The sequence below is a fragment of the Phragmites australis genome, chromosome 7 (genome assembly GCF_958298935.1).
Source record: "Phragmites australis chromosome 7, lpPhrAust1.1, whole genome shotgun sequence".
Lineage (NCBI taxonomy): Eukaryota > Viridiplantae > Streptophyta > Magnoliopsida > Poales > Poaceae > Phragmites > Phragmites australis.
In genome coordinates, this window is record NC_084927.1 from 17,417,652 (window position 1) to 17,489,740 (window position 72,089).

General features: G+C 43.8%; 2 protein-coding genes across 3 annotated transcripts; one reads left to right on the forward strand and one right to left on the reverse strand.

The window, feature by feature from the left end:
- Nucleotides 1-31,998: 31,998 nt before the first annotated feature.
- Nucleotides 31,999-35,459, reverse strand: LOC133924048 (wall-associated receptor kinase 3-like). 2 transcript variants are annotated; one of them, XM_062369421.1, is made up of 4 exons: nucleotides 35,128-35,459; nucleotides 34,486-35,036; nucleotides 34,190-34,354; nucleotides 31,999-33,327 (listed from the first exon to the last, which is right to left on the reverse strand). In XM_062369421.1, the coding sequence occupies exons 2-4, from the start codon at nucleotides 34,934-34,936 to the stop codon at nucleotides 32,141-32,143; spliced, it is 1,803 nt and encodes a 600-aa protein (XP_062225405.1). In that variant the 5' UTR covers nucleotides 34,937-35,036; nucleotides 35,128-35,459; the 3' UTR covers nucleotides 31,999-32,140. The 2 variants fall into 2 exon arrangements, with proteins under 2 accessions (XP_062225405.1, XP_062225404.1); XM_062369420.1 differs by having other exon boundaries at nucleotides 34,486-35,459.
- An 8,808-nt stretch (nucleotides 35,460-44,267) lies between these two features.
- On the forward strand, nucleotides 44,268-44,963 carry LOC133925430 (secreted RxLR effector protein 161-like). Its single transcript, XM_062371361.1, has one exon. The coding sequence runs from the start codon at nucleotides 44,268-44,270 to the stop codon at nucleotides 44,961-44,963; it is 696 nt and encodes a 231-aa protein (XP_062227345.1).
- The last annotated feature ends 27,126 nt before the right edge of the window (nucleotides 44,964-72,089 follow it).

Below are 72,089 nucleotides of genomic sequence, written 5' to 3' on the forward strand. Positions count from 1 at the left end.
CAGTCACTTGAACGCCGTCTTCACTTTGAAGCTTTAGTCACAAAGATGAGGGCCTCCGCGTCCCCGCACAATCCTCTTATCGCCGTTCCACGCCAAGTTAGAGGGTCAACAAGTTACCGGTGAGTCACAAAGACTCCAAAGTGTCGGCGTACCTCTCGGTACACTTTTGGATCACTCCTTGATCCACACTCTAGGTTGCAACACCTAGAAACTCTTCTCTCTAGGCTTATAAGCACTAATCACTCACTAATAGTGTGCTTAATCACCTTGGATGAACACTTTATCCTCTTGAATGGCTTGGATGTCTTCTTAGGTGTACAAGGATTTCTCTAGATTCCAGCAACTCCAAATGAATGAGTGGAGGTGTATTTATAGCCTCTACACCGCGAACTAGCCATTATCCCAACGGCTCACATATTCTGTGAACACTGGATGATCGGGCTATAACAGAGGTACAAGCACCAGACCATCCGGTGTGTACATTCTAAGAAACTAGCCATTGAAACTCCACTCGGATTTCTTCTGAACACCGGATTGTTTGTTGTAATCTTCAATCCATCACCGAACTATCCGGTGAGTACACTTGAGCCTTCTCATCTTCGACAGCCTCTCTGTGTAAATTGCTCCGGCATTCATTGTCTTCATCGCTGAACCTTCTGGTGTGTTGAACTTCTCCTTTTCTAGATTTTCCACACCTTCTGTTAAATGCTCAGGTGAAGCCTCCGGTGTGCATTACTTAATCACCAAACCATCCGGTGAGTTATAGTCTTCTGCACCGTGATACAAGTCACAAAATACTCTGGTGTGATATCCATCTCATCATCGGATCATCCGGTGCCTTGTAATCTATTTCCTCCGAAAATACCAAGCTTCTATTAAATAGTTCGGTGTATATCTCTTCTAATCGCCGGACCTTCTGGTGAGTGCAATCCACTCTGACCCCTTCTACATAATTGCTCCGGCGTGTATATTTACTATCACCGGATCATCTGACGAGGGAAACTGTCTCTGGACATAATGCTCCGGGGAGTGCAATTCTTCCGCGGACCTTCCGGTGAGAACAATTTCTCTGGGACTTTTTCCAATTCAATCAAACTTTGTCCCGGCTGCGGTAACTTCTTAATGTATTACATCTATGAGATCTACTAACATATATTCTTGATAAACATGTTAGTCCTATTGACTATTTTGTCATTAATCACCAAAATCACAATCATGACCTAATAGAGCCATTTTTGCTACACATCTCAACTCAACGTATGAGATATGAAAAGCACTTTGTGATTATTATGAGAGTTCATCTACCATAAAAGAGGTACATCAAGATCTATATTAAAAAACAATAGATGTGATTTGAGATCAAGCCTAGTGAGTCTCTTGATGATTTCTTTGCTCGCTTTAATAAAATTATTAGCAATTTGCATATTGTTGATATTATATTCACGGGTGCTGAAAATGCACGTCAACTACTAAGAGCTTTCGACATATCAATTTGGGAGATAAAAGTGACATCAATTAGAGAATCTACTGTCATGCATACACTTAATTTGGATGTGTTTGATTCTAAATTGAAAACTCATGAGTTAGATATTTTTGCTAGAAAAAATCATAATAAATCAATTGCTTTCAAGTCTCAATATAACATGTCTGTTTCTGAGTCTTCTTCATCCAGATTTGTTTTATCCCTTTTATCTTCACTAGCTGATGATCAGTTTGAGGAAATTTATGAAGGAGATTTAGCGTTACTCTCTACTCGTATCAATAAAGCTTTACAGAATGTGAGAATGAGGAAGAGAAGGAGAAGAGAACCTCTGAGATGTTTTGAATGCAATGATCTTAATTATAGAAGAATAAATTGTCCTAAGCTTGTAGGTATAGCATCAACCTTTAAAAAATAAGAGCTTTCTCAACTGCAAGTTCGTGCATCTAATTCTTGCGACTCTTGAATAAGTCAATTTGTGCAATGTTGATTCAGAAAGCAGTGACAATGATACAAGATCCAAAAGAAAGATGAAACATAACTTGATTGGGTTGTGTCTCATGACAAGTAACAAATATAACTCAACCAATGGTGAACTTGATAGCAACGGAAACAAGGTACTACCTACTTATAATGAATTGTCCAATGTTGTTGTTCATCTTGGTACACTCTTAGATAAACATAATAAGAAAATTAAGAAATATGATGGTTTAATTGGATCGCTTAATTCTAAAATTTAAGACTTAAAACTTGGATTCCCCATAATGATGCTTGTAAATTATGTGACTTAATTTATTCTGAGCTTACTTCTCTTACAGATGTTCATGCTTCAACTCTTGAGAAACTTAAAGATGAAATTGAGAAGAATGAGAAACTTATTGTGTTGAATAGCAAATAAATTAAAGACTTCTTGTTCTAATTGCTCAATTCTTGAATTGAAGTTGTATGATGCTAATGCTAGAATTTCATAAATAGCTAATGACATGATCACTCATGAAGTTCTTTCATGCTCTAATTATCATAAACAAAAGAAACTCATGAATGTTTCTTGTGACAAGTGTCCAGTTCTTTCTAAACAAGTTGATTACTTAAAAGAAACTTTGTAATGCTTTTTTAAGGGAAGGAAAATCTAAACCTAATTCTAGATTCATCTAAGTCTAGCACATATAAAGAATATTCCGGTTTTGATCTCTATGCTCATTCCAAGTCACATGCACCCACGGTTGTTAGAGTTCTTTGTAGTAGCAAATTTGAAACACACGCTGAATCTAAAAATGTTGTCTTTAAGTCTGCCGAATTTCTATCTACTATAATGAATTCAAATGTTGCTTCTTCTTGTAAACCTAAATATCGTGTTAAGTATACATGCACTCATTGTGTTAGAGATGAGCATTTAGTAGAATTTTTCTTTAGACTACCTAAGAAACAAAGGAAAGGAAGGTTTCAAGCTAGCTCTTATTTGAGAAGGGCACATTTTGTCGCGTGACACCTCAGTTTGTACTTCGGATGAAACAATCATCACCTTTTATTGCTAGAAACACGGGAAAAGCTAAAAGTGATTTTGCTCATTTTGTACTTCGGATGAAACAATCATCACCTTTTATTGCTAGAAACATGTGTGTTGTGCATGCTCGTGCTTTTATTCATGTGTCTCAGTCCTAGATTTATAAATATTTTATTACTAACCCCAGTATCGAGGCCTCGACTTTCTCATGTGCTTTGTAGGTTTTTGAACAAGGGATGAAGAACAAAAGCTTGATGCATCTCAATTCTTTGTTGGATGGTTTTCCATACACTTGTAATGACCTTAAAGAGGTTTGATGTATAAGATATCATATTCATAGATTTTGTGAGCTATTATATACACTCATTTTTTATTTACAGATATCTTCTTGTGGTCCGAGTAAGATGCTTGTTCATATGCGCATTTGTATATCCATGTGTGCTCGATCATGTTATATGTTGCATCATGTCCCATTTGATTCATTAGTTATTTTGTTGAGGTGGAGTTATTGATTTTTTAATATAATTATGTTTGCTTTTGTTTTATTTTTTTTTGTTCAGTAGTTGAAAAACAAAAAATGAGAAAACTAAAGTAATAAGAATTATATCTTACAATATGTAACATTTAAAGTCAATGCTTATGCTACATGAGATTGTTGCACTTTCATATCTACGTGTGTACCTGTGTAGTTTTTATCATGACTTATTAAATCGAATGAAAACTTGAATTAGACCTTGTCATGGTTGAACTCTCTTGATTGTTTTAATCTTCTGATGACAATGCTAAATTTGAATGAATCAAAGTAACGAGAAAAGTGCAAGTAATAGTTTATAGGTAAAATATCAAGGAAGTATGCACTATCGCATAACTTTTTTACGAGATTTCTTATCATTGCACTTTGGTATGAACTTTGAAGAAGTTATGTATGATCAAAATTAAGGTTCTGATTGTCATTTTGGCATAGGCTTGGTACGGATGGATAACATAAGCTCTTATAGTGCATATAATATTTTGCAAAAATATGAGAAAATGTGAGTGGTATTCTTGCTACAAATGTTTATAATAAAAAAGACATGCAACTGATATAAATGTTTTTGGTATTTTTATATGTGTAGACGGGTTTGTACAATTATTCTTGATAGTGTGGTTTGGTCAAGTAATTACTATATATGTGGATAATTTATGATGGTCATTATAAAAAAGAGATTTTATTTTATCTCTTTTGCATTCTTGATGAATCTATTATCAAAGGAGGAGAAATTTAGGTTATTATTTTTTTTTTGTCAAAAGGGGAGATTTCTTCTTTTCTTTTTTTTTATTTCTCTTAGGGGCATAATTTTGATTTTGTAGAAAATTGGGAGAATTCTTTATCTTTTTATGATCTTTTGGTTTTTCACTTTGCTTCTTGATTTTAAAAATATGCACATATCTGAAAAGGTGTTACCAATATTCATATAAGGAGTTACTAATGTTTTCATCAAGAGGAAAATTGTGAGATCATATTGTTGAAAAATAGCTTTATTATGAAATTGAAAAATCAAAGTGATTTAGATGATGTGCATGTATTGCTATTATATTACTTGGATTTGCTTGTGGTAGTGTAGAAATATTTGTGGTTTTGATGTATGCAATTCACTCGTGTGAGTGGTGTTGTGTGAATTGATATGAGTCAAGTTGGGAAGAATTTGTGTTCAAAATTGGTTGTTAATTTTGTTCATGTGTAGGTGTGTTCTGAGGGTGAACGGGATCGGTGATAGGATCGGGACTAGGTTCAAGGATAAACTAAGATCAAGACGGTCAAAAGATCATAGGAGACGTGCGAGCTAGGGAACGATACATGTGAAGATGATCAAATCATGAGAGGTACACTGAAGATGTATGGGCTATAGGGTGGTGAAGGTGAATTACACCAGTAGATGTCACTAGCGTACTATGATGTGCGCGAGTTTTGTTTTTTGTCTGTTGTGTAGGCAGGAGCAGGCTCGCCTGGTGTGGCCCATTTGGTAGCCAACATGCGACTTAGGGCCCAGGAGTATGGACGTGGTCTGTCGGGCTCGGTCCACATGCAACTAGGCGGCTGGTTGGATGCTGCCGTGTGGCCTGCTTCGGCCCTATTTGCACAACCCACATAAATGCGTGTGTAGTTGAGCCTGCCACGACCCAGCAGACATGGCCAGGTGATTTTTTTATTTATATATTTTTATTTTTAAATATTTGCAAAAATATAGATTTATATTAAAATATTGCACAATAGACGACACCTTTAAAAAATAAAGATGTCGCCTATTCGACGGGCAGCAGCTTAAAAAAATAATGTGTTTCATTGCTCTCAAAATTCAAAACACCATCGAAATAGTCATAAAAAATTCTAAACAAAAAGTCTATTGTAGATGACGCTATAATCCTTAAAAAAACTCAACTGAAACCAATATTTTACAATGAGAAACAAAAAAAGAAAGATTTCATTGTATCTCATTGTACAAATTCTATTTTTGTGTGAAATATACATTTTTTTAGAATCTTTTATGACTATTTCGATAGTGTTTTGAATTTTGAGAGCAATAGAATGTAGTGTTTTTTATTTTTATTTTAATTTTTAAAGGTATCACCGGTTAGATGGGTGACATCTAAGATTGACTAGATATACAATATTTTTAAACAGACATATATTTTTACAAATATTAAAAAATAAAAATATATTAAAAAAAAAACCTGACCAGGTGCCAGATGTACCGAGCTGATGGACGGTCGCAGGCGGGCGTGATTGGCCCAGGCAGGCTCATTGGTGGGTCGGCCTAGTTGGTGAGACTCTGGCTCAGTTGCTGCGGCCCAAGGAAGGCAAGCCGAGGGAGTGCTCAACAGAGGGCAAACGGCACATGTGGCGTGCAGCATGCTGGTGTGCAGAGGCCTACGGGTTGAATTTTTTTATGTATACTTAGATTAATACCCATGCGTTGCAACGAGAGTATAAAAGTCACACGTGATAATATAAATAAAAATAAAAAATACAAACATTTGAGAAAATGGCTGCTGCACCGCCCTCATAGAACCAATCAAGCTACTTTTTTAATCTCCCCGTGTATTGCAACCGACGCCAAAAATTTGTTAAAGAAAAGTGACATAACACACGTACAAACAAACAAACACAAATAAATGCCAAAAAATGCAAATGAAATCCAAAATTGTGAAATTGATGAGAATATATAGGATTTGAATTTAGATGAATTTTGGTGGAGAAATGGTCGAAATCGAAGTTGAAAAGGAGGAGAAATGGGGTTCATGAGATTTAATAAAAAGAAAATTGAATTTTACTGTGTATTTGGGCCTTTTATTGTGTAGATGGGCTTTTACCCTGTGCTGGTGGGGTGGCACTTCCAGACTAAGCTATGCTGGGCTCTGTAGGCCACTTGGCCGAGGTGGCCCAGTACTGGCCCAGGGGGGGAAGACGGCGGGAGGATGGCATTAACGAGTCAGGCCCGCATGTCAAGATTACACACGAACGAGAGAGATGATGGTGAGGTAGACGACATCGACGACCGAAGAGGTACAGGTGGTGCTGCCGCTCTGTTTTTGTCCCACGACGACGAGCTCACTGGAATAGGGCATCCGGTCACCATTGGCGACGGCGTGAGCACCGGGAGGGAGGTGGCAAACTTGTTTTGCTAGAAAACAAAGAAGAGGAGGTGCGAAGGTAGGCTGGCGGTGATCCGCCATTGATGCGGTCCTGCCAAGCTCGTGGGGAACTTGGTAGAGGGTGAGGGAGAGGAAGAGTGGTGCCAGAAAGGGTGACGGAGGTGGTAGGGAAGCTTTGGGTGGTGTGGTGGTGGCAAATTTTGGCCAGCGAGAGAGATCGAGGGAGGGGTGGCTTGGCAGAAAACAGGGAGGGGGTTGCTTTGTAGGGGACGAGGGAGGGAGAGAGGTGCGGGAGTAGGTGGCAGGGGTGGCAGGGGGCTCTAGGTGGCGCTGTGGTGGCGGAGCTTGGCCGATGAGAGAGATCGGGAAGATGGGGCGCTTGAAAGCATGCGGACGAAGGGTACGGCCGTCCGATTGGGCGAACGAACGAGTGAGGAAACTGACGGGCGTCCGTTGGGCAGAGGAATCAGCAGAGGACACTACGTCAAAATAGTTTATTAGTGACGGGTAATAACTCTCATTAGTGATTGGTAAAATCCCCGTCACTCCGAATGCGTTACTAATGACTATATATTAGTGGTGGGTCTGGATTCAGACCCATCACTATTGACTTATATCAGTGGGGTCTGGATCCAGACCTGTCACTAATGACTATATATCAATGACGGATATGAATCTAGATCCGTTACTAATGACTATATACCAGTGACGAATTTCTAGACCCGTCACTAAAGTGTTTTGGAAAAACAAAAAATATATAAAATGGGTTACAAGCAAATATGCATTAGTTTGAGTAGCTATACAAGCAAATATGCATTTGTCTCAGCAGCTGTACAAGCAAATATGCGTCAGTCACTCGATGAAAGAATTGTTGTTCTATCAAAAGCAACAAACTAAACCTGAGCCATACAACTTCTTACAGGGCCACTAAGGCAAACAGGGAATGTATGATCCTGAGCTGATTTCTTTTGAGAACCTGAGCCATATTAGTGCCATGAACACAGCTACAAGACTAAACCAATGTGTTCACAACAACAACAACAATAGTATCACCAGTATTGGCAAAACAATTAACCCAACCTGCAAGGCCATACAGACTGAGAAAGTTAACTAATTATGCCATTTCAAATTTCAAATCTAAGTAGTAACACTACCATACAAGGCTGCTAGCAACATAGAAAGTTCAGTAATCCAACACTATGATCTAAACAAGTGGCACCTACTTCACCTAAGGGGCCTATTCTGCCTAGCTTCGAATTATAGTACAAGTTGGTACAATGAGCTCCAAAGTTGAGTCCTATTGCACGCAGCATTCAATTTCATTACTAACCATATTATTCTAAAGCTTCAGGTATGAGGGAACACCAATTTATCTACTCATACTTCAACAGCAGCAAACTCCTCGATCAAGAATTCATGAAACCCTACACGCTTTCTCTGCAATCATTACTACAAAAGCTATTTTTCGAGGTGGGTGATAACTTATTTTCACAGGCGTTTAGCGCGCCCGTCTGTGATCGAAGGCTTATGAAAATGGACGATTTTCATAGACGCAAAAGAGACCGCTTGTTAAAACTGATTTCCACAGGCAGTTCACTTAAGGAACCACCCGTGGAAATAGGTAAGTGAACCGCCTATGGAAATCTATTTTCATAGGCGGTGCACTTTAACAACCACCTGTAGATAGATATAATTTCATAGGCGGATGAATAAGGACCCACCCGTGGTATGTATTTCATTCTAAATTCATAATATGCATATTTTTTATTCCGTCCAGATTTCAACATAGATTTTCAAAACAAATTGTTAACATCAAATATTTCAATAATATCACAGATTTTCAACACAATATTTACATTAAAGACAATAATATTCATCACAAACTAATATTCAACACAAGTACAACAATAACTCAACTAACATTACTAAAAGTCCTTCCTCTCCTACTCACAAAGCCTCGGATGGCTAGCCAATTCACCTCCGTTGTCAAAGAACCTGCCACTCTTGTGGATGACTTCATGCATGATGAACTGACACATGTCATGTTGGATGTTTTGGATATCTTCGTCCTTGAGCAAGGTGTAAGTACGTTCGATCCTCCATGCCTGTAATGAAAACACAATTAAAAGAGTTAAAAAAACTACTGACAACGGAAATAGAATCAAACAAGAATGATAACTTACGTCATCAGGGTTCGTTGTGTACCTCCTGTTTACCCTAAGAAACTGGCAAACAATTCTTAAAAAATAGAGTAAACATAAATAACTTTAATCTACCTTCAAAAATGACACAATTTAAACAATTGTTTAATAACCATTTAATACAAGAAGAATTAAACTATGACACTGACTACTTAGAAGAAGAAGCTAATATACTATGTGCACAGCTAAATTCTGAACAGAAGAAGCTTTTCATCGAATAATTGATACTGTGCTGAACAACAAAAATGGTTTCTACTTTATATCAGGCCATGGAGGGACTGAAAAAACATTTTTATTAAACACTATAGTTTCATATCTCTGAGCTCAAAAGAAAATTGTCTTAACTGTAGCTTCATCAGGAGTTGCCTCATTATTACTACCAAATGGCCGCACAACACACTCGAGATTCAAGATACCAGTGGATATCGACGAAAACTCTATATGTGATATAAAACAAGGAACAATGTTAGCAAAACTAATGATTGAAACATCTCTTATAATATGGGATGAAGCTCTAATGACAAACAAACAATGCTTCGAAGCTCTAGATAGCTCTCTGAGAGATATAGTGACCCAATTTAATACTGATGCAAATGGTATACCATTCGAAGGCAAAGTTGTTGTACTAAGCGGAGATCCAAAACAAATACTACCAGTTATCGAGAATGGCTCAAGATCTCAAATAATAAATGCTTGCATTATTAAGTCATATCTTTAGAAATACGTAAATGTCATCTACCTAGCTGAAAATATGCATTTTAAAAAAAAGACCAAAACAGTCCAAACTACAAAGAAATTGAGAATTTTAGTCAATGGATTGTAAGCTTAGGAAATGGAACAATAACACCATCCGCCAATAATAACAACGAAGATTACACATTGATAGATATACCAAAAGAGCTACTATTGTGTCCATCAGATTCAAAAATTATGGCTTTAGTGAATGCTGCATATCCAGAATTTAAACAAAAATATTTTGGTGCTAATTACCTGAAGGAAAGAGCAATATTAACACCTACTAATGAGTTAGTAGATGAAATAAATTCATATATTTTGACACTAGTGCCAGATGAAGAGAGAGAATACTTAAGTGCAGATTGTATATCAAAATTCTTTGACACATGCAATGATGTAGATATTTTATACCTTGTTGAGTACTTAAACACATTAAATGCGAACAATTTTCCACAGCATAAACTAAGATTAAAAATAGGAGTTCCAATTATGTTCTTAAGAAATTAGAATCAAAGCTTGGGTCTATGTAATAGAACTAGAATGATTATAACATATTTGGGAGACAACGTAATAGAAACAGTTATAATAGCTAGGACAAATATTGTAAATCTAACCACACGTGGCTCACGATGGTCTTTTATTTTGAATTGTAGACAATTTTCAATTAAAGTTTGCTATTCCATGACGATAAACAAAAGTTAAGACCAAACATTGTCAACAGTAGGTGTATACCTAAAGAAATCGGTGTTCACACATGGCCAATTATACGTAGCAGTATCACGTGTTACAAGTAAAGATGGGTTAAAATACTTATAGAAAATGATGATGAGACATGTGGCTCGCAAACGCATAATATAGTGTATAAAGAAGTTTATAATTATATATAAATATACTATTTCTTGATTTCCTAACTTCTACATCACCTTTGTCAACAGATGAATATCAGTCTACTATCACAGCTACAACCAACAGGATACACTTATGTGTTATGTGTGCGAATCTCTAGAATGCAGAAATTTCGAGGGAAAAATGATGATGACCCAGTGAAACATCTCGACCTGGTGATCTTAGATCAAAAGACACTAATACCTCTAAACTCCAACAATAATACTACATTTGCTGGCACACCACACCATATGTTTATTGTCCTTTCCTCTGTATTGTTCTTAATTACCGGTGGTATCCATTTTGAAGGAACATTACCCTTACAGTCTAATTCATAGTTATAGGAGTACTAGCCATTTAATTAGTTCGGCTAAAATTGCTTATAATTGTATTAGCTAATGGTTGTCACATATTTAAATGGACAGAATATTAACACTACCATCAAAGCGCAAAAAAGAAAGAAAGAGAGAAAACTACATGATGATTCCACCTGTAGGATTGATATATTAAAGTGAGTCTTTTTTAGGCTTCAACCTCTATTCAACTGTTAGCTAACTGTATAAGGTACATGCTTAATCTATACTATATAATTTATCTATAACATTCCATACTATACCAACAATACTCTCTGCCTACTTGTTGTTGTCTGATTGTATTTACGAATATTTATAGTAACAAAATACTCGAACATTGACTGTTTTTATTCCTAGGGTGACTCAATGTATGCTGAAATACCGCCTGATGCAATACCATTGCTGGAACCGCGTCTCCAAGAGGGAAAAATAGTTCTTATGAGAAAGATCACAGTTGAAAGAGCAAAGCCTGGCTACAAAGTTGTGCCAGCTCCTTATATGATAAGACTGAATAGAAGAACTGAAATAGCAGAAGTGGAGAACGAACCTCCTGATTTCCCAAAGTACACTTTTTCTATAACCTCATTCACATATTCGTATCAAGACACAAATAAAACAGACCAATTTCTTGGTATGTATATAATAATGATAGCTTCCTTGGTCATAAATCTATTGCTTCATTTCATTATAATTACGCATCTCAAACTTTTTCTTTCTGCAGATGTCATAGGTCAGATCACAGGAGTTTCCAACGCAGCCAGGGTATCAACCAGTTAAGGAAAATTACAACAAAAAAGAATTATAAACTTGCACGATCTCAGGTTAAATAACCCCTTTATTCTCTACTTGTATAGAATCTTACAATATGTACCAATGAATACTAAATTTTATATTATTGATGTAGTGCAAATCAAACTCTCTTTGGAGCATAAGAGCAGTCGAGTTCAGTGCAGAGCAAGTCTATGAGGTTGGACAAACGAATCACATTGTAGCCATCTTTGTTGGTACATCCATGAAATCATATAAGGCAGGACCTCTTTTCTGAAGCGGAACTTCAGCCTGTCGTTGGTATATTAACCTTGATGAGATCCCTGAGATTAAAGCATTCTATAGAAGGTAATTTACAAATTGTCATATTCTTATTACCATTGAAACATGAATCCTATCTAGCAATTATTGTTCTGTTCTAAAAAAAATAGCCACCACCTACAATCCAAGCTGTACACAAAGTAAACCTCCAAAGCGATGACGACATCCAAAATCAAGTGCAATAGAAAACAATCATGCAGCTAAAGCATATGGACCCTTTTGATGCCTTGGTACATACTCTCATGTCAATAACTATTACACACTACATACGCTTTAATATAGAGCTTTTCCTTACATATACATATTCTCATTCGAGGGAACTAGATTTGAATGTAACACCATCACATGAATTGCCCCTAAACAAAGTTGGCATTATCCAGCTTGTATAGCCCTCAATGCAAGATCCTTTTTTAATGGCACAACTTATAGATGCAGTAGAGACAAATGCACCTGCAATCAAATTTGTAACAAGTAAGTTAGTATTTGTAAGTCATCTTATTTATTTTCAATTGCAATATGTTTGAACTACATCGAACTTACATATTTTAAACACATACAGGTACAAAGTTGCTCTCATGGGAAGTGACAATACATGGGAGCTTGAATTCATGCTATTCCATGAGAAAGCGATGCAGTTGATAGGAAAGCTTGCGGAAAAATTATTGACTATGTACAATAACACTGAAATTCCTCCAGAAATATCAGCTTTGATAGGTCATAAGTTCACTTCCACTGTAAGAATACTACCTAACAAAAGCATCAAAGCATAAGAGCCATCATATGAAGTTCTTATGATCAAGCAAAGATTAGGGAAATAAGCATTCATGCCAAATTTTCAAAGAAATGAAGACATCGTTGTTGCTAGTCAATCATCCTTTGAAACTGATAACCTACCACCTTTACTACCGATTACAACAAAAAGAATTGACAATCAGGTAATATGATAATCTGTACATTTTATATGTACCTTGAATTAGCTAACATCAATATCACTATTTACTATTTCATACATTGTCAGCCATAGTTGAGCTCGAGCAACCAATTTCTCCAACACTCCGAAGACATGGAGGGAGCAGTACAGATACCAACCTTTTCGATGCTATATTCAATTTATCCCCCTTTTAACAGTAGTATTTTCACCTTATTATTTCATGATTTTGTGACAACAACAATAATCCAAACAAAAGGGAATATGAGAGCTTCGCTACTGAACCTGAGGTACTCGTTTTTCACTATTAACAAGCAAATTACGGATCCTACTTACTCTATATCGTAAATTATATTATTGTTCCTCACATAATATTAGTCTCATGCAGATATGTTAATTATTGTACTTCAGTCCAAGAACACATGATTTTTATACCTAGCTACAATGTTTAACATTTGCCACACCTTCAGCCTTTTTACACCTTGCTACTTCACCACAGAAAAAGCTTAAACATCAACACAAGTCAACCACTAAAGCAAGATGATTTTAAAGTACAATGGTATGATTCCGTGAAACAGATTCAATACACTACATTAAGATTATAATAGGCAAATATTAACATCAGCCATCCTAAGCCACTATATAGTATACAGGGAATTGAGCTGTTTTAGCCAGATAGTTGGTTTACCCTATATAAATAGTGGTTGCAGCCTTGCAGGTTCTGTATTCAAACTCAGGAGAACATTTACTCTTTGTTAAGCTCCGTACTTTGGTTCACCTGCTAACAATATTACTCTTTTCTCAAGGACCATACTAATGAATTCCCCATGATCAGTCCATTAGTATAAAAATAGTTGCAAACACCAACCCATCGTGCAACCTATTAAGGAGACGTATCATTTCTCCATACAATGGAAAATTTTCATTATTGATTCCTTAATTGATCTTGCTATATGTCTTTTTACACTAAGGATGATGATGAAGATACTTCTCAAGGTGATACATTAGCAAGAAAGATGAAAATGTCTAGCTCCAAATCCACCAAGGTAGCATAATAACCCTAAAAGAAGGTACGAGGTAGTGGTAGTTAGGATCAATATTTCAATGGAAGATATATAGTTCCATTCCATATAATCGGTTTCTCTTTTTATTTCAGTACCATGGACATCGACAAGTGCTGCTTTTGGTGTAAATAGAGCACTGTCAGTAGAATATCAAATAGCATCACTAAGTACCTTGTTGGCAGATATTCGAACGGAACTCTACTTGGCTTAAACATATGTGTAGAGTTCTGATTGAATCTGGTAGTGACAAACTTTATCATCACTATCAAATACTTGTCGGTACTTGTATTAAACTATACATTATATTTTAGCTTCAAACAAACTGATCTCCTAAGCTCACATCACTTCACTCGCCTTATGATATTACAAGAAACTTTATCATCGCAAGCAGTTTTTTAGTTTGTTTCCACGGGATGATGACAGGTCTTATAAGTTTACAAAAACAAAAAACAAAAGTCACAAAAGATATAGAAGGAATGACCACCAAACTACCTCACAGTAACTCAGTAGAGACAGAGAGAGAGAAAGCATATTACTAAAAGACAATGCCGAACCTGCAGATTCTATTTAATCAAATTTAGCACCAGGCTGGAGTCAAGAAAAATCAAAGAAATAGAAAAGACAAGTATATCATAGCTTTTAGTTACTTTGATTATACTTAGTAATTATCAAGACTCACCTTCTGATTCCCATAACTCGAATTTATGCTATGTTACTATGACAAAAAGTCTGTCCACCCATACTCTGTATTTTTTCCCTTGTTTCTCACAATAAGATGATCCGATCAAATCAATGGATGCATGAAATGAACGTTCAAGATCGATAGGATGAATAATAACTCTATTGGCGTGCTAGCATACACAATAATAAGAAGGAATTAGTTTAAAAGCTTAACAAAACAATATTGACGCATTAGAGAGTGTACAATTTTACTTGAAGTGTCCAATAGCTTGTATAATACCAAAACACAAAAAGCTAATACTACATATCTGAAGTTCAATATACTAAACATACAGAAATAAATGTTCACAGGATGTATTGGATTTTGATATTTGTCCTATGTCACGATCCTATGCAATTAAATCAAATAACAACCTTCAGATGCACACCATAGCCAAAACAAGTGCTACTTACTCCACAGAATCTCACCAATACATTACAAAACACACATATCATGATCTAATTAATATTAATTGTACCAAAAATTGAAGTCTGCCAAACCATACCACAAACAACACGATATTCTGTCTATACGGATCATCAGACGAGAACATCCAAGCGAAGCGCAGTAACGCTCCTCCACCTCAAACGCTGCAGCACGCCATCTCTCTCACTACCGGATTTTGATACTTTGCCGTGCGCTAAAAACACTCGGCAAAGTGTTTGCCGAGTGTTACACTCGGCATAACACTGTCGGCATACACAGTGCCGGCAAACAGCTGTTTGCCGAGTGTTTTATGTCGAGCACTCGGCAAATATATTCGCCGAGAGCCAAATACGACACTCGGCCAAAAAACCGACCTAACGGCGTCAGGGCCGTAACGGCCGCTTTGCCGAGTGTCTAATGTATACACTCGGCAAACCTCGCGACGTTGCCGAGTACCCTCCAATACACTCGGCAAAGGGAGTACAGAATAAAGCCGAGATAGCACTCTTTGCCGAGTGTATACACTCGGCAAACTGGCATCCAAAATGCCAGTTTAAACAGCCTTGTGACACGTGTCATGTTTGCCGAGTGTAACACTCGGCATATCCTTGTTTGCCGAGTGTAACACTCGGCAACCTATTCTATACCAGACGGCCAAATAATCCTACCAGATTCAAAACTGTCGCTGCAATTCAAAACAATTTATATATATCTCACATATTACCACATTCACATAAACATCACATAAACCGTCGCATAAACATCACATAAACCGTCGCATAACATCACATAAACCGTCGCATAAACATCACATAAACCGTCGCATAAACATCGCAAGTGACACAAACATCACAAATTGTCGAGACAAGATAGGTAAAGATAGGTCCTAATCCCACCCGATGATGTGTACATTGGGCCGTTTCCATGCTCTACTCCGATCCGAGACAGAATTTTGGCAGCACCTCCCCGCTGTTCTCCAAATACACGTCTCGGCAACAAGCCAAGACAATGTGTATCCGGAGAACAACGGGGAGACGCTGCCGAAACTCTGTCTCCGATCGGAGTAGAGCATTGAAACGAACCCAATCTACACATCCTCAGGCTGTCCAAAAAATATGGACAATTCGAAACAGTTACGGTTATAGATATGCAAAGACTTGCATATTTATAACCATAACTCTTTCAAACGGGAGACGCATAGGTTACGCGACATGCACATCCTAAACCCTAAATTAGCCAAAATTCTATGAGTCTCTAAATTGTAGTTCGGAAAGGTTGGTTTCGCTTAGAGTACAGGAACAAATCATTAAACTAATTTCTATCTTAAATTTATCAGTTACAAAAAGGTGAAATGGAATAAAACAAGGATCTTATCACCAGGGAACAACGCACAGAACTTTTTTTTTTCTGCAAGGAACACAAATCATGTACTTGGAAGAATTCAGACTTGGCTTTTATTTAGATAGTGAGATGGGTTGACCAGGTTTATGTAAATCCTCTAAGTTTGAAAATAAGAAAGAAAATAAGTGTAACTCGTTCGAGCAAACAAGCAACTTTTTTTAAATACCATAACCAGTTTCTCCTATTAAAGATTATGTGTCTTGATAACCTTTCAAAAAGAAGTACATTTTGACTAGATAAGTGGTCGTACTTCTCGCCGTACGTCCACAGGGATCTTCCAACCCCCCCCCCCCCTGAGTAACATGCAGCAGATAATAATAATCAGTATTTTAGCTAATCCTCCTAAAAAGAACTCAGTAGATCTTCACTAGATTTTGTGTTCATGATTTGAAAGTTGTTTGCTTCAGCAACATGGGGCACGCAACGCAAAGAAAGTTACGTCAAACCACCAATTAACGAAACTTCCTTCCTAGCTACCTCGGGCCTCCCTCAAATTTACAATACTAGTCAAACAGAAATAACGAGAGTGACATATCTTATTGAACTTTAGCTGAAAATTTATTTTATGTACTTGGCTAGGACTAAAATTTTAATTAAGGTATACAAGTACATAAAACAATATATAGACTGCTCCAACTTAGTACTGTAGTTTAAGATTTGCATCACCCATCTGTTTTCTCAATCGTTGAAGTGACTTGACAGCTATGTACTAAACAATGCTTATAAGAAAAACTCTCAACTTTGTACTTTTTTATCGTTATCTATATATAATCTGTAGGGACTAGCTCCCTCCAGTTCCCTTTAAAAAAAAAAGAAAAACTCTCAACTCACATATTGAAATTCTCCAATTTCCTATAATACCCTACGGTTCAAAGGAGCCCTCAAAGTAAAAATATGTGAACCACCATGCACTAAAGGATACGATGTTAAAAACCTAAGTAGCCTATTTGCAAAGTTGAAATCCTTTTAGGTTTATGCTAGAATTAAACTGTTTTCTACAAAAATTGATAAAAAATTACTGTGAAATTGCTGTCTTTCAAAGATCCCTCTCAAATTGGGCCACCAACATATTGCCCCATTCATCAGCGAGTCAATGTTTTCTAAGGTGCTGCTATCAAACAAATTCCCGTGTCATTTTCCATCTTTATTGCAAGCTTCCAAGTCCCAACGCAATTTAAGCAAAATAGATTTCTAGGCCAAATGTAATATGTGTTCACCACGCACTAGATTAAATATTCTAACTGTATTCACTTGATGCCTGAAAGACTCTGCAAAAGGCTAATGATACACAGAAACAATTTGGTGCTTTCAGAGGAGAGAAATTCTCCCCTGCTTTGGAGTTTGGGGTTTTATTATCTTTGAAGAGGCACCACTAATTATAACTAAGGAGGTAACAAAAATTTGGTACTTTCCAAGTTAATTTTGTTATCTCACGGACGGTATAAAAATTCATTTTATTAGAGATGACGAGTCAGTCAGCAATCATAATATATTTCCCTCAATTGCTGAACCACGCAATGAGCTGCGGTTCTTTCTGAAATGAACAAGTTCTGTCGTCAGAATGGCAACCATGCCATCAGAACATAATGCAGTCTAGATAGTTGAAAAAACTAGTCTTATTTGCAATTTTCTGCAACACATGAGAGCAGAGGATCGACAGATTCACGATCGAGCTTAGTTTAAGCTGGAGGCAAATTATCACTTGCGGCCACATACCTTGCTGATTTGCAGGAGGTCGGAGGGGGGCGGCGCGGAGCGGCGTCGGAGGGGTGCGGCGCGGGCGGGGCGGCGCCAGGCGGCGTCAGGCGGCTGCGCGAGGCGGGGCGGCGGCGGAGGAGGGGGACCTGGCCGGCGCGAGGCGGAGCGGCCGGCGCGGAGCGGCGTCGGAGGGGGGCGGTGCGGGCAGGGCGGCGTCGGGCGGTGGCGTCGGGCGGGGCGGCGTGAGGCGGGCGGCAGCAGCGGAGGGGGATCTGGGAGGAGGGGGAGGGCGGCGCTGGCGGCAGCGGCGGATTGGGCCGTGGGAGGCTGCGGCGGCGGCCGGGGAGAAGGAATAAAAATGGGAGTAGATCTGTCCCCGCGCGCGGCCGGGGTGGGAAACCCTATATTCGTGAAATTGCCGAGTGTCTGTTTTTGCCGAGTGTCAAATCTAGAACACTCGGCAAAGCTATGGTTTGCCGAGTGTAAACGCAAGAACACTCGGCAAACATCTGATTTTTTTTTTTATGCTACAAATGCACTTAATGAATTAAAAATAGCAAACGGACCCTAAAAAATACCAGATTTTAACATCGAATATGCTATGCTGTACGTTGAGTGTAGAAAAAGTTTCAAGGTCAAACGACGATTGAACTGTCACTTCGGCTTCAAACCTGATCCGTCCCCTCTCGAAACAACGATTCTTCCTCGGAGATGCTTCAGTTTCTAAGCATCGTACGTGATAATTTTTGCGAAACCTTCTCAAATTTTTATCACAGCCTCTACGTATCATATTATGACGCTATGGCAAGTCTCATGTTTTTCAGACTTCGTTTGTTTTTTTTTTTTTGAATTAGAAAACCAATAAGCTACATGTTGCCGCCCAGATGTTTCAAATTTCTTTTCATTTCTTGGGTAAGGCCTAAAAATAGAATCAACAACATGAATATGATTTTTCTACCCATTTTTGTTCATTATTTCATGTACTTGCAGATCAAATTTGACTTATATCCATTAAAAGCCAGGAAATGCACTTAATGAATTAAAAATAGTAAACGGACCCAGAAAAATGCCAAAGTTTAACATGGAATATTCTATGTTGTATGTTAAGTGTAGAAAAAGTTTCAAGGTCAAACGATGATTCAACCGTCACTTTGGCTTCAAACCTGATCCGTTCCCTCTCGAAATCACGATTCTTTTTTGTAGATGCTTCGGTTTCTGCGCATCGTACGTGACAGCTTTTGCTTCTTCCACTTGGCAAGCATTGAAAATTTCTTCTTTGTCTGGATGACAGCTGGAATGATAATATATAGCAGAGAAATTCCTTTTTTAAGGCAAGCAAGAAGAATTATCATTCTCCTTTGTTTGTGAGCTCAGCTCTTCACACAGTAGCATCTTTGACACATGTTTAGAGCACAACTGATTCCAAGGGCCGCTCGCAGGAGTCCACATATGCTGCATCTCAATCTTGAAGCACGACTGAATTCTAACTCCAAGTTCATAACAATATCATCCTTAAACCATACTGCAGTAGTACCGGAATCGATGTGTGGCGGCCCTTGATCGGTTGTTATTACGAGAAAGAAAAGAGAACAAAAGGAAACCAAAAAGAAAATAAAGAAAAAAAATAGTTTGCCGAGTGCCTAATATCGGGCACTCGGCAAACATACATGTTTACCGAGTGTCCGTTAGACGACACTCGGCAAAGGGGCGACTCGCCGTCAGACGCCGAACGGAGGGACACGTGGCACGTGGTTTGCCGAGTGTCCGAATTCGCCGAGTGTTCTTTCTCTTTTTGCCGAGTGCTATTGTTTGCCAAGTATTTTTTGATGAATTTACCGAGTGCCTACTTGTTTGCCGAGTGCTTTCGTTGGGAACTCGGCGTAGGTTGCTGTTTGCCGAGTACCCGATATAATGCACTCGGCATACACGCAGACACTCGGCATAGGCCTTATTTCCGGTAGTGTCTCTCCCAAGTGCTACTCCCCGACCATGGCAGGCCACCCTCTCTTTCCCTGTGAGCTAACGCAAGGATCCACTTCTCTGTTCCCATCCTTATTCCCCACAAAAGCACAGTAGCGCTAGCGCTAGAGATCCACGTCACGCCACGATTGATGGCTTTAGCACCGTGCTCGAACCCACCTGCGCCAGATGAGACCGCGCCAGTGCACGCTGGCCTCGACCGTAGACCGAGGCTGAGCCGGCCAGATCCCGGGGCTGCGCAGCCAAATCCGTCTCTCCCTGCTGCGAGTCTCCGCTCGCAACCGCGCCCGCGCCCACGTTGCCGCGCCACCGCGCACACACGGCCACCGCCCGAAGTGCGCATCTCCGCCAGAGCGCAGCTCAGCCTCGTGCCATGCCCCCTCGCGAAGCCGCCCAGACCACCAGTTCGGCTCGACAGCTGCCTGTGGCCGCAAATCGGGCAACGACTTCGACGCCGGCCGAAAGCTTTGTCGACGCCGATCTCCTCCGCGGGTAAGCCTCCTCGCCCAGCTCCGGCTTTATTAAACTTGCCGTTCCACGTTCTAGCTCGTGCCTCCGTCCTTTTGGTTCGAGGGTCACCATAACTCGAATGCCCTTTTTGGGTGGCCGCACGGACGCGCCATCACCATGAAATCCGCCACCGTCGATCTCCTGACTTGGAGAGCTCATCCACCCAACTCCTGTTGTTTTAGCTTCCTTGCTCTGTGTGGCAGCTGGGACTTCACCTACTTGCGCTCGAAATCTGCTAGAGCTTGCCATCCGCCAAAGTGTGCACGGTCTGCTTTGTTGCCGACCGGGTCCAGGCGGTGCTCCGACTGCCGTCTCATGAAACCGACGCCACCATTGTGTTTGGCACAACCTCAGCGACCCATTTTGCTAGTCTTCCGGGCGCAGTGACTGTTGCCGCGCCGCCGGCTCGAGCTCGCAGGGCTCGGCCATGGCAGGCCAGCACACGGAGCTCGCGCTCCTGAAGTTCACGTACTTCTCTCTGTTGGCATATGTTAGCATGGGCCGAAGCCTAGTAAAAGCCCAGAAAGCCATAACCTTTCCCGCTGGACCAAAGGCCACCGTGGGTTAAAGACCTCGTCACAAACCATTTCACGTGGTACAAAACCCACGAGTTTTTTTAAAAAAGAAATTTTATTAAAAATTTAAATAAATAGATTCCTCATGAAAAAAATTGCAAAACTAGACGTCTGCAGGCTCCGGAGAGGGCGGGTGGCATAACCGCCCCCTTAGAGGGCCGCAAGGCTGCTAACCGCCCTCTGAGGGAGCGGGAAGGGCCTGCCACCCAGTGGGAGGGTGGTTAGCAGCCTTGCCGCCTAGTGGGAGGGCGGTTAGCAGCCTTGCCGCCCTTCCAAGGGGCAGTTATGATATATTATTTTATAAAAGTTGCAAAATTTAGTGTATTTGATCAAATTTTAAAATAGGGATTTTGTAAAATTTGGAATTAAAAAGGTTGAAGAGTAGTGAAAACGGTATAATGAGGAAGCGAGAATTTGGAGTAGATTATGTAATATTCTGAGGATAAAAAATCAATATTTATGAACAAATAGTATATGTGAAGCACTCGCAGCATATTACGTGGGTACGAGGTTGCGAACGGCGACAAATATAAGATTAAACATATGGTAGAAAACATTACATGAGAGTGTAACCATGACGACACGACGAGAAAAAAAAAGGTGGCATGTACGGTTCACACAAAGATCTACTTATTAGTGCGTCACTCCTAATCATAACATGTCTTAGAAAGTGGAATATGTCGGGTTACATTAGATACTTTCTACTGAGTGCATCTAGGATATTTTCCTTTTCGAAGGGTATCGGGATATGCCGTTTTAGCACGGCGGGCTCTCTCTCACTTCCTTGCCCTCTCAGCCTCCCCAGCCTAAGCCGCGGTATGGTCGTGCATCTCCTTCCTCATGCGCTCTTCTTCCTGCCGCTTCAGGCAAAGTTCCTCTTGCTGTTGCTCGTACTCTTGACGTGCGTAAGCTTTCCTTCTCTACCTCATGGTCATGTCGACCCACTGCTTCTGTTCCTCATTTTGCTCATTGTCGAGCCTTTGAATAAAATCACAATAAATAGAACAAGATGAGAGGTTAGTAAAACTGGGTGTGAAATTGGCAAAGATGTGGCTGATATTTGTTGCTATACCGGTGGATACTCATATGTTCCATGTTGAGGCTTGTCATATTAGTAGTTGGCACACATGAAGGAAGCGCAACCCATAGGTGTATGAGATGTCCTGCGACTCGCGAAGCCTGCAACGGTCACCACAGAAGCACATCGGTTGTTCGATCCCTTGAGGGATGAAAATCCCCTAATGTTTCTTTGGTGGGCTTGGTGGAGCTGAGGAAGACATTGCACTTGAGAGATCTGAGAAATGAGTGGTGCATTAATGTATGGAGGTTGAGCTATTTATGGTGGGGGAAGGCAGGAGTATTGGATTCTCTCTTGAAGAAAGGAGTGAGTGGAAGGGCTTAGAGGGTGGCAGAAGCATTGGATTCCATCTTGAAGAATGGGAAAGTTATGGCATTGATGCTGGATAGAGATTCCATGTGTATTGGTACATGTTTTGTCATTTATTTTGTGGTAAAAGCTGTCCCGTGTTGTCACTTCTTATCTAAAGCCTGCGCAAAGAGACATGTGTTGTCATTTCATGGTTAAAGTTGAGCGGTCATATCGTTTCTACAGATTACGCTAGGAAAGAGGTGATGTCGTTTAATGGTTGAAGTTCAGTAGTGTGGTCACTTCGTGATTAAAGTTAGATTCCCGACAGAGTTATCGAATGGTCACTTCGTGTATAAGTAGTTGTACAAAATGTGAAAGTGAAAGTAGTTGTATAAAATGCACAATTGTACCTGTGTGGTATGCCGGTGCAGCAGAAGATGGCAAGGCAGGCATGCCATAGTAGGGCTCGAACGGTGCTGGTGGGATCGGTCGAAGGGCAACTGAAGACCGGCCGGCCTCATCACCGAAATAACCTGTGGACAATATTAGATGTATTGTTGAATATATTGAATACGGGGATGTAGTGTCGCCCAGTACCTGAGGGTGGAGGCACAAGGCTCGGTCTACGTGGTTGCGTCGAGGCGTGTGTATGTGCACCTAATATTTGTTTAAAAATCAATGCACCAGTAAGAAACGAATATATTTAAACGCCGTGCGAATGAAAATCCGTACCTATTTGGTTCGAGCCTGCATGGCATGGTAAAAGGGATCGTGTGGGCGCTGACACCGATGAACGGCGGTGCACATCAGACCTCTTGGACGACTCGGTGTGGACCCCACTAGACCTGGGAGGCACTCCAGCGACGTCTGTGGTGGACCAGCATGAGGTAAGCTTCAAGGCTCGCGTAGTCTTGTCGAAAACCCGTTTGACGAACCCCGCGACATCCGACGCACTGAGGTGCACCCCTTGCTTAAGATAGTACATAGTACCAGCTGCGTCCCTATGGATATCATAAATGATATCGGCCTGTGGAAACAAACAAGAAATAACAATTTTAATTTACAGTCATTGTTACACGAGTATGGAGTACTGAAATGACTTGTAAGTTACACATACCGCCAATGTAGCGTCCTCGTCCCAATGGAATGGGTACGCCTCCGTAGTTGACGCGACGTGGGGCCGGACACACTCTGGGGTGTAGGTGACCCGTGTGCGTGTACGTGGAACGTACCACCGTAGGTAGTTGTCGAAGCTCCACGTGTTGAAGGGACGCGCCTCCTCCACGACATCCTGAAGCGCTTGGGCCCATGCTGAGACGTACGGGGCTAAGCGATTTGTCTAGAGGTTGTCAGCCGGCTGGCCCTTGCGTGTATACCTATAAGTGAACCATGTTAAATATAATTGACAGTAAGATGAATGTTATGAAATATTGAATTCTTCATATGTACATGTGGACGTGCACTGGAACAGTGCGAATGTGGACGAGAGGGAAAGCTTGGTTGCGGCTAAATTGCCGCATGACGTGGTGCGGTGAGTACTCCTCAATGTAGATGTCAAAGACAAGCGGTGTCTTTGTAAGCCAATAGTCCTCGTCCTGGGTACACAACGGCGACAGACCCAAACCCGCACGGCCTTGGACGGCCAAGAAGTTGTATGGCTGCCATATCACGTCGTCCGGACGAAACCGGTCGAATTACGACCGAAAATGCTCATAAGCGCTGCGAGGCTGCTCATGCGCCCAGTGTGGTTGTGTGACAAACATCGTTAGAATTCATTAGAAATAACATGTGCCAATTAAAGTGTTTAAAAAAGTACGTACCCGGCGTCGACATCAAAGCGAGGCCATGGTAGGCGCATCCTCCTCGGGCTCGCCGTACCATTTCTCAAGGTACGGGGAACGGCCACCACTGGCTGCCTATGGCGAACCGCTCGTAGGACCACAGCTGCAGAAGAAGTGGGCACCCAGCAAAAGTGACAAGTAGCTCCTTCTTCGTGCACGCGTCGCACAGCGCCCGATACGTTGCAGCAAGGATAGCAGATGCCCAACTGAACTGCAGTACCCCCTCGCCATCAGCATCTGCTATCAACCTGGCGTATGGCACAAGGGTCCTCGCAACCAGGTGACCTTGGCCGCTGGTGAACATAACCTAGCCAAACAGCCAAAGCAAATAGGCCTCCAAATGCCTGGACACCGAGTACACATTGGCCTGCAGGTGCATGTACGTCGGCTGCAAGTATGACATGTGGTAATAAGGATCATAACTGGATACTCAAATAGTAAATGAGAGGTTGTAATGTACGGTACCTGGAACTGTAGGATCCACTTCTTCATTGGCCCTCGTGCATCGGACAAGAACTCAGGCACGTAGGGGGGTGCGTCGGCTGTCCGCTCAACCGGGCCAAAGCGCTGATGCATGACATTGATCTAGTCAGCATCCATGTCGATGACCCCCACCGCAGCTCCCGCGCAAGGTAAGCCTAAGAGGTAGGATACGTCCTGCAAGGTCGGGGTCATCTCACCGCAAGGGAGGTGGAACGTATATGTCTTCGGCCTCCATCGGTCAACCAGTGCTACTATCAGCGAGCAGTCAAAATAGAAATGACGCGCCGCTGCCTTGGGGTTCTCCGTCGATCGGGCCTCAACCAAACAGCAAAGCGGTAGGAGTCCCACTGCTGCCAACCTGCACCATTGGGAATATAAATAAACTGGGGAATGCAATACATGAATAATATGGCAAATGCGTATGAAAGTATCGAAGTACCTGTGTTTCCACCGATCGTCGATCGTAAGTAGCTCTCTAGGGCCACATGGTCAGAACACTCCTAACTCCGTCTGGTGCTCGGCGGATAAGAAGCTGTGGTGCCTCTTGTCCACTATAGGGTCGAGAAGCTCGGGGGTCACAGGGTCCGCCATATCTGCATTTGAACGACATTTACATTAATACATTGCAACATGTAGACAAGAACAATATATATTGAATGAAAATTCACTTTACAACTATATGCAATATGAATATATTGCGACATGTACTTACAAATGAAAGGTTCAAATGATAGACAGCGAAGTACAATTAAGACAGCAAGCTACGCTAAATACAATCACACTAGAACGCGTCATAATACTCACCTACACAACATGTGCATTTTTAGGACAATACTTATACGTGTGACCTGTTTCATTGCATTGACTGCATCGCTTGACCCTAGGACCCGCCTCAGATTCATCTATATCGTTGCGAATCCAGCGAGTTTAACGGCCCGATGCGTTCTTCATCTTTTCTAAATCAAGCACATAGATTCGTGAAGGGCTTGGATTACTTGTAAAAGTGTCAACAATGCCGTAACCATACAACTCATGATTCCAGGTGTTCAGTATTTGATCCTTCATGAAATACTTTGAAACATATTGCCTGGGAAGCATATTGTGCTCCGCACACGCAGCTATGACGTGTGTGCAAGGTTTGTGAAGTAATTGTGGCTTCTGGCAAGTACAAATACATGTCCCACTCCTAAGTACGCACTCTTGCACATGCCGCTCACGTCTTCCACCCCTCCGACCCTTATCCCGGCATAGGACACTGAACCTGTGCTCCGCAGTCCCCTCTTGATTAGCACGATGCATGTGGGCCTTCTTTGTGGCCTTCTCCATATACTCACATAGTATCCGTCCATAAAGCATACGATTATCCTCCATTACATTTTTAGCAGCTGCGTACCGATCAATAAAGTACTTACAAGTTCCATGCAAAATGCCTTCTACAATTCCAACAAGTGGGAGGGACCTCATTCCTCGTATGACCCAGTTATAAACCTCAGCAAGATTTTTTCATTACTTCATACCTTTCCCCACCACTGTCGTACAACAAAGCTCATTTTTCATTTGGCTCATTACGTATCTACAATGAAAAGCTCCTAATAGCTTACCTTGACCTCCTTACTATCTGCGGAGTATCTGTTGGCAGAGGTCCAAGAACTATCGATTCATCACCAGTGGGTGAAGCCTCCACTGTCTGTTTCAGAGTTAGTTCGTCCAGTCTTTCTCATAGGGCATTGAACTTCCGTTGCTGGTTTTGACTGCATAACTTTTTGAAATGCTTCATCAACTCTTTGTTTTTGAACTGTCTGTAGAAGTTCGCACCCATATGGCTCATGCACCACCTGCACTTCGAGTCGGGCCACTATGCTGCTACACCCCATCGAACACTACCATGTTGCATATCCAGCAAAGTATGCAACAACCCTGTATATCTATCATGAATCAGACACACATCTGGCCAGTCAAGAACAATAGCATGTTTCACCTGCTCAAGGAACCAATACCAGCTATCCCCGTTCTTACTCTCCACGAAAGCAAACCCTAGTGGAAGGATTTGGTTGTTACCATCGACCCCAATTGCAGACAATATCTGTCCTTTGTAATTCTCAGTCAGGAATGTCCCATCCAGGCAAATGATGGGTCGACAGTACCGAAATGCTTTGATGGTTGCAGCGAATGCAAAGAAAGCACGCTATAATACCCGTTTCCCGTTGTACTCCGCATCAGTGGAGGGATAATACTTGATATCATAGTAACTGCCTGGGTTCCTTCTACATATTGTGGCTAATTAACGAGGTAGATTATGATATGAATCTTCATATGTTCCGAACCTCATATCAATAGCCTTATGTTTCGCCCTCCATGCCTTCGCATAGTTTATTGTATACTGGAACCTTTGCTCAATAGCACGGATTATTGATCGTTGCTCATACCTTAGATTGTCCGCAATCTCCCCATAACATTAGCAATAAAGGCAGATGACAGGTTTCGATGGGCGAACTCTATTTCCTCAATGTGACAATTATGTTCCTTGACTATTGAGCACTGCTAGTAGTCTACACATTTCCCTCTGAATGTGTGCACCCGCTAAGGACATTGAGGCACCAAACACTTCACATCATACTCTTTTTTATTGGATTTAACAACCTTGAACTGTCTCCGAAGAGACAACGATCGGAATTTAATTGCATCAATAACAGCCTCCTTTGTAGGGTACATAGCACCCTGAGACACCTCGTTCTCATGGTACTGCCACGGTGTCCGATCAGCCTCGCTAACCACCAGCTTTGAAAATTCATGATCTCTCCACTCTGTAGGCACTGGAGCATTACCCTCCTCGTTAGATGAATCCCATCGGCAACGGCTTCCTCTAGCTCTTGATCCTCCAAATCCATCTCTTCAATTATGCTAGGGATATGCTCCCCCTCATCGGCTATACCCATCGGTTGCATCACAGGAATATCCCCAACATCTGCCCTGGTCCCGACATTCACCGGGTCTGATTCATCTTCCACTGCCTCACTTGGTCCCGCTACTGTTTCCGCAGAGTTCACCTCTGTTTAATCTTTCAAGTATGCCTTAGCTAACAAAATCAAAGGCAGGCCACGTTCACAAGATATATCTATATACTGCCTCCAAATTGATGTGGCTTCGATCGAAACAAGCTCGCCAAAGTATCCATGACTAGCACGGCTGAGGACAGCCTTCAGCTTTAGATCATGTTGCTACGGATCCAGTTGGAAAAACCGCATCAGCCACTTGCACGCACTCACAATGGTCCTCTCATTAGCTTTACTAAGACCCTTCATGACATGACAAAATTCAGACAGATCTACACCGTTAGGACCGTACCTAATTTCACCCTCACCATAATATACCTGAAAAATTAATTTATCTGTCATCCCTGGAAACATCCGCAAATATAACCAATGTTAAGATCGACGAACTATATTTCTCAGTATCGGAAATAAAAAATTTACCGACACCGATTCATACATAACAATAGGTTCTTCAATAATACCCCTAACCAAACTTACCTACAAATATTACTCTATACAATCTACATTTAATAGCTATCTTACCATATCGGAATAAATATTCACAGTATACTAGCATTTTCTAAACCCTACATCCTAGGTCATACCGTTATCATACAGTGCTAATTCCTATATCACACAATGCTACCCTACAATTATTACTATATACAATCTACATATTCAAAACTACTATACTACAAATAATATTCTATATTTACTTGCTATCCTACCATGTCGTAAGTAATATTGACAATTTTCTACTAAATACAGTATTTTCTAAACCCTAGGTCATATATGTCTAAACCCTATATCATACAGTGCTACTGTATTTATTAACAACAATAAAAATATACAAGAACTTACCGGAAAGTGATCTTCAAATTCGCATATGAAATACAGCAGGGCTTCGCCGCGCTCTCTTCCTCTCCTCTCCTCTCTTCTCCTCTCCTCCCTCTTCAGATGTTTCTCTTTTTTCGGATTAATGAGGATTTACCCTCAATTTTTGCCCTTTTATAGAGAAGGGGGCAAGGGGGAAGCGGGCGGGCAGCCTCCTTACTGCCCCCTGAGAGGGCGGCAAGGGGCCCTAACCGCCTTCTGAAGCCTCGATGCGGGCGGGTAGACTCTAGCCACCCTCTGAGGAGGCGGTTAAGCCAACCGTCCTCTTAGGAGGCGGTAAGGAGGTCTAACCGTCCTCTTAGAGGGCTGCAACCCTCTTAGGGGGTTGCAGGCGTCTAGTTTTGCAATTTTTTTCATGAGGGATCTATTTATTGAAATTTAATCGAAAAAATATAAAAATAAGAAAAACTCCAAAACCCACTAGCACATTCCGGCCTAATAACACAGTTAGCTACTTCAGTCCAATTACAGAATCAACCATGGGCCTAGACCTGTGCGTGGCCCATCTAAGTCTGCGGGCTATTCCCATCGAGGCTGAAATAATTAGCGAACCAAAATTCTCAGCCCAGTTAACCTTTGGACCCGAGCCTAAAATTTATTTGTCATGAGCCCAATCTTGGCCCAGTGCAACCCGAGCCCAGACCACCTCGACCCACTCGCAGGGACCGCCTGTCAGGGCAAACGATCAACTTTTGACTGTTGACTTTCCTGTGGAGACCACTGCACAAAATTTTTTGGATTTTCCAAAATTATTTCAGACCAATATTCCTTCCCCTTTCTTTATCCAGAACTAATCCCTGGTCAACAATCCAGAGCTTATCTTCTCCGTTCAAATTCTAATTCAGGCTATTTCTTCGTCTATTTTCATTCAAAATAAAGATCTATCTTCTGAACCTATTTCATAATCTTAAGAATTCCTTTGGCTATCCGTTCGGCATTGTTATTGTTCCAACACTCTAGCCTTTCTATTAAATTCTTGGTATCGCTATGTGACCAAGGCATGTGCCAATATCTCGTCTAAGCTCTCGACGCAAGCTCTCGCCGTTCGGCCATGGCCTTCACGTTGTCGCCTCTGTTCGTCCACGGCTGAACTTTTTCCAAGGCCGAACACCAACTCAGCTGATCCTACCATCGCACAAACACGCATCTTGGCCCTATTCGTGCGTCGCCTACACTGAACGAATCTCGTTGTCTAGTATGGTGTCCTACAGACTGCAATTTGCCATTGGCCTTGTTCGCACGCCACCTGGCCACTCAGCATTCATCAGAGTAGCCCATAGCCAAGGTCCTACTGAAACCCGTCAGTCAGTCAATCGTTATGATGGCCTAGTCATGGAGGCTTACTCGTCGATCCCGTCATCATCCGATTTATCCTTATCCAACTACTAGAATTAGATAATTAAATCAGAATCATCTTATCCAAAGATCTAGAGAATATTTTGGAAAATATTCTACTCATTCCTAAATTCACGAGTAATCCTCCCAAACCATCTTCCAAAAGTATTAAATTCTCTGATCCAAATCAGATTTCAGTGCTACCTTCACCAGAACTCGAATAAAATCGCAATCGATCCATACCTTTTTTTTATCTTAGACTCAAGTAGCTTCGCCGTTAGACGTAGTTAACTCTTTGGCTAAATAACATTAAGGTAGGTTAACTTGGTTAACCTAGAAGTAGCCCCTAGATATGATCTTAGTAGGATATAAAGACAACTTAGTTGGTAGCTAGTTACCAAGCAATTAGGGATAGACAACAGACCTTAAGAGGTAACCTTGGTTAGAAGGTAAATCAGCTCGCATACGCTCATTGACTTGTAGTGAACCCTAGCAGCTACCGTGCCTAGCACTCAAACCTGAGATTCGCATAGAAGTAGAAGACGTCGGTATAGTCTTCCTTAGAGCCGTGACTCGAGTAAGTCGCTAGCTTTAGCATTTTGACGGGGGCAAGTAGAGTAATCCTTCAGTGAGGATGTTTTTGAGGGCTTGAGTTACTTACAAAGTATTCATTGTCAATATTGAAGATGTCTGCCCTAGCCGTATAAGTATTGAATCATTATAACCATACATCCTGCATGGGTGGGACGTGACTTTTCTATCTCACTAAGCTAGACATCTTACTAGGAGGGCTGAGAGGAACGAGGACTCTAGCGTCTGTCAAGTGCTCTACGTAGGTGTTTCCAACCCAGTCACTCTGATAGTCAGTGGGGGGAGTGAACCCAATATGAGACTTAGAGCACTTGAGGTGTCTCGTAGTATAGTCCTGCAAGGGGAAGTGATTGGAACGTCTTGGTACGATTTGCTCCACCGTTTGCAACGGTTTGAAAGCTGAGTATATCATGTGGGTACAGTGTATAATCTCTGTAGAGTGTAAATCTATTCGAATAGCCGTATCCATGGTCATGGACATGCAAAACAATGATCTCACTTGATTAGATTCGTAGCGTGTGTATCTTTGATGAGTGAGTATGTGGATTAAATGTCCGTGTGATGAGGTTGCTGGCTCAATCCGTCAGGAGTTGTGTGGTACTAAAGGTACATCAGATACAATAGTAAGGACTGCAGAGTGAGGTATAGCTTCTTGTAGGACCAAAAACTTTCAGATATACCTTGTTACTTTGTTCAAATTGTTTTAAAGTTAACAATATAGAATATGGTTGGATGTATGAAACTGCTTTATGTTTAAAACTAAATTGTAAAACATTATTCTTGCATTATCCTTATGCATCTATCAACCCCTTGAAATAGTATATGACTTGCTGAGTATCTTTTGTACTCAAACTTGCTGCTTTCAGATTAAGTGATGAAATTCAACCTCGACCCGAATGGAGAATGAAAAGTGGAAGTTTAAGATTGTGTCTGCACCAAAGTTGTATGTGGCATTGAGTTGTCTCGCTTTATTCCGCTGTAGCCCTTCTGCCTGGCCGGTCTATCACAAAATCACAGTTCACAGGACTATTGTTTGGCTTGTCCAGATAACTATTTTATTCGAAGTATGTATTTGATATTATTCTGTTGAATTCTATACATATCAGTTACTTGATCCAGCGATTGATGCAGGAGACATAAGGGAATCCGAGATTGGGGTTCAGCACCTAGTGTATGTTTTTCGAGCCCGCCGTTGTTGCTGCCTTGCTATATGGGTGGCGGGCTCAGCAGGATGGGGTTGACGGCGGCCGGGTTTCGGCAAGTCTCAAGCTCCAAACATACACTAGCTTACATTTCATATCAGGGGCAACATGTTATAGCAAACTGAATTAGAATATCTTCAACATATCGAAGCAACACATAGATGTAAATTTATTCGATCTCCGGCATGGCAATAAATGGGCATGTTAGTTTCATCTTGCAAATTCTATGCTCATCGAGGCTTTCTTCTTAAGGTTGTAGTATTCAGTGGTTTCTTCCCCAGTATAGCTATCCGATGTATCAGTAGCTAGCCTTCCCTGCAACGTGAGTGGGCAAACACCACGAAGTTCTCCAGTACGTTGTCGTACCATACCTGCAATTTGACGGAGTTCCATTGCCACCTGGCTCATCATTGGCCTGCGCGCACCAGTTATAGCCAAGCACCGACCTGCCAGCTCCGCCACTTGACGTATGAGCTCCATGTTGTCTTGGTCGGCTATCTCCCTGTCCACAACCTCCCAAAGGTTGCCCTCCTTCGACGCCTCCTTGAACACAGACACAAGGCTCTCCTTCTCTTTGGATAGAGCCTTCCTGCGTGTTAGGAGTTCCAGGAGAACAACACCAAAGCTGTAAACGTCGCTCTTTTCAGTGAGCTCAAAGTTTAATAGGTACTCTGGATCCAAGTAGCCCATTGTCCCCTTAACTACTTGGAGGTTTTCTTCAGCTGACCGTATCAGAGAGCACCCAAAATCAGAGACCTTAGCAGAAAGATCGTGGCCTAAAAGAATGTTGGCAGACTTCACATCCCCGTGAAAGATTGGGTGGTTAAGTGTATGTAGGTACGCAAGTGCGTCAGCAGACTCGGCGGCAATTTTTAGACGGATCTGCAGTGTTCTGATGGATGCCTCATCCTGGAGATGGATTAGATAGTGTAGAGTTTTATTTGGCACAAATTCATACACTAGAACTGGAGCTTCAAAGTGCAAACTGCAACCAAGAAGCGTGACAATATTTTTGTGTGTGACTCGAGAAAGTATGAGCAGCTCCTGTCCGAATTCTGTCATCTTATTCTCATCAAATCCCTTGCATCTCTTTATTGCAACTGGATTGTTGTCTGGATCAAGATTATACCCTTTGAAAACAGTCCCCTGACCTCCCTCGCCAATGACTTCCTTGTCATCGAAGTTGTTTGTTGCCAACTCTATGTCTTCTCGGCTATACAACTTAAATGAAATGTTGTTCTCAATTTTCATCATATCAGTTAACAGTTGTCCTCCATGCTGATGAAAATATGCATCCCTCTTTCTAATCAGGTCTTGTCTTATAATCTGCCGTTTATGCTTGATCCATTCTACCCCGAGAAAAATAATAAGGCCAAAGAACATAGTGGTGAAAATTCCTGGTAAATGGAGAATATACAACTTGTAAGGCAAGAACGAGTTGATGAAAACTTGCAAAAAATATATTTTTTTGCAACAAACTTTTAGAAAGTAGTTGATTATTCTTCCAAAGGAATCACATTTAAAAAAAACCTTAGAGTGCAAGTGAGATATAGTTGACTAAAAATATTCAAAGAATACTAAAATTAGGGTATTAATATCACCAAATAACACTGCTTTATATATTTATATCTATTCATAGATCAACTCAAGTACAATTAGGTTGTGTGAGTACTACAGTGCGTACAGGAACATCCTTTTATCCCAATATATTCATGGATCGAACTCAAGTATAGTTATCCAACAAAAGTTGTCTAGATCATGGTTGGCCCAGTAAACATTCCACGACTATTGAATTAATTTCTTCATGTAACTTTTACAGTTTTGGCAACCTTTTTTAAAAGTTCTCTAGATCATGGGGCCCAGTAAACATTCCACGACTATTGAATTTCTTTATGTAACTTTTACAGTTTTGGCAACCTTTTATTCTAATATAGGCACTCTACTAATCTTTAAATCAGAAAAGGGAACATTTTCAAGGAATTATTTCATTGATGGAGACAAAAAGAAAGGTATTGCAATGATACCAGAAAAAATGTCTTAAGAGTCACAACAATACTCTATTCGCAAATACATAATTATGTATTTTATATCTAGTTGTTTTGATTTGCAGCAAATACCAAGAGATTAAAACATACGGCAAATTTATTTTGTAGGAAAGCTTGAACATATATATATATATATGTATGTATGTAAGGGTAAAACCATGAGTCTGTGTTAATCTGTTGAAACATAGTATATAGAGTCACAATGTGTCTATACCTATAGCAACCCATATTCGTTTGGTTATCACTTCAACTTTAACGCATGGTCCAATAGTGGCATTGCCTTGGGTACCAGTAGGACAAAAACACTGAAAATCGCCTTCTGTATTGAGACAAGTTCCGTTGCATGGGTACTTATTCGGATCCTTGCACTCGTCAATATCTGCAAACAAATACAAAGTTTATATTAAGTGTGATACCGAGAAAGACAACTCAATTTGGTTACAACAAAAAATGTTACGAAATTAAGGTCTCCTATAAACTCTATATGTGTGGATTTTGCAGTTTTATTACCTGTGCATCCCTTCTCTGGATCCTGCAGGTAAGGATTGCCCTCGAACCCTTTGGAGCACATGCAGATGTAGCCTGGTCCGTTGGACGAGTTGAGGCACTGGCTGTGGGTGCTGACACACGCGTACGAGTCCTGCTTCATGGCAACCTCGCAGGTCTCATTTCCAACTGCCCAATCCACCACAAGAGGAGCTCTCCCGCTGTTGGTACTGTAGAACTCCGACGAAGTCGCGTAGCCCGTTTGAAAGGTGAAATGAGACGAGTCCATCAGCACTGCGTAGCTGCAGGCGCTGACGTTGTAGATATCCGTCGTGTTGAAGTTTGGGTCAAACCAGACTCTGTAGTACTGCAGCCACTCAGGGATGGCCGTCTGGCAGCAGCCTATCCCGGAGCAGGTGCCGTTGGTCAGGGTCTTCACATTGCCGCGCCGGCACATGGCCACGCACCCACTCATGTACCTGCCCACGGCGTATTCGTCGCTGATGTACGCCAGTGTTTGGCATCCGATGACCGTGAACCTATTGTCGATGTTGGACAATCTGTAGGGCGTGTGGCTGAAGTTCAACTGCCAGTTATCATAGTCCATCTCCTGAGATGTGAGGTTGTAGCAATAAGAGGAGATGTTGTTGAACATCCGTGCCTGACCTTTCAGCAGTGAGATGCTCTGTACCTCCAAGTTAAAACAAAATGGCCTGCCGGCTTCGTCGCAGCTCAGGTTGAAGCCGGGCAAAGCGCAGTGGTCAGGCGAGTCGTAAGGCCCGATGCCGAACGGGTAAGGGATATCTACTTGGCCGCATTTTCTCTTGCAGTTGCTGCTAGGCTGTGGGAGTGCCCCAAAGGCGGGGAGCATTGCCGCTGGGGCGAGCCATAGCACAGCCAGCAATATGTGAAACCGCATGAGTAGACTAGTTAGTTGTATGTGCTCAGCTCAGATGGAGCGCTTGGCAGCTGCGCCTCTAAGACGGTGGGGGCATTATATGGGCAAAATTTCCTGCGCTGCATTGAAATGATCACAGGTGATGTATGGGGACGACCTAGACTCGCTGTAGACAAGGACAACTATCCAAGCAGGCAACGACTTGCATATTGACTCCAATATTCTTTGCATCTCGTCTTTGTTCACATTACCTATTTGCACTATTTGAAATAGACGAATTTTGTGAAACCATCAAGAGAAAGCTCCACAACGTGCCTGTCTTGAATCTTGACTGACTCAACTTATTGTGAGTCAAAAGTATTCACAAATATACAAATAGGGATGTTTTCAAGAACATGACTTACGGACTCGTTAGACCCAGTTTAACAACAACAGCCAGCCATAATATATATGTATATGTGTATATGTATGTATGCATGTGTGTATATATATAAAAATATAAATATACATATATATGTATATGTATGGGAAGCATTTTTTTACTCCCGAGGTGTACATACTCCCCCTCTAATAAATGTTCATAAAGGAGTATGTACATTTTAAAAAGTAGTATATATATTAAAAATATATTTTACTTATAAAAAGTATATACATATAAGAAAATAGTATATACATATCATAAAGTCATATATACATCTCAAAAAGTAGTATATACTTCAGTTATAACATAATCAACTATGGATTGAGCTGGGAGTAGGTACTCCCAGGAGTATAAACTAGTTTTCCTTTATGTATGTATATGTGTACGAACATATATATGCGTGTATATACATACATACATACATATATGTATGTATATATGTATGTGTGTGTGTATATATATAAGTGTTATACTATATCCTGGGTGTAGAATAATATTCTACACCACCGAACCCAACCAATCAACTAGCTAACCAAACTCGACCAAACCAACCCACCATCCCAAACCTGCCCACCTATCCTCACGCCCAACCCAACCCATCCATGTTAGGCTAGTCAACCCAGCCGCATCTTACAACCCACCCTGACCAGACAGCTCCACTTCTCCTCGATTTCGATCGCACCACTGACAAGAGCGTGATGATTCCCTCATCTCATGCGTGTGTCAGCGTGATCCCCTCACTTGTGGTGGATTTCCAGGATCAAACCCCAACAACAATGCAAGATCAATGGTCAACTGCGGATCTCCTCCCCATCAGTGGTCTTATCCCTGCCCCCTTCTCTCTGTTGGAGCTTGGTAGCGCAGTGGCAGCAATTTCGGCCTTCAACGAGCTTTGCACACTAAAAATTGGTGGGGGATGGCCTCCACAAGCTCGATCCATGTAGGAAATTGATTGATGTAGCCTATTGGACCCCGTCACACCAGAATCAGAGCAGGCCGCCTCCGCGTAGGTGATGATGCATCTGGTGCCCTATTGGTAGGCTATCCACTCGAATGTATCCAGGTAGCTGCTGGCGTGCGGAACATGATCTAGTTGCATGGTGGTTGAGGAAGATCCATGCCATGGAGGGTTAGCACTAAAGGATACCAGCGGCGTCATTGGAAGACATTTGTTATAGCTTTTTTTTTACAGTATGGCATGCTGTTATTGACCTGCTTCTTCCCTTCAATGCTCCACATCTAATTTTCTATGATTTGGATTTTAATGGTTTGGTAGTACTCTCATTCTTGCTTCAGTAGTCCTCGAAATAGGTTCCTGGCTAATTTTCAGTCAACAAGAACTATTGACAAAGAACTACTCACAACTTCGAAAAGAAAACCAACGAAACATGAAATATCTACCTAATTACTGAAGAAATCTATAACTTAGATTTGGTAGTTCTTCAGTAATCTTCAGTTGACCTTGTGTTGTCTTCTTTTTTTCTTCAGTAGTTTTTCCTTTTCTTCAGTAGTTTCAAGTCATAGCAAACTCTAGTAGTTTTTTCTGTAGTAGTTTTTCCTATTGTTCAGTAATTCATTCTTTCCATATAGTATTCCTTTCCTTAAGTACTTCCATGTCATAGGAAATTCCACCAACTTCAATAGTTTTCCACCATCCTTTCATGGTTTGGTAGTTCATCGTTTCATGATTCAGTAGTTCATTGCCTCACGATTCAGTAGTTCATTGTTTTAGACTTTAGTAGTTTGTCATAGTTCTCCTTTCCTCTGGTAGTCCTTTCTTTTCTTTGTGGCTCAATAGTTCATTTCATGCTTCACTAGTTCCAAGCCATAACAAAATTTAGTACTTTCTATGATTTCGAATCAGTAGTATCTTCAGTAGATCTTCCAACTCATAATCAAACTATGTCAGTAGTTCATTCTTCTAGGCTTCATTAATAGTCAGTAGTTTCGAGTCATAACAAATTTTAATACTTAGGACAATTTTGTAGCTCCAAGTCATATCAAAGTTGTGTCAGTAGTATATGTAAATAATTCATTCTCGCAGAGTTCAGTAGTATGTGTCAGTAATTGTTAATAATTCTAAATCATAGCAAATTGTGTCAGTAGTACTCCTTGCAACGGTTTAATAGATCAATAGTCACTTCCAAGTCATAGCAAATTTTCACCCTTGCTTCCAAGACATTAGTATTTTGTTAGTAGTTCCGAATTATAGTAAATTCCAGCACTTAGTGTAATTTTGTAAGTTGCTTCCAATTCATGGTAAAATTATCTCGATTTTCAAGTTATAGTAAATTGTGCCAGTAGTCTATTTAACATTCAGTAGTTTGTATTAGTAGTACTCTCTTTCTGGTTTCCTAGTCATAACAAATGTGTTTAAGTAAATCCCAGGTAAGATTCTGCAATATGCAGGCTGCCATGTCTTCTTCCTGCACGATGCATCATCTCCAAGCAATACTCCCTCGCCCTAGCCCTAGCTCAGTCCAAATCATGGCCAACCAACACAAAAATGGGTTTCCCTTCACCCGGACTCCCAATTCCTCCCCTCACCATGGCAGCATAGTTGCAAAACAAAACCATGGACGGAGTGGAAGTGGAGTTGCAACTCGATTTGCACACAAGGACGGCAACAGGAGCAGTAATTGCGTGCTTGGCGGCCCGATTGAGCATAAATGGAAATGGGGAAGCACGGCCGCGCGCTCTCTCTCACAGGCGGGAGGCGCTTGGGCTGGATCTCGGTTTGGCGGACGACGTGCTGGAGGAACATGGAGCTGGTTCTGGCATAGGGCAATGGCGGGATAGTGGTGGGCAGAGGTTAGGGGCGCTCGATCCCGCGCGAGATGCTGGGTGCGGTCGGCGTTGCGCTCGATCTAGATTAGATCAGGGGTGAGCGGGGTGCGGGATCCAGTGGAGTGCGTCGAGCTGCTGGCTAGGTCAATAGAAGGTTTGGCAAGGCCCTCGTGTAAAATAACCTTTGGGTAGAATAGCGCTCCCGTAAAGACAAGGTCAACTCTCCAAGCAGGCAACGACTTGCAAATTGACTCCAGGTTCTTTGCATCTCGTCTTTGTTCACATTACTTATTTGCATTATTTGAAGTAGATGACTTTTGTGAAACCATCAAGAGAAAGCTGCACAACGTGCCTGTCTTGACTGACTCAATTTATTGTGAGTCGAAAGTATTCACAAATATACAAATAGCTATATTTTCAAGAACATGACTTACGAACTCGTAAGACCCAGTTGAACAACAACAGCCAGCCACAATATATATGTATATGTGTATATGTATATATGTATGTAATATGTATAAATATATATATATATATATATGCACGTACGTATGTATATGTATTGGCTCCAGGTTCTTAGCATCTCGATCGTCTTTGTTCACATTACTTATTTGCATTATTTAAAGTAGACGACTTTTGTGAAACCATCAACGTGCCTTTCATGACTGACTCGGCTCATTGTGAGTCAGTCTGACTGACGGTGATACTTTGGAAATAGCTGTGCCGCATTGAAATGATCAAAAGTGATGTCTGGGGACGACCTAGTCTAAAGATAAGGTCAACTCTCCAAGCAGGCAGCAACTTGCATATTGACTCCAGGTTCTTTACATCTCGTCTTTGTTCACAGTACTTATTTGCATTATTTGAAATAGACGAATTTTGTGAAACCATCAAAAGAAAGCTCCATAATTTGCCTGTCTTGACTGACTCGCCTTATTGTGAGTTAACTTGAGGGTGATACTTTTGAAAGACCTACCACAGGTCTACTAGTCAGTCTCCTTTGATTGGACGGGAGGTGAACCAGAAGCTCCGCATTTTTGCTTGGTTCACCCCATCCTTGGCTCAGATATTGATTGCCGTAGCAGTTGATGCATTTACGAAGCAATTGCTATTACTAATAGCTTCAAAGTCTTCGATTTCTCACTCAGCCAACAGCCACTGACCCTGACGCCTCTATATGTCATGTTGCTAAGCAGTATTATATGCCAAGACAAGATGAAAAGACCGCAGGCAAGTCGTACTTGGATTCTAGATGGCGCATCCCCAGGCATCATCCCGGTACCTGGAAGTGCAAAACGCCAGGACGTTTGCCCATATTATCCCTCCTCAGGCTCAGAGGCAACAGGATGTTATCAAATTAAACTGTGTTGGCTTGGTGAATGTTTGCTATCTTTCAGCTTTGACCTTTTCGGTCTAGTGTTGTGACGATGTAATAAGTTGCGGTTGTGTGCATCCTTCGATGTAGAGGCCGAGATGTTTTGTTCTATTATACAAATTAAGCATAGAGAGCCATTCTACCTGTTGGGGAAAAATACCTTAGCTTTTGAATACCTTGACGGTGTGCGGCGGAATACAATAGGTAACCAGGGGGTCAACATCAAAGACCTCCGATGCCCTGGGCTCTGCCAGCTGAGACCGGGGCCCACCCGGTTCCAGTATCACTCCTGAGCCTCTAAGCTTCGAACCCCTTGCGAAGACCAAGGCCTCCGAAGCCCTTGGACCCCCACCAACTCTCAGAGTATGGGGGAGGCAATCGGACCTCTCTAGAAAGATCAGCAATAAGGGGAATCCCTTGCGAAGACCAAGGCCTCCGAAGCCCTTGGACCCCCACCAACTCTCAGAGTATGGGGGAGGCGATCGGACCTCTCTAGAAAGATCAGCAATAAGGGGGACGGGGGGCAACGGTGTTGATTTAATCAAGTCTGCTGCTGGTTTCCTCAGTTAGCTTGTTAGTTTAGTTTAGTTCAGTTTCAGAGTTTGTTTATGCACGCTGAATATAAGCCATGGAAGTGTGTGAGCTATGCGCGTCAGTAGTATTGCACGATCTGCTCGTGGGATGGTGTGAGATGATCGGATCGTGTGCATGCACGTTTACTTGTTTTGTCAATAAAAGGAGAAGACAATCACAGAAAAGTTGCGACTTGCAGCACAAAATCAGAGCGTCCACTGTCTGTTGCGTGTTTCTTCAGTATCCCCGGAGCTTCCGGTGTTTTCCTGACAGGAACACGAAAACAACTTCGGCTGTGCTTGTCGTCAGACTGATCCGAGTTCGGCAAGCGAGGAATTGACACCAACGCTGAGGAATTGATACCAGCGCGGCTAACAAGTGGCATCAGAGTCGTTACTCCGTGATCCTGCCACCATGTCGACATCTCAAGCTCCTATGCCGACCAGGTCCCGTACTCCTCCGTCAAGAAGAGGGCGGCGATCTCCAACACCTCCTCCGCGCCGACAGCGGCAGCATACTGCCGATGGCCGTCAACTGCAAGCTCAGCGCGTGATCAAGGAAGTTGGTGGCGCAGTGAACTATCCAACGCTGACGCACACCAACTATGGAGATTGGTCGCTCCTAATGAAGGTCATGCTGCAAGCGTGGGGCTTGTGGGCTGAGGTGGAAGACGGCGTCGACCTCGACGATGAAGCTGAGCACCACAACGACCGTCTGGCGTTCGAGGCCATTCTCCGCGTCATCCCCGCCGACATGCTTGCCGTCCTCGCCGTCAAGCGTTCAGCCAAGGACGTGGCCGTGGATCGCGTCCGGTGAGCCAAAGCGCAGGTCCTCCGACGGGAGTTCAACTCTACGTGCTTCAAGGATGAGGAATCGATTGAAGAGTTCTCGATGCGATTGAGTGGCATGATCAACACTCTTTCTCTCCTGAGCGACACCGTCAACGAGGAGAAAGCCATGCAGAAGTTTTTGCGCGCTGTCCCCGCAAGGTACTCACAAATTGCCCTCTCCATTGAGACCTTGCTCGACATCGACCAGCTATCCTTGGAGGAGGTGACCAGGAGATTGAAGGCTGCCGAGGACCGGTTCGACGTCGACACCGACAATCGCTCCGGCGGCCAATTGCTTCTAACTGAAGCAGAGTGGCTAGAGCGTTCACACAAGCGGGAGTAGAATGGTGGCTTGAGTGGCAACGGTCACTGTGGTCGCGGTCATGGGAAGGCTTCCAGCTCCCGGTGGCACATGTGACACCGGCAAAGATAAGTGCCGGTACTGCGGCAAGCTCAGGCACTGAGCCAGAGAGTGTCACAAGAAGAAGCGCGACGAGGCACACATCGCGCAAGTCAATGAGGATCCTGAGCTCCTGATGGCAGTCACCGATGAGCCAGAGCAAGTGGGCGCGCACATCTTCCTCAACGAAGAAAAGGCCAAGGCTTAGATTGGGAAGCTGGGAGACCTCGGTGACGCTCGGTGGTACCTTGATACGGGTGCTTCGAACCACATGACGGGTGACAAATCGGCTTTCACCAAGCTAGATACCAACGTCACTCGCTCGGTCCGTTTTGGCGATGGATCGACCGTGGACATCCACAGGGGTGGGAAGGTGTTGTTGTTTGGCCATGGTGGCCGTCAACACGTCCTCACCTCGGTCTACTTCATACCGCGTCTCCAGAGCAACCTAATCAATCTCGGCCAACTCAACGAAGCCGGGTGTCAGGTGCTCGTCAAAGATGGTGTGATGCGCATCAAGGACCGCCAACAGAGGTTACTTGCTAAGGTAACGCGCATGAAGAATCGTCTGTACATATTGGCACTCAATTCTGTGCAGCCCACCTGCAAGTCGGTGTGCCAAGACGAGGATGTCTGGCGTTGGCACGCTCGGTACGGCCACCTCAATTTCAACTCGCTTCAGAGTTTGGCGCACCAAGGCATGGTGCATGGACTCCCCATGATCACCAATGTCGAACAAGTGTGCACGAGCTGTCTCGCTGGAAAATAGAGGCACGCACTGTTCCCTGCCAAGGCGAAGTACCGCACCGACAACCTCTTAGACCTCGTTCATGGCGATCTGTGCGGCCGGGTCACGCCGGTGACACATGACGACAAGTGTTTCTTCCTCCTGCTCATCTATGACCTCAGTCGCTATATGTGGCTAAACCTGCTACGTGCAAAGGACAATGCACCAGTCGCCATCAAGAAGTTTCAGGCCCGAGCAGAGGTCAAATCCGAGAGGAAACCGCGTCCCCTCCGCACAGATTGGGGGGGGGGAATTCACCTCGATCTCCTTTGGTGAGTATTGTGCAACTCAGGGCGTTCAGTGTCACCTCACCGCACCCTACTTGCCGCAGCAAAATGGCATGGTCGAGTGGCGAAACCAAACCATCCTCAACATGGCTCGCTGCCTACTGAAAACCAAGAAGATACCGGGCACGTTTTGGGGTGAGGCGGTGAGCACAGCTGTGTTCATCTTGAATCTCTCCCCCACGACAAGCCTTTATGGGATCACCCCCTTCGAAGCATGGCATGGGCGCAAGCTGAATGTTCACTTCTTCTGGACGTTCAGCTCAATTGTGCACACCAAGATCACCAAGCCAAACCTCAAGAAACTTGACGACCGAAGCCTCCCAACGGTATTCATATGATACGAGGAGAGCTCCAAAGCCTATCGAGTGTTCGACCCAGCAGCACGGTGTGTTTATGTCACACACGATATCGTGCTTGATGAAGCGGCATGTTGGGACTGGTGCCATTATGAAGCATATGGTCCGGTCATTGGCAATCAACCCGGTGAGATCTTCACGGTTGAATACACTTCTCACCAATTGCCTAGCAGCTTGGAGACTCCATCAGCAACATCGGTCACGCCGGCATCACCAGCACCCACGGTGCAGTCTCTGTCTGCATAGAGCTCCGATGGTGCGCACGGAGGATCACCAACATTGCCTCAAGTTCCAGTAGATGATCTCGATGCTGATCATGATGACACACCACTCAGGGTCCAAGATGTTGATGACATCCTCGGGCTAGCCTCGCCGTGTGGACTTGAGTCACGCGTGCTAAGCACCAAGCTGCTGGTCGCTGATACTGAAGAGCCGACCACATTCAGTGAGGCCGATGAACATGCCTATTGGTGACGGGCAATGCTGGAGGAAGTCAAGGTGTTTGAAGAAAATGGGACTTAGACTCTGACCCATCTGCCTGTAGGACAGAGGCCAATCAGCCTCAAATGGGTCTACAAGGTCAAGAATGATGCCACTAGTGCCGTGGTGAAGCACAAGGCACTACTCATGGCGAAAGGCTACGTGCAACGCGAAGGGATTGATTTTGATGAGGTGTTTGTCCTGGTAGCGCGTCTGGACACGGTGCATGTACTACTCGCCATCGTCGCGCACAAGGGTTGGGCAGTACACCACCTAGATGTCAAGTCTGCATTCCTCAACGGCGTTCTTGAAGAAGAGGTGTTTGTTGCTCAGCCACCTGGTTTCGTTCAGGAAGGCCAGGAAGACAAGGTGCTGAAACTTCACAAAGCACTATATGGACTTCGACAGGCACCTAGGGCCTGGAATGCCAGGTTGGATAGCACTTTGCTGTCACTTGGTTTCCAGAGGAGCTCATCTGAGCATGTTGTGTACATGCACGGCATCAACAATCATCGGGTCCTACTCGGTGTGTACGTCGACGACTTGATAGTCACCGGCGCCGAAGGGGAGGAAATACTCAAGTTCAAGGCAGAGATTTAGAGGTCATTCTAGATGTCCGACCTGGTTCTCTTGAACTATTATCTTGGCATAGAAGTTCGTCAGAGGCCTAGGAGCATAACCCTGTGTCAATCAGCCTACGCCGAGAAGTTGCTGGACAAAGCGGGTTTGGGGAGCTGCAACCCAACTCTCGCGCCAATGGAGCCACACTTGAAGGTTAGCAAGGAGAGCATGAGCTCTCCTGTTGATGCTCCATTCTACCGAAGCATCATAGGGAGTCTCTGCTACCTTGTTCATACCCGTCCGGACATCACATTCGCCGTCGAGTACCTCAGCCAGTTCATGGATGCACCGGCAGTCGAACACCTCAACGCCATCAAGCACATGTTACGATACATTGCAGGTACACGAAGCTACAGGTGCAGCTATCTCAAGCACTACGGTGCGATCGAGTTAGTCGGGTACAGCAGCTCTGACATGGCCAAAGACGTGGACGATCGAAAGAGTACCACTGGTGTGCTGTTCATGCTTGGGAACAGTCCAGTGTCATGGAAATCACAGAAGCAAAAGATTGTGGCCCTCTCATCGTGTGAAGCAGAGTATGTGGCCGCCACGACTACAGCCTACCAAGGAGTGTGGCTGGGATGTTTGATCGGTGACCTGCTTCACAGGAAGCCGGACAACAACATCATCCATGTGGACAACAAGTTTGCAATTCAGTTGTGCAAGAACCCTGTCTTCCACGACTGAAGCAAGCATATCAAGACTCGCTACCACTTCATACGAGAGTGTGTAGAAGAATGCAAGGTCGTTGTGAAGGACATTAACACTAATGATCAGCTTGCAGACATCATGACGAAGTCACTTGGATGCGTGAAGTTTCAGGAACTGGGAGCCCGGATCCATGTTGTCGACACCAGCAGTAGTTAGATTAGGGGGGAGAATGTTGATTTAATCAAGTCTGCTACTGGTTTCCTCAGTTAGCTTGTTAGGATAGCTTAGCGGTCAAGGTTTGTTTTTCTGTTTCAGAGTCTGTTAGTTGAGTTTTAGAGTTTTTTATGCACGTTGAGCATAATCCACGAATGTGTGCTAGCTATGCGTGTCAGTAATGTTGCATGATCTGCTCGTGGGATGGCACGAGATGATCAGATCGTGTTCATGCATGTTTACTCGTTTTGTCAATAAAAGGAGAAGACATTCACAGAAAAATTGCGATTTGCAGCACAAAATCAGAGAGTCCACTATCCGTTGCGTGTTTCTTCAGTCTCCCCAGAGCTTCTGGTGTTTGCCTAACAGGAACACGAAAACAACTTCAGCTGTGCTTGTCGTCAGGTGGATCCGAGTTTGGCAAGCGAGGAATTGACACCAACGCTCGAGGAATTGACACCGGCGTGGCTAACAACCGACCGCCGAGCCACCTACCACGAAGTGATCCGCCTTTAATGCTGGTCTAGTGGGTGGCCAGCGTGACACACCGGATATGGTCGGCACTGCATTCGGTGACCAACTTGGTAGCCACTGTTCCTACCATGCTTAGAGTAAGTTTAGGAAAATTACTTGGGCCCTTGCAATATCCACTCGGCTGTCCCTAGGTCCCAGTGGCATAGTGATGGCTTGTATCTATACCCTTGTGGGGACATGCTTGTACTTTTAGACCCTGAATGACACTATAAATACAGGCCCATGGCACACGGTGCAGGAGACAAAGTTTTTGATCACTTGAACTAGTCTCTTCCTCTCTACTTCTTCTCCAAGCTTGGGCGACCCTTGTGGGTTGGCTCTCGCCACATTTTCTCGTGGAAGGCATACTTCTTTCACCAATAGCTGGCGCCATCCGTGTGAAGTCTAACATAGAAGTACAAGGAGGGGTAAGATGCCACCAAAGAAGAAGGCCACCAGACCGACAGCCCATTTGGGCTACCCCCAGCAACACCTGTGCAAAAATTGGCACGACACCCGTGGCCAAGTGCGCGATATGCTGACGTCAGTCCCACTGCTAGGCAGAATGAGGGCCTGGTGGCCACCGCTGACCTGGCTACGACCCTGGCCGCAACTGGCACGGCGGCCACCGTCGACCCAGTCGCGACCCTGATCGTGCCTGGCACAGCTGCCACCACCGGTCCGGCCATGACCCTGGCTGCAACTGGCCTAGAGGCCCTTCGGTGGCCACATATCGAGAGCTTGGTTGCCCCCAAGAGGCTTTGGGCAAAGCCACAACTGCACTTACCACAATGGCAAGCCAGCAGGCACACGTGGCGGCCCTGCGGGCGCAGCTAGAGGAACTGCAGGCAACCCTATGTGCCATGTAGCCACTCGCAGACGTAACCATTGCCACTCCCAAGACGGTCAGCACCATGCCAGTCCGGGCTCCGGGGGCCAGAGGAGGCTTTATCTTCACCGCCCAGGGTACCCAAGTCCCGTCGGCAGTCTATCCACATGCGTCTGAGCTCTGGGCCCGTCGGTGCGATGCTCCGCTCCTAGACTTCGTCTCGCACCTACAAGCTAGACTGCATGCCGTACCATTCCCTAAAGGATTTTGGACCCCCAAGTTATCCAAGTCTAGGGGTGATTCAGACCCGGGGGAGTTGGTTCATTCATACGCCCTCGCCATCGAGGTCAACGGAGGAGGGCATGCCATCGTGGTCAAGTGTTTTCCTCTTGCCTTAGAGGGAGTCACCCTCCAATGGTTCTGGACGCTTGAACTCAAGGGAATTTATGTCTAGGACCAGCTCAGAGACGCCTTCTGCAACAACTTTCAGGGCATCTTCGTCAAGCCGGTAACTTCATGGAGTTTGTTCGCCATTAGACAACAGCTTGGCGAAACCCTTTGGGAGTATTTCCAGAGGTTCGCACAAACCAAGGCCCAGATATAGGGCATCTTGAATTCGTTGGTCATCAACACAGCTACCCAAGGTCTGGCCTCCTGGCCCCTCTTCGATCGATTGCACCACTGCCTGGTGCGCACGGTGAACGCCCTCATGTGCAAATTTGAGGAATACCCCTGGTAAGAAGAGGAGAGGCTCCGTCGGGAGGCCATGAATGCTGTAGTGGCCCCCTCCGTCGGCCCTGCAAGGCCAACCTCACAAACTGGGTCCTCACACATCCCACCACCACCTTCGGCCAAAAGGGGCACCAAAGAGGTCGAGTCCTCCGGCATGCGCAGATCCTGCCAACGCCCGCATCATGGCATCCATAACATCGACCACGTGCTAGGACCCCCCTCAGCTAGTAAGTTTAAGAAAATTACTTGGGCCCGAGCAATATCCACTCGGAGGTCCCTAGGTCCTAGTGGCATAGTGATGGCTTGTATCTATACCCTTGTGTGGACATGCTTGTACTTTTAGACCCTGAATGACACTATAAATACAAACACAGCGCACACGGTGCAGAGGACAGAGTTTTTGATCACTTGAACCAGTATCTTCCTCTCAATTTCTTCTCCAAGCTTGGACGACCCTTGTGGGTTGGCTCTCGCTGCATTTGCTCATGGAAGTTATACTTCTTTAACCAACAATACCCTTGATGTTTCACATAGTATGGCTCAACATAGTGCTTGGGGCAAGGTTTCTCGCCTATAGAATACTTCCCCCACCAAGCAGCAACAGGGTAACATAGACATTCCCTACTTACACTTTCATCATCGGTACACGTAAAATAATTAACCGAGGTTCCTCATCATCAGTTCAAGTAAAATGATTAACTTGGGTTCCAATGTTTAGAACAACTGGCCTTAGAAGTTCGGTGAACTCCGATAAAACTACTGGGGCTATTGCATCGGAAGGAAACTCTATGAGACCTGGTACCGAAAGAACCTTACGACCCTGATTCATGACGTCCTTCCCTGATCCAACGGCTGGCATGTGCAACTGAGAAGAAGGAGGGGGACACATGGCATGCACATGAGAGGGTCTTTCTGTGAAACCGGGTCTCATAGAATTTTCTTCCATATGTATCATGCATGCATGAATCCAGCCGTGCTGTTCACATGTCTTGGGAGCTGGCCGTTGGGCCATTCTTGGGCCAAGGCCTCATAATTAATATTGATCACTATTGACAAAATTTCCCGGTGATCATGGGAAAATGCTAGCATATGCCACTGTTAATTTATCATATTTCCCACCTTTTGTGCGAGCATTCAACTTTGGAAATCCAACTTTGCGCACTTATTCTTCACCCCCTCTCTCTCTTCTTCTCATGGCAAGCAGTTCAACGTGTCTTAACCTCATCTTGTCGACAGTCCACAATGAACATTGTTGGGGCACAAATTTGTGCCCTAGACAGAGCACAGCGAGAGTCCCACTCCCTAGAGGGGGCTCAAGCTTGGAGATAAAATTGATAGCTTGGAGAAGAAGAAGAGTAATGGAGAAGTTCTGTAATTGATGGGAAAACTCTTCTACTTCACTCCCTAGAGGGGGCTCATTTTACAGAGAGAAGGGGAAGGAGAAATTACCATCTTTCCTTCAAAAAATGTGTCATAATTTTGTACATATATAAGGCTTTTTGGCCATTTTCTTCCTCTAAATGGCTATATTAATGCGGGGATTATAATCGCTTATTGTATCCCTCCATATACCGTGAGGGTACCCATGGGCTAGGGTATTTTCCCTAACAGCACCCTATCATCCGCTGGTTCTTCCCTAACAACACCCTATCATCCGCTGGTTCCAAGGTTCTGAGGGCGAGCGGATGCATAGAGAATTAGTTCTAGCCCCTTTGAAGTCAGGATATCCTGGGTGGCTTTTCGTTGTTGCAGCGTGGACATCTTTGACAAGGAGCGGGGAGGGTGAGGCTCAACCGAGACGGAGTGGTCCAGAGCCCCAGAGGAGCGACCAGAAGTGGAGTCATCAACATAGCTGAGGGGCGACGAGGCTCGACAGAGATGGTGTGGTCCAGATCCCTGCGATGGCTACCGATGTGGAGCCGAGGGGTGGCGAGGCTCAACGGAGACGGTGTGGTCCTGAGCCCCATTGCGACAGCCGGAGGCAGTGAGGATTGACGAAGATGGTGCGGCCCGGAGCCTTGTAGTGGCGGCTGGAGGCAGCGAGGCTCGATGGGGACAGTGAGGTCCAGAGCCCCGCGGCATCGGCAGGAAGCGAGTCATCGACGGAGCCGAGGGGCGATGTGGCAGTCTGAATAGGCTCTCTGATAGAAAGTCTTTTCAAATTTGAGATGTCACAGCAGAGATTTCATGTGGTTGTGAGATATTCTCCTCTTTTCTAGTGCAAGTACATGATGGCGCAAGGTAGCAATAGCGTGTATGGGGTAATGCACCAGTTCTCCAGAGGTCCTATGTCAATTGCCCTTGCACGCGTCGAAAGCAATTCGAATAATAAATGCGACGGGACATGTGCGCAAAAAACTAGGGCACTGAGCAGAACTCAAAAAAATACCACGGGGCTAACAGGGGTGTTGCCATGTTCCCCCCAAGTAGTAATAAGAAAAGTCACAAAACTAGCATCGCTATGATTCCATTTCCTTCATGAGGCACTCGCCTATAAATGGTAGGGTTTTATAAGCAGAGTTTTACCTCGCAAGCCATCTATTGTTGAGTAAGAGAGAAATCCTCCCTTGTTTGATCATGGCATCTTCTTCCACTCCAGGTGTGAGTGATCCGGCTGGGGCTGGGTTACCTCTGACACCAACGCCTATTTCCACTAGCCGTAGTGCCACCGGGGGTGGGTGATCCCAAGGGATCGCATTCAGGATCAGAGCCGGTTCTGACCGTCGTGTTTCCTCCATCGCCGAAATGACCGTTGCTCGCAACTCTACCTCCATTTCCAACCTGATTGGATTCTCTAGTCGAGATCATCGACATCTCCGACGACGAGGAGGAGATCGACTGGGATCTCTTGGAGAAGGAGATCGATGAGGAGGAGAAGGAAGGGGAGAAGGAGGAGGAGGAGGAGGCCAAGGAGGAGTCCCCCAGCTCTTCTTCATCCCCCAACGGCTACGATGTCTCGAGGGCCGGCTTCTACATCAGCCTTCTTGGCTGGACACATTTAAAGTGTAGAAGTCACTATTAGGATTTTTTGGTGTCCTTTTGCTTTGCGCTTTCTTCCCTGGGTTGCTCGAAAAGCTATGAACTCAGAGAGGTGACTTATGCATGCAAGCATCTTTTAGATGTAAAAACCGTTGATTTTGATGATTTTTATGAATCCTTGGCCATCTCCTTTTGTTATCTTATGCTAACGATGCTTTTCCCCTAATTGAAACGTTAGCGAGTCCCTAGGTAGGACTTTTGTCGAACCGGTGTCCTGGTAGCCCCTAGGTCATCTAATCGGGGTACTGAGTCTTCTCCGAGTAGCTCCGTGAGCCGCTTGAGAAGTACCCTCTTCCGAGTAGGAATTCCAAGTTAACCAGGGAAAATGGCATCCCAAACCATTAGGATGGGGAAAGTTGGCTCTCCGGAGCCAATCACACTCTCGTGTGCCATTCAAGTGTATCGGGATCTCGATCCTCCTATCATTCATTTGAGGTTCTTATGTACCAAAAGTACCACTTCCTTCTCTACCTAGTATTCTTCGTCAGTGAAGATTTCAGCTTTTATGAGGAGGGGAAATACTTCCGGTTATTTATGTTTTATGAAGAGGAGAGCTACTTTCAGGACATCATTGTTGATTACCTATTTAGAGAGGAACAGTTCTTCTCAAGTCAGTATTTATGTGCTAGTCCTACTAGTTCAGAGAGCAGCTTCTCTCAAGACGAGATGGACGCCCTATCTGAGGTTGACCTCAAGTGTTTTTGGGCTCAGATGGATGGAAGAAGCTGATCACAACAGCGAAGAAGGTAATGCATTTTTACAGGGTTAGCGAAATTGTGCAGTTGTGCGAGATCAGCCAAGCCACTTTTAAGAACTGAAGGTGGCGAGCTATTAATGGCTAGCTTAGCCTCGCATCTTACGTGCCACCTGTATCGCGCGACGTGCCATCCCCCGACCCCCTCGTGTCTTCTGGTCGTGAGCAAATGGAGAGCGCGCCCCGCATCTTACGTGCCGCATGCATCATGCGACGTGTCATCCCCTCACCCCCCTTGCTTCTTTTAGTCATGAGCGAGAGGAGGGTGCACCCCACGTCTTTACATGCCGCATGCATCACACGGCGTGTCATCCCACGACCCCTCACACCTTACATGCTGCATGCATTGTGCAGTGGCGTTATCACTATGGTGGTGGGTTTATTTAATCCATTGTTGTGGGTTTTAAATGTTTACGCCGAGGTTGGAGCCGTCGAGGCAGTACGTTATGCGGCTGAGGCTTGGATCTTGCGAGGTGCGGAATCGTGCCGTGATGGTGGGCTTCTTCCAAGGTGCAGCACCGTCGAGGCAATACGTCACTCGACCGAGGCCTATGGCCTTTGAGGTGGCGGAGGGTTACCTGATCAACACGACCGAGACATGTGGCCTTTGACGTGACAGAGGGTTTGTGCTCAACGCGATCGAGGCCTGTGGCCTTCGAGGTGGTAGAGGGTCACCTGCTCAACGTGACCGAGGCTGGCCTTCAAAGTGGTGAAGGGTTCGTGCTCGATGCGACCGAGGCCTGTGGCCTTCGAGGAGGCAAAGGGTCACCTATTCGATGCTACCGAGGCCTATGGTCTTCGAGGTGGCGAAGGGTTTGTGCTTGACGTGACCGAGACCTACAGCCTTTGAGGTGGCGGAGGGTCACCTGCTCGACATGACCAAGGCATGTGGCCTTCGAGGTGGCAGAGGGTCACATGCACGACGCGACCGAGGCATGTGGCCTTCAAGGTGGTAGAGGGTTTGTGCTTGACGCGACCGAGGCATGTGGCCTCCAAGGTGGCGAAGGGTTTGTGCTCGATGCAACCGAGGTTCTTGGCCTTCAAAGTGGTAGAGGGTTACCTGCTCAACGTGACTGAGGCATGTGGCCTTGAAGGTGGCAGAGGGTTACTTGCTCGACGCGATCAAGGCCTCTGGCCTTTGAGGTGGCGGAGCTAGTGCCACTGCAATGGGCTTACACCATCATTGTGGGCTTTTATCTGTCTCAGCACATAGCATCCTCACCTGCAAGTAATATGTGTTCTTTCTGGACAATAGCAATAACCTAGGCTTTTAACAGATACTCAGACAACCTAGGCTTAGCAAATACGCCAATATGAAGGACCAGCATGGTGATGCAAAGGTCGGGCTCAGACAAGGAGCATAACGGCATGATGGCTGGGCATCACACAGAGAAAGGGAAAGAGCATGAAGCACGGCCGGAGCACTGGCTACAATCGCACAACCGGGCTAGGCTTGACAATGTGGTGACATAACTTTTCACCCTAACCTCCTCGTTGATGGTGGAGGTAGGGGTTGTGGTCCTATATGGAAGGCCCTCAGCGTGGCCCAGCCTTCGGCCTGTCTTCCTGGTGCACAGGCAATAGCAGGCAGGGCCTCAACGCGGGCGCAGGTCTCGCGAAGTCGGCCTGAGCATGGAGTAGGCCTCTGGCAGCAGATGTAGAGGTGAGCTTTATCATGGCACCGTGCGGGGTAGGCCTCCAGCTAGAGAGCGGAGCAAAGGTGTGGGGGTCAGAGGCGCGGAGTAGACCTCATGGGGAGTCATCCTATAGTGGATTTGCCTAAAACTTTGAGCACCCCGAAGCCTTGCACCTCCGAGCAGTGGAGCCTCATGGAGTCACACGATGATGATGGTTGGTGGCATATCTCGACAAAGTCAGGCATGGAGATGGGCCATCGAGACCGCTTCAGCAACTCTGAAGGCAGAGGACCCCCTCGGCGATGCTGGATGTGGACCTCAATAGAGTCACATGCCGAGGGCCATGGTGGCATAGCTCCACGGAGCCACACCACCCGAAGTGTCATTGTGATAGGGCTCGACGAAGACGGTGCGATCCGGAGCCCCGATGATAGTGGACGGAGGTGGAGTCGATGGTGGAGTCAAGGGGCAGCAAGGCTCGATGGAGATGTTGTGGTTCAGAGACTCGTGCCGATGGCTAGAAGTAGTGAGGCTCGAGAGAGACAGCGTGGTCTGGAGCCCTGTGACGGCAGTGACTGGAGCCAGCAAGGCTCGATGGACACGGTGTGGTTCGGAGCCCCACGACAGCGACTGGAGGCGGTGGTGACGATGAGCTAAGGGACAACAAGGCTCGATGAAGACGGTGTGGTCCGGTGCCCTGTGGTGACGGCTGGAGGCAGTGAGGCTTGACAAAGACGGCACAGTCCAGAGCCCTGCGATGGCAGCTGGAGGCGGTGAGGCTTTACAGAGACGGCGCTGTTTGGAGCCACGTGGTGTCTACTAGAGGCGGAGTTGACGGCGAATCTCGATGGAGACGGTGTGGTTTGGAGCACCGTGGCAATGGCCGGAGACAGCGAGGCTCGACGAAGACGGCACAGTCTAGAGCCCTGCGGTGGTGGCCGGAGGTAGCGATGCTTGGAGCCGAGGGGTGACGAGACTCAACGAAGATAGTGTGGTCTGGAGCCCAGTGGCGACAGCCGAAGGCAACGAGGCTTCGATGGAGATGGCGCAGTCCGGAGTCCCGTGGCGGCTACCGGAGGCGGAGTCAATGGCGGAGCCAAGGGGCGGCGAGGCTCAATAGAGATGGTCTGGTCCGGAGCCCCGCTACGTTAGCTGGAGGTGGAGTCGTCGACAGAGCTGAGGGGCGGCGTGGCACCGAGACCCCCTCGGCCGCCCGGAGCCCCGCGACAAGAGCCAAAGGTGAAGTCGATGGTGGGGCTGAGGGAGGCAGTCGGGACCCCTCAGCGGGTGCCGTGAGCTACTGCGAAGCCTCGCTGATGTGCTAGTATTGTCCACATGAAGCATGTTCGCACTCCTGAAGCCATCGACGACCAAACTTTGGGGCAACTGCATGCATGGGCTACGATAACCTTATGTGCCTGCCTCTGCAAAAAAGATAAGCTTGGCAGCAGCAAGGACACGTGGGCATGACAAAGGTCAAGGGCTACCCTTCAGTACCATCCACATGCACCCTCTAATGTAGACCATAGACTATAGAGACTCTGCACGCGTTTGGCAAGTAAATAAATATGCTGCTATTTCCTACACCATGTAAATAAGTACCCTAGCGACATGGTCTAACCGCATGAGGACTCTAGTCAAGCATTGCGGCGCCATGCCCTACTATGGACAGTGCATATGTTAGGAGCCCACACCGAGTGGACATTACCTGCCCCTTGAATTTCTCACCTTGTGCAGTGCTCGTCGGCCAGTACTCTAGGCCGCAGAGTAGCGAGCTAAGGAGATTTAAACAAAGGCTGCTAGAACGGCGCATGCTCCCAACAGTGACCCTATTAGTTCATGGCCACTCCCTGGCGTGCTAGCGACTTGTTCTTAACCGGGGAAAATCAACCAGCGCTACTCTGTTTATCCATTTTTTGCTCCTGAGGCCCATACATGCTCACCTTCGCATGGAGCTGCATTCGGAGCTATTTGCACGTGCATATCCGCATGGTGATGGTCAGCCCTCTCGGCCTACAGATCCACAGCCCGCCCGCTAGTGAGCCGCAAGACCGAAACCACGCTCCACGGGGTGCATGGCAGACGGCGAGTAGATGCTCTATGAGGGAGCTTCCCCTTGTCTATTGCACCCAGCAAGGGGCCTAACGAGACCATGATGGCAAGCCCACGTACATGGAATCGAACGGTAATGGCCTACCCGTCAGTGGCACCGAGCTCTTGGGAGACGGTGCGCTTGCACGTGCGGAGCTGTGCTGTTGCAGCTTCGCTATATTTGTTGCCGAGGTAGCAAAGGGAGGCGAGTGATCATGTTCTACTTTCTCAGTCTGCCTTCAACTCCTTTCCTCTCATGGCTTCTTGTATCTTTAGTTCCCATGAACGGCACCAGCCAAGAGTCCCACTCCCTAGAGGAGGCTCAAGCTTAGAGATAAAATTGATAGCTCGGAGAAGAAGAAGAGTAAGGGAGAAGTTCTGTAAGTGATGGGAAAACTCTTCTCCTTCACTCCCTAGAGGGGTCTTATTTTATAGAGAGAAGGGGTAGGGAAAATTACCATCCTACCTCCAAAACAGTGCTACAATTGTGTGCATATATAAGGTTATTTTTGGCCCTTTGCTTCCACTACATGGCTATATCAATGTGGGGATTATAATTGCTTATTGTATCCCGTCGTATATCATCAGGGTATCTATGAGCAGAAGTATTTTTCCCAACAAACATGTTAACATGGTGAACGAACCGTGCTCACCCCGACCACATAGATTCCTCTCAGTGATGATGGCTTCTGTTGCAATATAGTTAGTGTGTGGTCGCTGACAGAGTGAGAACAAAGACATGGATCTTCCACACGCACTGCAACTGCTGTCCATGGATCATGGGTGATTCCCGTAGCTGGAGGTCACCTGCCGCCGGCAAAGGGAGCTCGAGCATCCCCAACGTACTTCCTTGTACAAGATTCTGAACCGGTGTTCGGCAACTGTTGCCCTCACCGGATGCACCTGAATTTGACGTGATGGAACTACTGTTTGAAGACAAGACCTCGTTGGCTATGACAAAAATCGCCTATATGACTAGCGAATGGCACTACCATAAAATTATTGAAAACAGATGATATATTATAAATGGTTTCTTAAGAACTGTTACAGACTAAATATCGTCAGACGGTTGCTAAAATAGATACATTTGTAACAAGTTAGGCGTCTAGATGTAAATGAACTCATACACAGTTTTTATAAATCCATCTGTTTCTATCCTACAGACATAAACGGCTTTTAGAAAAATCCGTCTGTGATATTGTCCCAAACAATTTTTTATGGGATCCATCTGTCTATACGGTAGAGACAGACAGATTTTATAAACAACCGTATGTATTTAAAGACCTGTGAACATTTTCAAATTTGACCGCCTGTCTCCCTGTCTCCCTAGCTCCTTTGGCTTCCAACACACACCACTAAGTCTCCTAAAGGCTCTTTGGCTTCACACACACAACCCCTCGTCTCTCCTCAATATAAGCGATAAAGAGTGTTCTTCTTCCTCACTCGCTATATCCAAGTGTTTGATGTTATAAACAATATGTGATCAATGTTATGAACAATATGCCAATATATTTAATTTGAGAATCGTAAAAAAAATCATCTGTGTGACCCTTTCCCCCTATATGCAAATTTGCTTCCTACCAGTCAGTCAGGAAGCAAATTTGTTTATAGGGGAAAGGGAGACACAGATAGTTTTTTTTTTAAAAAAATCCATCTGTGACAATAAACACAAATGTGTTCAAATAAACACCGTCTGCAATATTTTTCTAGACGCTAAACGCTAGATGATCAGTCACCCGCAATCTAGAGGCTAAACTGTCTAAACGAGTGACTAGACGATTTAAACGTTATGTACTGTAGTAGCAAAAATATGCAACAAAATAATTATGTGCTAGATATTTTCCAAGTGAGAATGTGAGATTTGTGTCATATCTTATAGAGGCTGAAATGCAGCTTCATTACTTCAATCAATCTTTTATTGTGTTCTCCAATCAATCCAATAATTATCATAACAATTAAAATTGCCTACAAAAGAATATGGCAAATGTGAGTAAGACTTATAAACAGCCCAGATATCAATTATCGTTTATCAAGTAATTGATAGGAATACATAGACAGTTAGACATAGAGTGAGTGATAGATAATTGATAGGTAAATGACATAGACAATTAGACATAGAGTGAGTGATAGATAATTGATAGGTGAATGACAGACATGGTTATTACAAACAGCCCAAAATATACAATAGTTCTCACATCTCATATATAGAGACATGATAAATAACATAGACAAACATAGTTCTCAGTTCTCACAAACATAACAAGCATGATAAATGGATAATTTATAGGTGATAAGTGATAATACATATGATGATCAAATGCAGCGACTAATCATCATCCCCCCCCCCTCTCCCTCATATTCATTATCAGGACAACTTCTTCTTGGTCAGACTCGAACTCAATTTCCTCCCAATCATTGATTGGTTCTTCTTCGGCGTTGGACTAGAAGCCATCTTCATCAATATGGTATTATGTTTCAAACCAATTTTTATCGTTATCCGTCACCCCCATTTAGACGTCTATGGTAGAGATTTCTATGGAAACCACAATCCTCTTCCTTGCTCATTTTGGCCACCATGTCAACATGGAGATGATGTTGTAGTCCAAGTTTATGAGCATTTCAGTGATGTAGGACGTCGATTCTTCCGTTGTCTACATTTTAGAGTACGAAAAAATAATACTCACCTTCTTTCCTATTTTCTCAATACCATTTACTTATCTCATCTATAGTTTTTTTCAGACGAATGATTATGGGTTCCAGTACTACATTGATCTGCACATAGAACCACACATTTAAGAATATATCCGTCACCTTCACATCATCATCGAGGAACTACAAGAACAATTGCGCCAAGAGAGATGCAGAAAAGTCAAAAGAAGCTACATCTCACCTCGCTTGGCAGGTTGGAGGAACAACTGGGAGTAATATCGATGTGTTCTTGCGGTAGGTAGATGATTTAATTTCGTATTTGACCGTTACTATTTTCCATTCCCTAAATCATGTAAGGTGAAGCACTGATACAACACAAGGGATATCATATATGCCATCGTACGTTCGGTTGACACGTTTTTCATGCCACTGTTATGAAATGGTCATTGTACGAGTCTATGGTCCGAATAGAATCACAAGAAAAAAACACGGTACATAAAAGATATTATGACAGTAACAATAATATACTAGTTTGAAGAAAGACAATTACATAACACCATAAAAGTAGCAATGACATAGCTGCCTACAAGTTACGTCCCCTCTTAGGGACGAGGTCCCTGGTTGTATTCATCCTTGGGACTCTGTGCCTCCTCGCTCTCACCTGGTTAGCTGAGTACGTGAAGTGGTCTAGTGGAATGATCGACCATGTAGGACATCCAACCAACGGTGGAGTGGTGTACTCGTCCTGGGAGGGTTGTGTCCCCGGGAGTGGCGCGCTAGGTAGCTGCGACACACCGAGTTCGTTGCCCTATCTGAAGATGAAGTCGTACCCAGGGACCTGAGTAACGTCCCTACTAAGCAGCTCCATGTAGCTACCATGCGCCTCTACATCCTAGAGATCCTCGATCTCTGCACATGGAACAACGAAGAAACCATGTTAGCATTGATAAATCGTGACATACATAACAATTTGTTATGCATGAAGCGAGTGTCACTCCTGAGCCGAGGACGTGAGAACTCAAAGGACCTGGGTCCATGGACTAAGGGTGCATCGCCCCGCTGATGGCGTAGAAGGGGTCACCGCCACTGGTGAAGGCTAGCCTAGATGCTATGAAGCCATAGTGGGGGTCACCGGTGCCGGAGAATGAAAGGCGAGGCAACATGCCACTATACTGGGGGTGACCAGCCCCGGTGAAAGACTGCCTTGCCGTAGTAAGGGTCAAAGACGTCCTTGACGGGTCAGCGGTGAAGCTCAGACGTACCGGTGGGTGCGGCAGCTCGGTGAAGGTGGCGGACGGGCGTGCTGGTATATGAGCCAACGCACATGATCCTGTCGTAATGTCTGAGGACGAACTGCAAGTCATCAATCGGAAGACCTTGGCCACGTTCCGGATAATGCGGCCAAACACCATGCTCATCTCCTCCCATGGGACCTCGCCGCCACTGTCGAGCCACAGCTTGACGCACGTGCCTCGGCATCAATCTGGCGCAGTATGTCCCTCTGCAAAGGAAAGCTTCAGTTAATTAAACATTTTTTTACCATCTATTGTAGTAAATGCATACTCACGTAGTGTTATTCGTACGTCAAGAGAACGTGTATGGTCTTTGTGCATCGGGTACATGTCACACACGTCCGCCACATGCCGTGGAAGCTCTGCTGATGTGTACGTGACCCGGATCTGCGTCTGAGGCCTGAACCATGAGAGGTACACCGCGTACACCACCTCAGAGTGTTGCCGATCCTCAACGACGATGTGCTCGACAGCTTGGTTTCATTCATCAACCCACCGCTGCACACGTGATGCAAACGCGCTTGTGGAATAAGCCCCCTACGTGTCAACCTGTAACAACAAATATACATGAAAACAGGTGTAGAAGAGGGTCGTATGAAAATGTAATTACAATGTTACACACATGTGTATATTGATAGCCACTGACCTAGCCACCTATAGCGGGAACGCTTGGAACTTCTCGACGTAGATGTCGAAGACGAGGGCGCAAGTCGTGAGCCAGTACTCCCCATCACGTAAGCAGAGCACCAAAAGTTCAAGCGGAGCACATCGATGTACCTCAGCCTCCGTGTATGAAGTCCAGCGGACATAGTCCACAGTCAGCTCATCGAACTGGTGAACAAAGTCTAGGTACGCGTGGTGTGTTTGCATGCTGGACCAACTCAGCTGTGCAACCAAACTAAGTTAGAGAAACAAAAATGGAAGTAATGAACATATACGTACACAAGTAGCATATCACTTACCCTACGTCTGCACCACAAGGACCCCATGGTCGGGCCGTCGACGCCATCCACAGTGAACTGGTACGCGCTATGGTCGACAACGGGCCTACTGATGGCAATACGCTTGTACGGCCACATCTAAAGCAGCAGGGGACACCCGGCGAGTATCGCATTGATGTCGGTCTTCGTGCAGCCGTCGCACGGTCCATGGTACGTCACAGCTAGTACAGCTGAAGCCCAGCTGTACCGCGAGACCTCTCGGAGGTCAACGTCTGCAACGTCTCTATTTTAGGGGATCATGCTCCTCGAGACCGTGTTACCATGGGTCTTGTGAACATGCCCGAACAACCACAGGAGGTATGCCTCCAATTGGCGAGAGGTGTCCTCGTCGCCTGCTTGTGGATAGATGTTGTCCGCCTGTAAAAAAAAGAACAAGTACCAATATCTTGTTATGTTAGTAACGTAATGGAGATGAGAAAATAGTACAAGACATACGTACAACAAACTAAACGAGAAAGGCCTTTGTTGGGCCGTGCTTCTCAGTCCCTGGAAAAGGCCTGAACGGGGCTACGCTGTCCATCTGTTCAACGATGAAGAAGCAGGCTAGCATCTTGTCGTGCCAGCCCACGCGCACATCCCTAGCCCCAACAGCAGCACCCGCGCAAGGTAGGCCCATCAGGAGCGAGACGTCCTCGAGAGTGGGTGCCATCTTGCCTCACGGGAGGTGGAACGTGTGCGTCTCGGGATGCGACCTATCGACAAGGGCCGCGAGGAGGGCCCTGTCAGAGCTGAACCATGTCGCCGCCTCCGAGACCCCGCTAACGTGTCCACCTCCACCAGCCGGCACAGCAGAAGTAGGCCAACAGCACGCAACCTGCAAACATGATAGAACTAGTGACGAATAACGATAAAATTGGTATGAAACATTAAATTCATACCGATATGGAAGCCTTCTTCATCACCCATATTAATGAATTAGCTATAGGTATGAGCATATTTATTTTTGACTTTTAATGAATTAGAAAAGGTAGCCATAAAATTAAGGTATATAGCAAGTTCTAATTATATTTTTTTATTTTAATTAATTAGCAAGCTCTAATATGGGAATTTTAGGTATGAGCGCTTTTATTTTGATTTTTAATGAATTAGAAAATTTATCCAAGATATTAAAGTATATAGCAGGCTCCAATTATATTTTTATATTTTAATTAATTAGCAAGCTCTAATATAGAAACTTTAGGTATGAGAATATTTTTTATTTTCGATGAATTAGAAAAATTATCCATGATATTTAGGTATGTACCAAGCTCCAATTATATTTTTTATATTTTAATTTATTAGCATGCTCCAATATGGAAACTTTAGGTATGAACAAATTTATTTTGATTTTAATGAATTAGAAAATTTTGTATGTAGCAAAATCCAATTACATTTTTATATTTTATTTAATTAGCAAGCTCTAATATAGAAACTTTATGTATGAGCTTATTTATTTTTCATTTTTACTTAATTAGTCCTAAATAAGGGTTGAATAATAATAAAAATTTCTAAGGACTGCACCAACAAACACTCATCGGAAGCGGACGCGAAAGCATACAAAAGGCGGCTCCTCCAACCCGGGCTAATTACTGGTAGGAGATGGTGAGGTAATTGATTTGTTGGTGATTGCAAAATCTTCTAGATATTTTGAATATGGATTTACAATAATGATATAATTATAGATTGATAGAAGATAGATGTACGATGCGAGCCATGTGAGCACATAGTACAAGAACGGTATGGAGTATTTTCTGGTAGCAGCCACGGCGCACAAGTCAAATACACAGTCTCAATACATCTGTTGTCCATGCGACGATTATGAGAACAAGAAGCAGTTTTTCACTACCCAACAGATACATTCCCACTTGATGCTAAGGGGCTTTATGCCTGGCTATACCCGTTGGGCCGAGCACGGTTAAGCTGAGATCGTACAAGAAGGGCAACACATTGGCAGAGAAGACGAAGACTTGTGCACTGATATATCACTTGTTGGAGATACGTTGGTCAATGATGATCTAGAGCAGATGTTGGCTGATGATGATGATGATGATCTGGAGCAGATGTTACACGATGGGGATGGGAACTTCATGAACGAAAGAGAGTTTTAAAAGTTTCAGTGTATGGTAGCGGACTTTAAAACAATGTTGTTCCCAGGCTACGAGAAGGAGCACACAAAGTTGCATATCGTGCTTTCACTGCTACAATTTAATGCAAGCAATCGGTGGTCTGATATAAGCCTCACAGAGTTGTCATTGTTCTTGAAGAAATTACTTCCAAAGAAAAATGTGCTACCAGAAAACACGTACCAGGCAAAGTAGATTGTGTGCCCATTGGGGTTGAAAGTACAGAAAATACATGCATGTCCAAACGATTGCATGTTGTACCATGAAGAGCATGCAGATTTGGAAGCGTGTCTCGTCTATGGTGCAGCATGGTACAAGCGTGACAGTGATGATATCGATGGTGAAGGAAAGAAGAAAAGGCCTCCTATCAAGGTGATGTGGTATTTTTCTATAGTCCTCCATTTGAAGCGTTTATTTGTGAACAAAAGGCATACCGAATTGATGCGATGGCATGCCGAGGAGTGCAAGGATGATGGAATGCTGAGACACCTCGCTGATTCTACGTAGTGGAGAAACATGGATAGGAAATACAAGAAGCTCTTTGCAGAAGATGTGAGGAATATAAGATTTGGGTTGAGTACGGATGAGATGAATCCATTCGGCAACATGAGTAGTAGTCATAACACTTGTCATGTGACTCTGTGTATCTACAACCTTCCTCCTTGGTTGTGTATTAAGCGGAAGTACATTATGATACCGGTGCTAATACAAGGGCCAAGGCAACCTGGCAAAGATATCGATGTCTACCTGAAACCATTAATGCAATATCTTGTAATACTATGGAACGATGGTGTGCAGGTATGGGATGAATACAAATGAGTGAACTTCACCCTACGTATAATGTTGTTCATAACAATCCAAGATTGGCCAACCCTTGGTAACCTATTGGGCCATACTGTCAAAAGTTGCTTTGCATGCGTATATTGGTTGGATAAAACAAAGAGCTTGTGACTGAAGAACTACCAAAAAATGGTGTACCTAGGTCATCATAAATTACTTCGCAAGGATCACCTGTACCACAGCAATAGGAGAGCTTTTGATGGGAAAGTTGAGACTCGATCACATCCTAAGCATCACACTGGGAGACAGGTATATGAGATGGTAAAGGGACTTAGGATTATCATTGGAAAGGGACCCGGGAGTACACCAGTTCCAAAATCTAATCTTAGAGCTCCTATATTAAAAAATATATTTTTTTTATGCTTGTTGGCTGGATTTGGTGGTTCGACATGCAATCGATGTTATGCACATTGAGAAGAATGTGTGTGATACCTTGATTGGTACGTTACTAGACATACCTTGCAAAAAAAAGGATACACTCGAAGCACGAAAGGACCTGAAACGTTTGAAACTCAGACAGGATCTACATCCCGAAGATATGAAAGAAGGCGGCAAATATCTCTGTCCCACTATCTATAGTCTAAGCAAGGCGGAGAAAATTGCAGTGTGCAAGTGCTTGCATGGAATCAAAGTTCCATCTGGTTATTCCACAAACATAAAGAGACTAGTAAAGATGAAAGATTTGAAATTAACTGTCATGAAGTCTCATGATTGTCATGAGATGATAACACAGATGCTTCCAATTGCAATTAGAGGTATTCTGCCGCCGAAGGTTCGAAACCCAATCATAACTATGTTCGTTCTTCAACACGATATCACTGAAGGTCATCAATCCAACCAAGCTAGATAAGCTGCAGGAAGATATGGTCGAGACTCTATCCCAGCTTCAGGCGTGTTTCCCTCCATCATTTTTTGATATCATGGTGCATCTCATTGTTCACATTGTGAAAGAGATACAGATTCTTGGCCCAATATTTCTGCAACAGATGTACCATTTTGAGAGGTTTATGGGAGTTTTGAAGAAATATGTTTGTAACCAAAATCAGTTGAAAGATTGCATGTCTGACGGCTAGGGAACTAAGGAGGTCATTGATTTCTGTGTCGACTACATGAATCTCAAATCAATTTGTGTGCATGTATCTCACCGTGAGGGGAGGCTACATGGGAAAAGGATGATAGGTGCAAACTCATTCCACACTAACGATCCTGTTTCATTCACGCAAGCATATTTCGCAGTTCGGCAATAATCAGTTATGGTGGGCCCGTATGTTGAAGAACACCAGAATATGCTACGCACCAAAAACCTAAGGAAGTCCGATGTTTGGATCGCGCGAGAGCACCGAGATCATTTTGGCGCCTGGTTACATAGACAGATGATGGATAAGCATATAGATTGTGCTCAGTTGAACATGTTGGCTCATAGACCGTAAACTATAATTCTCACATTCCAGGGATATGACATAAATAGCTATACATTTTATACAAGAACACAAGATAATAAGAGCGCCAACCAAAATAGCGGTATCCGTATATATTCCTACGACTGCAATGACAATAGGGAGACCTACTATGGATTCATATAGGAGATCTGGAAGCTCGACTATGGAGTGTTAAAGGTTTCTCTTTCTCGGTGCCAATAGGTCAGACTCCCAGGGGGCGTGAAGATCGACAAGTATAGTATGACTACAATGGACTAAAAACTCTACAATGGACTAAAAACTCGTCGAATACAGAGAAAACCATTTGTACTTGCGAAAGATGTTATGCAAGTCTTCTATGTAAAGGACCCAGATCCGGCCAACAAGGAGGAGCGCCACGTGGTTCTTCAAGGAAAAAGAAGGAATGTTAGAGTGGAGAATGTCGTTGACGAGAAAGACTACAATCAATTCAACGTGCTACCTCCTTTCGGAGAGGACATTGATCTAGGTCTCATGGAAGACACCGACGAACCTCCCTATGTACGCCATGACCATAATGAAGGGCGAATCTTTAAGCCAGATTAAGTAGCTTTATTTGCATATTAATGAAGGATATTAATTACTATATATTAATGAATGTGTTTTTATTATTGATTTACATTAGTTATAGGTATGAGCATGTTTATTTTTGATTTTTAATGAATTAGAAAATTTAGCCATGAAATTTAGGGATATAGCAAGCTCCAGTTGTGCATTTATTAATTAATTAGCAGGCTCCAAAATAGAAATTAAGGTATGAGCAAATTTATTTTCCATTTTTAATTAATGAAAAATTTTATCCTTGAAATTTAGGTATATAGCTAGCTCCAATTATATTTTTTAATTAATTATCAAGCTCCAATATAGAAATTTAGGTCTGAACATATTTAGTTTCCATTTTTAATGAATTAGAAAATTTAGCAATGAAATTTAGGTATATAGAAAGCTCCAATTATTATTTTTAATTAATTAGCAAGCTCCAATATAGAAATCAAGGTATGTGCATATTTATTTTCCATTTTTAATGAATTATAAAAAATTATGAAATTTAGGTATATAGCAAGTTTAAATTAGAATTAATATGAATATTGGTTTTCTGGAGATTAACTGAATGTTAATAAAGAATCTCAGTACTAACTACAACGGAAACACTTGAGTAGCGCAGTGGTTTATTCGGTCTTACTTGGGGGGCGGTGGTGGTTTCGAGTCTCGGTGCGTGCGCAGTACAAAAGGTTTTTTTGCTCCACCTCCATCCCCTCCCCTTCTGGCAGCCTAAGTCATAAGCCGGCAGTGAAGAACCCCTTTCACTACCAGTCATCCTATTGAGTTGGCAGTGAAGGAACCTTCCACTGTTGGTCGTCCCGTTGAGCTGGCAGTCAAGGGCCTCCCTATAAAAATAAACCACTTCCTGTGCCCTCCGACACTTAGAATTTGTTTTGCCTGCACCCTCCGCTGAATTGCCTCCCACTAACACTGCTACCACCATAGCCCCCGAGGAGGAGGAGGAGGACCAAGAGCCTGCTGCCCCTGAGGAGGAGGAAGAGGACCAGGAGGCCACCCGCGCCGCCGTCGACCCCACCGATGAGGAGGTGGACCAGGGGCCATCCGCGCTGCCGCCGCCACCGAGGAGGAGGACCAGGAGGCTGTCTATGCCGCCATCGAGGAGGAGAAGGAGGACTAGGAGCCATCTGCACCACTGTAGCCCCGAGGAGGAGGAAGAGGAGGACCAGGAGACCGATGTGAGGTGAAATGCTAGGTTAAATTACTTGGTTATGACGTGATGTGTGTCAATCATCATACTGATGCTAGGTTAAATTACTTGATGATATGAGGTGAAATGCTCGATCATGTAGTGGTCTCCCTCTCTGTTATTTTGGATGGCCTGGTTGGATTTAGTCATATATGCTTGGTGATGTGAAGTGTGTACTGAAATTTTCCTTAGTTTCTCTTAATTTCTCGATTTACTTGCTCAATGATGATTGCACTAAAGATGGACTTGATGCGCATATAGTAGTGTAGATCTTGTTGTACTGATGCTGCACTAGATTGTTGCACTGAAGCTGGTCCCAATTTACTTACTCGATGATGATTGTTGCACTGACTTGTTGCATTTAAGCTGGAGTTGTTGCTCGATGATGATTGTTGCACTGAAGCTGGACTGCTCAGCATGATTTTACCTGTTTGTCTCAGTAGAGTAGAACTTATTTTCCTAGTTCAGTAGGCTCTGATCTATTTAAATTTTGGTGCACTTATTGCTCTCTGATATGTTCGACTAATGAAGTGTTCAACATGCATAGCTAGGGGGAAGGGCTGTCCAGTCCTTGGGCTTGCTAATGTGTATAATCTGAGAGCAAATAATTATTTCAATCATGCTATCCAAAAGTGCTTTTACTTTTATCTCTCTGATCCGTCCGGCTAATGAAGTGTTCAGCATGCTTAGCTAGAGGGAAGGACTATTCAGTTCTTGGGCCAGCTAATGTGTATATTCTGAGAGCAAATAATTATTAGGATCATGTTATCTAGGAGTGTTTTTACTTTATCTCTCTGATATGTCCAGCTAATGAAGTGTTCAACATGCTTAGCTAATGAATATTGCTATCCAGTCTCTGTATGAATTTGGTGCTGCTATTATTTTGGTGGCTTTGTCATTTTGGTTCAATGGATCTTGCTCTATGATGATACTCAAAACATGCTAAGAACAGATACTTGCTTGATCTAGTTTATATTTGGCTGCTCTTTGTTGCCTTTTTGCTAAAAATGATAAGAACAGATGATGCTCCTTCTCTCTCTGCTGCCTTGCTACTTATGCTCCTTCTCTTTGGTCCTTCTCTCTTTTTTTATGCCCGATGATGTTTAGCTAGACTGAAACCGGGCATTGCGCAAGGACAATAATTTTAGGCCCTTCCATACTCCTCTTCCTCCACGGGGTCAACGGTGGCATGGGAGGGCTCCTGGTCCTTCTCCTCTGATGGTTTAGTTAGGGAACATGGCAAATTTGGCCCTGGAGCCAACTAAATCTATTGAACTCTCCTTTCACTGTTATGGGCCTTTAATTAGTTAAAATCTAGCCTTTGCGCAGTTGATGATGTTCTAGCTAGTTTAGCCCTGGGGCCAACTAAATTCATAGAACTGAGAGCCAATTTTGTCGATGATGGTATGGCTTGAGGATGCTAAAACATGACCATATTAGGTTCACATAATAGTGGAAGAAGAAGGATTTATCCAAATTGTGGTTAATGCCCTCCATCTTCCCTATTATGCTTGCCTAATAAGGCCATTTGCTAGTGCCGCTGAGGCCGTGTTTCTTTTTTACTCCTGTTATTACAGATGAGAAACTATGAGCGAAATGTGCTAGAGTGAAAATCATGACAGGTGTAGGTGCATGGCACTTGATTAGCCGGTGAAGATGAAGAATCCATTCGATTGGGAAAGCTTTTTTCTTTTGGCAAATGTGTTGTGTTATTTAATTATGTACTTGAGTTGTAATTATGTAATCACAATATTATACTCATTTTTTTGGCCAATGTGTTGTATATAATTAATTATGTAGTGTGAGTTGTGTACAGACATAAACAGATCATGATAATATACTTTTTTTGTTAAATGTGGTCATAATATACTCATTTATAATATTTTATGCATATGCATTCTCTCTATTGACTCCCTCCCAGTTATCTCACTCTTTCGACACCCGCTCTCCCTCCCTCGTCAGCTTTCTCTCTATCTCCCTCCTTCCTCAGCTCTCTATCTATAAAACACTCAACCGCTCGTCATCATGTTGAGGTGGACTACCCGCAGAAGAGGGGGCGAACACTATAGGAGAAAATGAACACTGTTTCATCGCGTGGGAGAAGGCTTACATAGTGTTTCCAATAGGGACAGCACCCGAGAACCTCTACTCTCCACAACACCCCAGGCGGCCATCGCCTCGTACATCTCCCTCTCCTTAGCCATCTCCTAGAAGAAATCCACGTCCTCAGCCATTGCCTCGAAGAAGTCCACCGCTCAAGAAGCCAGGACCATCAAGAAGCCAGCCATCATCTCAGCAAACACGATCCAAGAAGACGACATCATCTAATAAGTCGGTGCCATCTAAGAAGTTGGCGGAACCCAAAGATTTCTATTTACTTAATGTTGAGCAAACCAAAAAGATTGTGGACGCCAGTGTAACAACTTGTTTCATCCTCTAACACCTCCACCAAAGCATGTTGTGCCTGAAGATAGCATGAAATTTTTCATGAATATAGCCAAAGTTAAATAGATGAGGGTGGCTTCAAGTAAGCCACCGACTGACTACGAACGCGTCAGCAAGAAGCAGGCCAAAAGCAAATAAGATCTAATCGTTGAGGATGCTCCAAGTATTGGGAGCTTTCTGGCTACTTCTATATTAACAGCAGAACAATTAGCACGACTTGTTGTGGAAGCGCAAATACCACAAATGTTAGATGGCCGTCTAAGTTGGACAAACCTTTGGTCAAACCAGATATAGAAAATAACATTACAACCCAAATATGTCAATTCTATCTGTGGTACTTGGAGCAGTTCAGGTAGGGTATACAAGCGTTCCCCGTAAGATACAGAGATGAATATTTTCTCAATGGGGACAACTCCTTCTAGGTGAAATTTGAGTGCTTGTATGAATTGTACCACGAAGATGTCATCGACGTGTCCATAATCAGAGTGTGTACTCTGTAAGTGACTTATGTATATAATTCACGTTATATGATCTTGTACCTTAAAATTATATGGCTAACTTCTCTCTTTTGTAGAATGGAGATCCACACATGCAAAATAGAATTAGATAATAAAGTAGGATTCATCGATCATGGGCTTGTCAACGAGGAACTTATAAAGATAAATTCACACTTCACCGAGGACTACTTATTGAAGTATCTGCTTCACCAACAACACAAGACATTTGTATTCTTACCTACAGATTTGAGTATGTGTTTGAATGCCAGGGCATTCTGCTTTTATGGGCAACTCGATTCTAGTACTAATTTTATATGGTGACATATTTCTACAGTTTTTATTAGATCCTCATTGTCATCTACTCAGACTTGAGCAAGATTATTGTTTTGGGCTCACAAAATAGAGATAAGTCAACTTACCAAGATCTCATCGATATGCTAAACAGGTAAACTCGATCATTTAATTTTCACATTGATTACATCTAAGTTTAATTGGTATTTATATTCACGTACAAGACGTATACAAGATACTAAAAAAAGTGATGTCTACTTTCCATACAGGAAGCAGTATGATGTAAAACCAACTTTTCAGTACACAAAAAATATTCATATCTTGTATTTCCTACTAAATAAAAAGGTTCAATTCATTCCATTCACGAATCCTTTCCTCTTGAAGTGTATGAGGCAGCCACCCGACAACAATCTCTGCGGGTTCTATGTTCATAGTTTCATGCACACATTCAGCGAAGATGAAAATGCTATTGTGTTTACTGATGTTGAGATATGAAATTACATATCGATGCATTATTTTCAATTTCTATACGTATTAAACGACTAATTCTTTCGATTCTTCAAATGCAACGCTTCAAACACCACACAAGTGCGATACTCCCTACAGAAATTCAGGAACAGATCGCTAGGTTCTTCATTGAACATATTATCAACCTAAACAGCGAGTTTCATGAACCGATTGTGTCGTTGCCGCGTAAGAGACCTTCAGACGATACCATACCTTCTAGTAGAGAATATGCGATAAGGATGAAGTCTACCAGGGGTTTCACAGCGTATATATGTTCAAATGACACCATATTTCTCAATTTGACGCGTTACCTCCTTTTGAAGAGGACATCGACCTATGTTTAATGGAAGATACTGACGAACCTCCCTATGTACAATGTGATCATAATGAAAATAAATATGTTTTGAAACTTTGACAGTGTATATATATTCAGATGACACCATATTTCTCAATTTTTGTATATACATTTTCTTGATTAAATATGTGTCTCATTGTATGCATATATTGTGAGGGAGAGAGAGACGGAGAGAGAAGAGAGGAGAGAGAGAGAGAGAGGAGAGAGAGGAGAGGGAGGGAGAGGTAAAACACTGCCAGCTCAAGGTTTCAGCCAACAGTGATAACCCAGCATTATTGTCGGCTGAAACCTTGAGCCAGGTGATAACCACTACCAGTTCCGAGGCCGGCAGTAATAGTCGGGAACTATCTTTATCGTTTACTCACTGCCGGCTAACCACGCGACATCAACTTTTCACTAATAAACTTTTTTATAGTTTGAAAAAACAGGATTCAGAAGATCGACTAATGTATTGAAACTTGCAAGTTTCTACGTGTGCATGGTCCTTATTACTAATAAACTTTCTATAGTTTTAAAATGTGGCAGTGCCCTTTATTTTGGGTAGTGTGCATGCTGGTCCATCCGCTTATGTAGTGCTCATATAATATTAAGAAAAAACTCATCTCCGATTTGAATGATGCGGTTCTCTTGGTTGGAGCATCAATTACTACTTCCAATTCTTGGAAGCGAATACCACAAAAGCACTACTCTAAAATAACATACAATTTATCTCAGATATTTAATTAATGTACTCCTTGCTTTGAAAGATTTACAAATGGTTGGTGCATCGCCGACGTGAAACTTAACTCTCCGACCCGCACCCTTTTCTTATATAAAAGAGACTAAGTGGAAGCAGGAGCCAACAACACTAAGGCCCATCCAAAAAACATCAAACATGGAAGAGGATCGGATGACGATCTGCCCTTTTCCTCGATCTATCGCCCCCTTTGTAATTTATGGCTTGTCAATCAAGTGGAGGAAGGAATGAACACAAAAAGGGAGGCTTTTTGCCGGGGAAACTTTCTAGCACTAACCTACATTTGGCCGTCTCCAAAAGTGGAGACCTGCAAGTGTCCAATATGAGGTTTCTTTCTTTTGCACGTAGTTTTCGGCGTTGGGGACTCCTGTTAGGGTTGCTCTGGTGACTCGAAACTAGGTCTCAAATCATCTCTTCGTTGAGATCAGATCCAGCTTTCTCCACAAAAAAGCACCAAATAACTTCGGTAGGGATGGAACTCGTATTGTATCTGCTGTGCGTTCCCCAATCTTCTGGCAGGTGCGGACGCGCGGCATCGGCTTTTTGCTGCTGAGGATGGGCGATCATAGAGGCACTTTGGTGAATGTGATGAGGAAGCTGCAACTTTCTGAAGCAGAGAGGAGAGGGATCGAGGTGGGGGAAGCAAAAGAGCGGTGCGTTGGAGGGAGGAGATTGGCATGTAGTGGGGAAGGCGCTCTCGGAGAAAACAGTCTGTCCAAGGGCAAGATCTGATGCTGAGGCACCTAGTGTGTCCATCTTTTTGCCGATGACTCCCTGATGTTGATGAAAGCCAATCAAAATAATGCTTCTCATTTGAAACATATCCTTGAGATTTATGAAGAATGTTCAGGTCAAAAAATCAATAAGGAGAAGTCCTCTGTCATGTTCAGCAAAAATGTCGTGCAATCATGCAGGCAAGGTCTGAATACTGAAGCAATAAACGAGAAATATTTGGGTTCGCCGATGTATATCAGCCACTCAAAGTCCAAGGCTTTTTCGTACATAAAGGATCAGATTTGGAACCCAATCCAAGGTTGGAAGGAGAAATTGCTACCACAGGCTGGCAAGGAAAATTTAATAAAGGCAGTGCACTACTACAGAAAGATAGATCAGTGCCGGTTGAAAAATAGCTTCACTGCCGATTTTTCAATCGGCACTCTTCACTCGACACTGATAATAGGCTATTATCAGTGCTGAGCACTGTTGCTATTTCCAGAGAATAAAAAAAGGAGAAAATTGGAGGCAGCGGGAGTGGCATCCGAGCCTGCTCGATTCCGAGCTGGCTCGGATGCCACTCTCGCCGCCGCTCCCGTCGCCACTGCCGTCGGGCACTGCCGGGCACACCTGCAAAATACGGCTCGAAGGCCACCGCCACAGTACATGCACACACGCCTGGATCCTATCGTCGCTCGGCCACCACGCCTGGATCCCT

What these genes read in the sequence shown, in the direction of transcription:
- LOC133925430 (XM_062371361.1), top strand. Translation starts at nt 44,268, where the DNA reads ATGTCCGACCTGGTTCTCTTGAACTATTATCTTGGCATAGAAGTTCGT.
- LOC133924048 (XM_062369420.1), bottom strand. Translation starts at nt 35,380, where the DNA reads ATGCGGTTTCACATATTGCTGGCTGTGCTATGGCTCGCCCCAGCGGCA. An exon ending in TCCAGAGAAGGGATGCACAG is followed by an intron (nt 34,355 to 34,485) that starts GTAATAAAACTG and finishes ATTTGTTTGCAG; the next exon opens with ATATTGACGAGTGCAAGGAT. An exon ending in ACGAATATGGGTTGCTATAG is followed by an intron (nt 33,328 to 34,189) that starts GTATAGACACAT and finishes TCCATTTACCAG; the next exon opens with GAATTTTCACCACTATGTTC.